The 51,045-nt window shown below is 39.6% G+C and overlaps 7 protein-coding genes and 2 non-coding genes across 25 annotated transcripts in view; 7 read left to right on the top strand and 2 right to left on the bottom strand.

Moving 5' to 3' along the window:
* Nucleotides 1-1,064: 1,064 nt before the first annotated feature.
* On the top strand, nucleotides 1,065-6,936 carry LOC104425997 (plant intracellular Ras-group-related LRR protein 7). The gene is made up of 10 exons (XM_010038912.3): nucleotides 1,065-1,409; nucleotides 2,162-2,231; nucleotides 2,336-2,382; nucleotides 2,717-2,825; nucleotides 2,992-3,077; nucleotides 3,759-3,849; nucleotides 4,644-4,729; nucleotides 5,762-5,848; nucleotides 5,938-6,073; nucleotides 6,673-6,936. The coding sequence occupies exons 1-9, from the start codon at nucleotides 1,311-1,313 to the stop codon at nucleotides 6,046-6,048; spliced, it is 786 nt and encodes a 261-aa protein (XP_010037214.2). The 5' UTR covers nucleotides 1,065-1,310; the 3' UTR covers nucleotides 6,049-6,073; nucleotides 6,673-6,936.
* A 1,858-nt stretch (nucleotides 6,937-8,794) lies between these two features.
* On the top strand, nucleotides 8,795-12,858 carry LOC104425996 (hypothetical protein). Of its 4 annotated transcripts, none has more exons than XM_010038910.3 (3): nucleotides 8,795-8,941; nucleotides 10,521-10,669; nucleotides 11,141-12,858. In XM_010038910.3, the coding sequence occupies exons 2-3, from the start codon at nucleotides 10,528-10,530 to the stop codon at nucleotides 12,457-12,459; spliced, it is 1,461 nt and encodes a 486-aa protein (XP_010037212.2). In that variant the 5' UTR covers nucleotides 8,795-8,941; nucleotides 10,521-10,527; the 3' UTR covers nucleotides 12,460-12,858. The 4 variants fall into 4 exon arrangements, with proteins under 4 accessions (XP_010037212.2, XP_010037209.2, XP_010037211.2 ...); XM_010038907.3 differs by having other exon boundaries at nucleotides 8,805-9,477; XM_010038909.3 differs by having other exon boundaries at nucleotides 8,805-9,477; nucleotides 10,516-10,669.
* A 5,129-nt stretch (nucleotides 12,859-17,987) lies between these two features.
* LOC104425995 (hypothetical protein) lies at nucleotides 17,988-20,578 on the top strand. The gene has a single exon (XM_010038906.3). It carries the CDS (start codon nucleotides 18,569-18,571, stop codon nucleotides 20,249-20,251), a length of 1,683 nt encoding a protein of 560 aa, XP_010037208.2. The 5' UTR covers nucleotides 17,988-18,568; the 3' UTR covers nucleotides 20,252-20,578.
* A 3,880-nt stretch (nucleotides 20,579-24,458) lies between these two features.
* LOC104425994 (SNAP25 homologous protein SNAP33) lies at nucleotides 24,459-27,726 on the top strand. The gene is made up of 6 exons (XM_010038904.3): nucleotides 24,459-24,734; nucleotides 25,303-25,852; nucleotides 26,358-26,451; nucleotides 26,622-26,749; nucleotides 27,019-27,116; nucleotides 27,436-27,726. The coding sequence occupies exons 2-6, from the start codon at nucleotides 25,358-25,360 to the stop codon at nucleotides 27,533-27,535; spliced, it is 915 nt and encodes a 304-aa protein (XP_010037206.1). The 5' UTR covers nucleotides 24,459-24,734; nucleotides 25,303-25,357; the 3' UTR covers nucleotides 27,536-27,726.
* Nucleotides 27,727-27,773: 47 nt separating this feature from the next.
* LOC104425993 (heparanase-like protein 2) lies at nucleotides 27,774-32,230 on the bottom strand. Of its 14 annotated transcripts, none has more exons than XM_010038893.3 (11): nucleotides 31,924-32,230; nucleotides 31,141-31,224; nucleotides 30,791-31,057; nucleotides 30,665-30,701; nucleotides 30,280-30,463; nucleotides 29,908-30,056; nucleotides 29,601-29,834; nucleotides 29,118-29,307; nucleotides 28,870-28,995; nucleotides 28,651-28,750; nucleotides 27,774-28,272 (listed from the first exon to the last, which is right to left on the bottom strand). In XM_010038893.3, exons 3-11 carry the CDS (start codon nucleotides 31,001-31,003, stop codon nucleotides 27,883-27,885), a joined length of 1,623 nt encoding a protein of 540 aa, XP_010037195.1. In that variant the 5' UTR covers nucleotides 31,004-31,057; nucleotides 31,141-31,224; nucleotides 31,924-32,230; the 3' UTR covers nucleotides 27,774-27,882. The 14 variants fall into 14 exon arrangements, with proteins under 14 accessions (XP_010037195.1, XP_010037200.1, XP_010037193.1 ...); XM_010038898.3 differs by having other exon boundaries at nucleotides 31,147-31,224; XM_010038891.2 differs by lacking the exon at nucleotides 31,924-32,230 and adding an exon at nucleotides 31,824-31,923.
* A 2,268-nt stretch (nucleotides 32,231-34,498) lies between these two features.
* Nucleotides 34,499-37,705, top strand: LOC104425992 (transcription factor PIF7). Its single transcript, XM_010038887.3, has 6 exons — nucleotides 34,499-34,687; nucleotides 35,026-35,527; nucleotides 35,821-35,919; nucleotides 36,656-36,721; nucleotides 36,826-37,176; nucleotides 37,325-37,705. Exons 1-6 carry the CDS (start codon nucleotides 34,527-34,529, stop codon nucleotides 37,433-37,435), a joined length of 1,290 nt encoding a protein of 429 aa, XP_010037189.2. The 5' UTR covers nucleotides 34,499-34,526; the 3' UTR covers nucleotides 37,436-37,705.
* A 3,176-nt stretch (nucleotides 37,706-40,881) lies between these two features.
* On the bottom strand, nucleotides 40,882-46,509 carry LOC120289409 (dCTP pyrophosphatase 1-like). The gene is made up of 3 exons (XM_039304254.1): nucleotides 46,498-46,509; nucleotides 41,814-41,993; nucleotides 40,882-41,557 (listed from the first exon to the last, which is right to left on the bottom strand). The coding sequence occupies exons 2-3, from the start codon at nucleotides 41,958-41,960 to the stop codon at nucleotides 41,333-41,335; spliced, it is 372 nt and encodes a 123-aa protein (XP_039160188.1). The 5' UTR covers nucleotides 41,961-41,993; nucleotides 46,498-46,509; the 3' UTR covers nucleotides 40,882-41,332.
* Nucleotides 46,510-47,880: 1,371 nt separating this feature from the next.
* LOC104425990 lies at nucleotides 47,881-49,553 on the top strand. The gene is made up of 3 exons (XR_005547499.1): nucleotides 47,881-48,064; nucleotides 48,698-48,752; nucleotides 49,010-49,553. It is a non-coding gene; the product is annotated as a hypothetical protein (transcript).
* A 607-nt stretch (nucleotides 49,554-50,160) lies between these two features.
* LOC104425989 overlaps nucleotides 50,161-51,045 on the top strand; it is a 2,105-nt gene continuing 1,220 nt past the window's right edge. Inside the window, exon 1 of the transcript XR_005547283.1 lies at nucleotides 50,161-50,398. This is a non-coding gene — a transcript (eukaryotic translation initiation factor 5A-2). The remainder of the gene's footprint in view (nucleotides 50,399-51,045) is intronic.

Raw genomic sequence — 51,045 nt, 5'->3', positions numbered from 1 at the left:
CCCAAGTTGAACCTAGAACCAAACTAGACCCATAGGGTCAATCTGGTCCTCGATTCTAAGCTCAAAAGGGTCGGTCCTCGGTCCCCAAAATCGAGGATCAACACTATACAGGCTGGTCTTAAGTTAGGTGTTTAATCGACCTAGCCCAAACCATGCTTACCCTTACTTTTGATTAATTTTTGCTAGAAATTGTTGACGTGGTGCTATGCCAAGTAGGATGCCCAGCGATGATTATACTACCATGTTAGTGATTTCTGATAAATAATAAAATTTTGTACAAAGATTTAAAACTAAATTGATAAAATTTATGAGTTTTGAACTAGATTAGTATCCGTTCAATAGGTTTAATTGGGTAGATTGGGCAATTTCCTTTCTTTCATTTTATGCAAATTCCCTTCTATATTTATGCAAATGTGGAAATTATTAGGGAACCGAATTTCAAAATGATTCTTTCCTTTTTCGCGATAGTGTAACGCCCCCTTCAACTATCAATCCGTGATAACTTATCTGTAACTTTTATGAATCGCGCAACTTCATTTTGGGCTTGATTTATTTCGATCATATCGTATTGTTGTTAAAAAGATAGTTTGATATCAAAATCAGTTGCGGAGAAAAAGAACTACACGTGGCAACACTCCTTAACATATAAAAATGAATAAATTCTAAGTCAAGATATATTATTAAAATAGGGTGGTGATTTTATGTGAATGAAAATCTCAATAGTCATTTGTGAATCAGAACATGACAAAATCGTCAATCTATTCACATAACTGATAGTTAATGATAGAGATGGTTGGTACCGACACGCATCGTGGCTCATTGGGGTCATCGCCAACATGATTGGAGGCCATTGGTATCAAAGCTCGAACAGTTTATTCGTTAAGGGGCAGTACCAAGGACAAGTCGCAAGATCATTTATGGCTTATGAGATTTGAGCCAACTTTCGGCAAGAAAACCGAAAGAACAAAGATTTCAGGTGGCAAATTGCAATTGACCCAGAGCTGAGGGGGTGATTGGCAATTTTTTCTTCCGCAAAAGCGGCACTGTCTGAAAGTCTCAAATGGCAGTTTTGAGCCGGCCAACTCCCAAAAAAAAAAAAAAAAGGAGCGCGACGCGCTTGTGCTCCAATCCAAATTCGCCAATCTTCCTCGTACCATTCGAACCCGAAAAGCGACACGGAGTATCCTCCTCCTCCTCTTCGTTGACTGTCTCTCCATTTCTCTGCATCGAGAGAGAGAGGATCGCGACGTCGGCACCGGCGACTGGCGGCGGCGGCGGGGCGGCGGCGGCGGCGGAGGAGGAGGAGGCGGATGGGGTGCTGCGTGAGCCAGAACGCCGACTCGAAGGCGAGCCGGATCGCTCGCTGGCGATCGACCGGAATTGTCGCTTTGCGCGACTCCAAATTGAGGGTCGTCTCCTTTGTTTCAATGCGCGCGCATGTTTTTATTTTTTATTTTTTTATTTTTCCTTCTCTTTATCTCCGTTCATCGATTGTTTGGCCTTTTCGGTGTTAGTTTATGGCGAGCTTCGATCGGCTGTCGGGACGGATTTGCCGCTGCTTCGTCGCGATCATAGGCTGCTGATTGTCTCGTAGGTCGACGACGGTATAGGAATCGCAAGCTGTGCGGCTTTCTCAACCATTGAGGAAGTCGTCGCTCGGCAGGGGTCCGTGTATAGGCGTTGTTGTTGAGAAAGAAGATGGTATTACGGGGTGAATAGATTGATAGATGTCCATGAACACGTGGGGAGTTCAGCCTAGAGTTCATGCATTACGGGAAAAGATTAGTGGAACGTCTAAATTGCATCTTGTTCTTCATGCAAAATAGTAGAAGAAGAAATGCGAAGATACCCTTTTTTAGTCGTGCATTTCAGGGAAGTAGCGAAGGACCGATACTATGATACCACCTTGTGGTTGCAAACCATCCTGGTCGAAAGAAATCTGGGTGTAGAGTTGACAATTAGGTGGAACAATACTTACCGAGTAAGGAAGAGATGCAATGTCAGCGAAAGAAAACAGAGTTGGGAATGAATATGCGTGTTTTGCCATATATAGCTTTTTAGCTTCTTGTTATGATAAAAGATGCGTTCATTCCCCTTTACCAAAAAAAAAAGATGCGTTCATTCCCTCACAAACGTCCTATTTATGCATTTCTTGGTGCAGTCATTCCCGGATGAAGTTCTTGATCTGGGTAGATCTGTACGAACTCTCGATTTAACTCATAACAGGTTAGGTAATGACATCCTGCCTCTGAAGCAAACTAATATTGATACTTAATTAGGTGAAAGCACCCTATTAATTAAATCTGATCTGCCCTTTCTATGTTTGTTCCTGCAGTTGTCGTTCCTCTGGAGATCGACAATCTAATCAACATGCAACGCCTGGTAAGATTCTTGTGGTTCTATATTATGTTTATGTGGCATCGCAATCCTCTATAAGCTGAAATGCTTTCAATTCTTTAACCTCGGAGTTGTTCACATTATGAGAAATGGTGGGGAATAATAAGAGATTTGGTTTAAGGATCATAGCTTGAGGTCCCTGCACATTTTTTCCTTTTTCTTGGTTGACTTTTTCTTTTTTTTCCTTTTTTTTGGGGGGCTTGGTTTACCAGTCAATAAAGCTACAAAATGGATTCCGTATTGCAGTAGATATTTGATGTATCAGGTTTTGTTGATGATGCTTCTTCCTTAGTTTAACAAACCAAGCAATCTTTTGCAGGTTCTAGCTGAAAACTTAATTGAGCGGCTGCCAGTAAGCTTGGGGAAACTTCAGTCATTGAAAGTTATGATACTTGATGGAAATCAAATGTCCACCTTACCTGATGAATGTAATTTTCTCATCTAATTACATAAGAGAAAGTTGTGTCTAATCTCGCATTTTGCTACCCTATTATTCTTCAAACCAAGGGCATGGCTAACTTCTGTAAATTCCTTTATTACCTGCACGAAGTTTTTTTGCATCTTTTGACTACATGTATGCAATTGTTTATGTAGTGGGACAGCTTGTGAGGCTTGAGCAGTTATCTATCTCAGGAAACGTGTTAACTTACTTGCCTGAGACAATTGGGAGCTTGCGCAATGTAAGTGATTTACATGTTACGTGAATCCAATTATTGGCTCACTTTTTTTTTTCTTTTGTAGCTTAGAGACAAAGGAAAGTTAGTTTGTGAAGACTGTTTTGTGGCATTGACTGGAGAATTTTCTCTGATTGGTATTATTGGTCCTCCTAGTTGCCATACTACAACGTCGTTCTCTTTTGTGGAAGTCTTCTTGGACAAACTATGTAATGAAACACTGTTATATAACTTAAAAGATTTAAAGTCCACATTAAGACTGGTGTTGTTTGCCTGCTTCATCAAGAACCTTTGCTTTTAGTTCCCTTGGTCCGTCTGTAACTGTTCTTGATATATTTTTGTTGTTTAGTATCTACTCAATGCATGGATTGGTTTTAGTTGATGACTGATGATTGTTAGTTACAGAAAAGCTTGGTTTTAGCTGACTTTGAGCCAGTGCCTGGATAAAATTTTCAACCCATTCGTGCTATATTAATGCCACAGTCCTCTTTTTCTTGTTAAGAAATTGATCTGTGATAAGTTGGAACTAAGTGTCTTCTGACATATTTCTGATATGTGTTGTTTACAATGTAGTTGTTGCTATTTTAGAGCTACATTGCTCTTTCCTTTTTCATTAAGAATCGATCTGTGAGATGGTGGAACTAAATTTATACACGATATGCCTTATATTTGTTGTTTATCCTGCAGTTATTGCTTTTGAATGTCTCAAATAATAAATTGAAGTCACTTCCAGAGTCAATAGGAAGTTGCTTCTCTTTGGAAGAGCTGCGAGCAGATGGTAATTTTTTCTTTTCTATGCTTCCCTACTAATCATGATCATCATTCAAATCTGTGGGGCACAGTTATATGAAATTATAGACGTTTGATGTTAATTTCCACCAGATGGGTTTGTTTCCCTGTTTAGCCATGATCTTCTTAGCAAATTATCTCTGTCAAGTCTCACTGCTTTAGAATTGAAGGATATGCATTTGATCATTTAAGCATCTTGACTTATCTTGTGGGTAAGGGTTAACATAATCATTGTTACTCTGGGATCAGAACATATGAGTATTTGCAATCTGTTACCAAGTGGCAATGAAAGTCGGCAAGTAGAATGCCCTCCAAGGTGAAATCATTTTTGCATGAATTCTGAGGTGGCAAGAGGTTTGTATTTGAAATGCATGATCCCTCGTAAAAGTCTCCTGCTTTTCTCACGTGTAGAGTATGTATGTGTAGCATTTGCTAGGTCTGTTAAGAGTTCTAATCTGCATATCCTATATGATTGTTCCAACTAAAGCTTATAATGTTTTATCTGCGGTCCTTGTGTGATGGAACTATACTTCATATGCAACTTAGATAAGTTTTCTTTGAGATCCTTGAGTCAGTTTAATTTATTGTGGTGCATAAAAGAGTTGAGTGTTCTATGCTTTTCATGGAGCATTCATTTTCTTATATTGGGGAGAATGTGATGACTGGACTGATCTTGTGTCCATTGAAAGTTGAAGTTATAAGCTTATCTAGTAATTTCAACTTCATAATTTCTGAACATCAGTACTTGGATTCATTGTTTCTTCATTGTGATTAATTTTGCAGATAATTCTATTGAAGACATTCCTTCATCATTTTGCAATCTCATTAATTTGAAGTCGCTCTCATTGAACAACAACAATGTAAACCAGGTATTACCAAGGACATTCATCTGATAGAGATCATCAAGCTATTCTAGTTGTCATGACATCATATTTTAAAACCAATTCTACATATGACTACATTTTAACTAGGCTAGCTTATGAAGGAAATACTAAGATGAGTGCACATTGTCACTTCATTTGCGGGATGATGAGGATTGTGTTCCTTTTAAACTAGGTCATCTGGAGGGAATCTTGAACACTTGCATGGATTTTTAATTCTACCACTCTTGGGATATGCAAATGATTTTAGTACTATTAGAAAGTCCAACCCAAAAGCTTAAGTTGATAGGTGGAGGGATACCACATGAATATAAAGTGCATTTGGGATCTGTTGTCAAGCTATGTAGGACAATATTTCAACATCCCATCTCATGTGCAAGTTGGATTATGAGCTGATGTGGAATTTTTTTACCACGCACCTTCGTGTAAGGGATAACTGATTTTGATACCATGTTGAAAAGTGCAGCCCAAAAGCTTAAGTTGATAGGTAGAGGAATACCACATGAATATAAAGAGCATTTAGAATCTGTTGTCAAACGATGTGGGACAATATTTCAACAAGTACTTACTTCTTCGTGCCAATTGTTGTCACTAATTTGATACTCATCTGCTGAAATGAATTATTTAGCTTTACCGCATCTTTGAAAGCCACGAATTTATTGTTTTCTGTCATGCACAAGCAGCTACAGCATTGGACGACTTTCCACTGGAAGAACTTTGAAAGAATAGTATTGTTGGCATATATATCATTTAAATATCACACTGAAAAGCCAGTCTTATTATCATCATAAGTGTTCTGCCCAGGATCAACCTGGCCCAAAATGCAGATGACAGCTGTGTCCTTGATGTGGAACTATTAAGTACTAAGTTTGCTAAGCTTCTCAATCAACATTGCAAACTGATTTCAATATATTACATTAGATTACTGTAGTTTTAAATTTTACGTGCCTCTTTAGGATATGTAGAATTTTCTTATAAGATAACCAGTTGTTCATTGATTTCGTTTCTCTTGCCTGACAGATTACTCCAAATCTGTTGAAAGACTGTAGATCTCTGCAAAATGTATCCTTGCACAACAACCCAATTTTAATGGACCAGTTTCAGCAGGCAAGTTCTTGCAGTTGTTCCTTAGTTCTTGTGAGAATGTGATCCCAAATCTTTATGCCCTTGACACAAGTTTTCAACCAAATATGTAGATGGAAGGATTCCATGAATTTGAAGCAAGGAGAAAGAAGAAGTTCGACAAGCAGATTGACTCAAATGTGATGATTAGTTCCAAAGGCCTAGATGAGGGTGTTGACTTATGATAATTCCGTACCAATAGAAGAAAAGGTAAGTTCCATGAAATTCAACTCAAGTGTGGCACATTGCACAACTTTGGAGATATAATATTTTAGGTCATAAACTAATGGAATTCCATGATAGGTGTGGAGGTTGTTCATTAGCTAATTGTTGTTACTCTTAAAATGTCCGTATTGAGTTATGCTATTTGATTGTTGGATTCTTTGGGTTCATCATTTTGGTAACTGTGCTGATGTTAGTTGTCCACTTTCTCTACTTTACCTGTCATTTGCAAAGTATTGAGCAAGTAAAATGTGTGACCTGAAAAACAAACTGAAGATGCATGCATATATGGCGGCCAATTATACTACAAGAGGTCTGAAGATACATTGCTCGACATGTGGCAGCCTTGTCTTACTTTTGATAAGCTGATTAGGAGTGCCTCCATCTGGAAGTATTTGCATTCAATAGGGTCAAATATCTTCTGATGGAACTTAAGAGGGATAGTTTCTATCTTAAACGTCGTTGTGTTAGTCTAAAGAAATCACTATAGTTTCTCCTCAATTCCACCAAGCCAATTCTTGTTTGAATTATATGTGCGGTTTTCTTGCTTATCTTGCCTTGTTCTGACTCCACAAATCGTCTTGCAGAGAATTTGTAGCCCTCTGCGACGTGATGTTTCTGGACAGCCGGTAGACTTTCATCAAGCGCTACTGCAGCTTGGACAGGACATTTGATATTTGTTCATGCAGTTTAAGTTGGTTTGTGTCCATATGATAGCTTCTCTTTCTTTGACGGCATAAGTGCATGAACGACAGGATTTGTATATGTAAATCAACTTCTGTAAATTGATATTATACCAGAATTTATACGTTACGAATACAATTTCTGAATATTTATAAACCTTCGTGCCATTTAAAGGGATCTGAACATGCGAATCCGGGGTTCTAGCTTGCTTTTAGTAGGATCCGTTCTTCGCTTTGTATTAAGAATTATTGTCTCTGATAACTATACACAAGACAAATACTGTAGGTGGAAAGATGTATATGTGTTAGGAGCTTTTAGCGAAGGTTTGACACCTTCATCTGGAAAGCCTAAGTCTAAACTTGAGTTATTGACCAATTAAGGGTATATCAGCTGCTCTAAACTATAACAACTATTCGATTTGAGATTTTAATAACACGACTCACGTGTGACTAAATAGTTTAAGTTAATAAGTTATGGATCAAATATGATATGTTAATTGCTCAACGTCACACTAATTATTCAATGTGGGTGTCACCACATGGTTCGATGAGGGTGGAGAGTAATTGTTGGGAAGAAAAGCCAAGCTTTTAGGATGACAAATGGGGCAAAAATGAATTGAGTTGTGCACTAAATAGGGAGAGAACGATTATGAATATATATATTGCAATCAACACACGTAGGCGCTTTTTGACATAACTACAATGCTTAATTTTGAAACTCCAAAGTTAAGCCTTATTAGGGGAGCACTCCTAAGGACGGATGATATCTTAAAAATGTGCCCACTTGTACCCCAAAAGTAAGACTTAGTATGGAATTAATTAAAGCAATTAATATGGAAATGTCATAATATGGTATAAGAGCTAGACCCCCTCCTAATAGGTGTGTGGTTTGTGGATGAACCATGCAGAAGCTGGTAATGACCTGGTCCGACTAGAGTGGAGAGTGGTTGGGTCATTGGGTCTAAAGAGATTTGGACAATGAGTGGTCCCGAATAGGTTTTTAGGATGGTGAAGGGGGCAATAATGAATCAAACTATGCGTTGAACTGGAAAAAATTGAATTTGAGATATTAATGATAATAATTCACGAAGCCGCCTTCGTTCTCAGGTGGGAATACTATCGGGATAGGTGGCCTTTTCTCAATGCTTGCTAGTTTTTTACATCTAGAGTAACTTTTCCTAAATTGAAAGTAACTTAAAACTTGTCTATAGTTACCAATTTTACTTAATTGCGTTCCAACGCAATATCTTGGACATTTATATAGGATAAAACTTTTAAGATTTCATTAAAGATGAATCAAAATATTGCACATGAAGTAAGTTTTTTTCATATTAATTTGTAAGCTTCTCTTATTAGTAACTAATGATTGTGTCATTACTTAGAAAAATAACTATATAACTATTAGAAAATAAATTCCAAATATAGTCATCAATTTTTTTTTCCATACACAAAAAGTAAGTTTTAATATATTATAGAAATTGAGCTTTTCATATCAATATGTAATTTCCATTATTCGAATAGTTACAAATTCAATAATTTAAGATTAAAGATAACTTTAAAATGGTTCGTCAATTGATATATATATTTTTATTGATTGCAGGTGGTACCAAATATTTCGAACCATATTTCTTATAGGACGTAAAATGTGATTTTATACTAAAATATACTTTTTTCACGGAATATGAATGATTTGAAAATTTTATTTCCTAAAAATAATGACTTGTATTACTTGTAAAAATGAATCAACAAATGATATTTTCGTCGTTTATTTAAAATTGCTGATGATGAAAGATATTTTTGTTAACTAATCTTTTAAATGGTATAAGAGATTATATTTAAAAATATATATTTTTTAAATTATTTATTTTTGGCAAAATAAATAGAGTATAAAAATAAGTGTTAATTTCATGATGAAGACTAGAGAACATGTCGGAATTTGGATGTAATTTAAGTTCACCGTACCAACCCCGGAGCACGCAGTCTCCTCTGTACGCCGTAATTAGTGTCAGATACGTGCCGTTTTGAACTTTCCTTCCTCGCGTCGTTTAATTACAGAAAACTCCAAACCGCTGTCCGTGCCCTTTTCTGTCATTAACAATTTTTTCCCCCTTTCGATCTCGACCTCGTCCCTCCCGATTTGATCCGGATCCCTTCCCCTTCTCCACAAATCAAGGTCCGATTCTTTCGATTCTCGCTCTCCTCTATCGATCCATACCTTTTTCAGGCTCGGCCGCGTCTTGATCGTGTTTCGAAGGTTTCGAGGTTTCGATCTGTGATGGCGAGCTCGGATCTGTGACGGTCTTGTCGGAAAGTTATGGTCTTGGCGTCGCGCTTGGTTTCTCTGGTTTTGCGCGCCTCGATTTTGTAAAGAATCGGCTTTGACTTTTCTAGGGTTTCGACGGTTTTGCTCGCGAGGTTTTTTGGGTCCGATTTGAGTTCTTTCCTCTGTAGATCGGTGAATTCACCGGGTGTTTACGAGGGTCATTGTTGATATCTTTCCTTTGTTCGTGTGAATTTGGCGATTTTCGGAGACATTAAAAAATCTAGGGTTAGGGTTTTGTCGAATTTGGGGATTTTGGGCCAAAGGTGGGATTTAGCACGATTACATCAACATATCGCGTTTCTGTCTATTGCTTCGTCGTAATTCGAGGGATTCTGGACCTAGTTAGGGACCTGCTGCATCAATTGAAGAGAACAATTTGTTGTGAGGTAAAACCTGCCTCTTATTTTAATTTTTCGTAAAATATGGCCTTGTTAATTGGAATTTTTAAATGTACTTATTACATTTATATTAAACAATGATGAAATATGTAATTCACCTGGTCACATTTAGATGAGACATGAGAACCCATTTATTTTTGGTAAAGCTTTAATTGTGTATATTAATGCCTGTAGATATTTCAGGCCCGGAAAATGAAATGACAATAGAGATATTGCACAGAAGTCTAGTTCGGTTATTAATTGTCCTCTAATTAGGTGCCTGACCCACCATTCCTTTTGTCCAATCTTGGAATAGAAATCGTTCTAGGTAAGGAAATGACAGATAAAAAGCTTTTTAGTCTTGAGTTGCCTGCTCTGCAAATTCTTACTCAAAGGGCTTTGACTCATCCTAGCGAGGAAAGTCTCTAGGCATGTATTTCTTGATATGGTATGGACAAGGGGCAAAAGAGAGCCACATTCTAGAGTCAGACAGTGTTCTGAGTAACCTTTATAGTATGCCACTATAAGCTAGATTTGGAAAGTTTACTAGGTATGCCAGTTTCCTTGACTCGCGGCCGATTGAAGGACTTTGACTTGTAACCGCAACCGTGAGTTTATACACATAGGAAAACTTAAATGAAATTATGCATTATTGCTGTCAAAATGTAATGACCTTGGAGATGTGCTGGTTTGGGGACATCTGACCACGGAGTTTATTTATATATGTGTACGAAGGTTCAGAAGGTTTGGTATCACGAGGCCTGATGAGAGCTAGTATTCTGTTGCTGCTACACTGAACCTACTAGTTATTTTTTACCATATGTACTTCCTCCTCCGTTCTGGGTACTCATTGCATAGTGAAAAATTTCGAACCTACTATATTAGTGTATAGTGATATCATGATTTCTCTTCATGGCGTTGCTACAAAAGCTCCTTCTGTAGGTTATGTATATTGAAACCACCTTCCAGCATGCATGGGTTTTGGTAGTTTACCAGCTTGTTTTGTTTGCATTTGTTCAGTGCATTTTTTAATTCTCCTCTATGCAGTGCAGTTAAAAGATGGTGTTGAAACGCCCTCTTGATGATGGTGAATCATGTGAAGATTCCTATAAGCTACCAAGACAAGAGGAGCATAGTCCACTACATGCTTTACCTGGAATTGATTCTTCTAAACATTCTTTTGTGCTGGCTGAGTCTCCAGGTTAGGAAGCCTTGATCTTTGCTGAGGTTGTCTGTGGCTTGATCAAATATGTATTTTCCTCTCGAGTTGAATAATTTTTCAAATGTTAACTCTTATGGAGTCATGCTAGATAGTTTGATGCTAATTACAGTTCTTTCAAATCTTTAATCTGTATTAGTAGATATTGTAAAAAAAAGGCACTTGCGATGCTTAAGGCAAATTTTGTTTCATCTGCTTGATCACAAGACTGTCGCACACAGTTTGTTGTCTGCTCTTTTTCACTGAAGAGTTTTGCAGATATATTTACATATCAGTTTTAGTGGGTCTGGATTCATTCCAAAAGTCAATATATGGGCATTGTTTCTATTTTTCTTTGGCAGTTAGTGAGGTCATATTGATAAGAGGAACACGTTGACTAGAGTTTTACAAATTCAATAGATGTTATCTATGATCTCTTTTATTCCTGATTCCCTGCATTTGTAATTGGTAAAGGTGAGGAGTGGTCAACAAAGAGAAACTTGGAAGTTGATCAAAAGCTCATTGATGATAGCATGACAAAACCTCCTATAAGCAATGTGGAGGATGCACGTTATAGTGAAGAATTCCAACTAGAAGGACGTTTTCAAGCATCTTACGCTCCTGAATATGTCTCTTCTAACCATCCGCCTCCAGCTTTTAGTCGTCGTGATGATATCTATTCTTTACTTTTACGGCATCCACCACAGAAACCAGTTCCCATTGGATCAGATTATCAAGCTGACCTGTCACCCTGGAGCCAACAGGATGACATGACCAATTCAGATATTATTGCTGGAGATGAAGATGACATAAAATTTGCTGGAACTTGTGTAATTCCATTGCCTGATTCTGACGTATATGATAACTATGACGACAAAGTTGGAGCTGGTCGTGCTGGTTGTAGCTGCCTGGATGAAGGTTCTGTGAGATGTGTTAGGCAACATATCATTGAAGCTAGAGACATGCTCAGAAGGGAACTTGGAGATGAAGGATTTGTGGAGTCTGGATGCCAGGACATGGGAGAACAAGTTGCTGAGAACTGGAGTGATGAGGAAGAACAATTGTTCCATGAAGTCGTCTTCTCCAACCCATCATCTAGGGGCAGAAACTTCTGGAATAGTTTATCTTTCAGATTTCCTTCACGAACTAGAAGGGAAATTATTAGTTACTATTTCAATGTTTACATGCTCCAGAACAGGGCTGGACAGAACAGATGTGATCCAGTGAACATTGACAGCGATAATGATGAATGGCAGGCAAGTGATGAGGAAGAGGAGGACTCCATTGTTGAATCTCTTGAACATGGGGTTGGCCATGGTTGTGACAGGAACATGGAAGAAATAAATGAAGTTGACGAGGAAATTGCTGAAGAAACTTGCGAAGGTGATGAGCATGTTACTCTGAAAGTGGGAGAGTTTGTCTCTGATACTGCAGAAGCATGCTCGAAGGAATGGATAGATAGTCCGACTTCTCACCTCAGGAATAAATCTTGGGATGACACGGGAGATCAAGATGATTCATGTACATCTTTCGATAGCTTGCCTGCCACAGCTCCGGATACCCAGTTGAAGCGTGAAAATGGGGACCGCTTGCCTAATAGCTTGCACAGTTTGAATGGGGGTGGTGGTCATCATGACTATGTCTTGGATACTTGTGATACTAAGTTCTGGGATGCTGGCTATATAACTTGCCCTAAAACGGAATTTGATCTCTTGCCCACTTGCAGTATGATTGAAGAGGTATTTGGAGATGGATCTTGGAACTGTGAGGCAGATGAGAAGGGCTTTAGCTAGTGCCTAGGTCATTGCTTGTGATGACTGAGCCATTTTAGACAAATGTTGCCACCATGAAAAATAGGTCGTTGAAAATAGGAACTGTCCAATTTTCCATGGTATAATTACCATAATGGAAGTCCTGCTTTCTTTGTAAGATAGAGATAGATGGTCAGCAGGTTTCACTTGTTAAGGTGATAAATTTTTTTATTTGCCTCTCTCAAGGGTGATCTTTTTAAGCTGCTTTCTTGCTGTATAATCCCTTTTCATCTTCCCTTCAGTCTATCGTCGACTATTTTGTAGGCATTTCGCCTTCAAAAAGAGATCATTGGCAGATCTCAGACAAACGTATAATGTTCCATGGTGTAATTGTATAGCTGCTTTTGTGAATGGAACATGATACGCTTCATTATTCCCTCTCGACAAAAGGTGCATTTCTGTGACAAAGTCTTTTCTGTGGGTAATTTGGTGTAGCACTCTGAGAATTCACTTTCCTCCACGGAGGTTCCAACATATTGTAAATGCTCTGTGCTTTGAGTGCGCATCTGTTCCGAGTGAAAACCATAGAAAACCTGGTTCTATTGGTAATGGATATGTTTGATGAATGCTCCGGTAGAAGACGGTGTACGGTTTTGTTGGAACTTATGACTTGCTAGGCCATTATAATCGAATTGTCAACTGTGATCCCGCATAGATATCCATGGACTGAGCCAACGGGCGCATGGGATCCTAATACCAGTCTACCATCTAAAACAAATGCAATACTCAGTTGCTTCATTGCTCTTTACTTCTCTGAGGTGTTGTCTTTTCAAGGCTTTCACTAGCTCATTACTGTGGAGTTTAAGATTGAGTCGGTTGCACTCAGGTAAAATATACGCATTTAGACTGCCACAGTGTGTCATATCCACATTTTCTCTCTATCTGAATTGTTCACCTCGTGGCATGATTTGTGTGATTTTATGTTTTATTGTGAGTCTTAGCTTTTAAGCCACCTAACCACCTCTTCATCCATTATAGACTAGATATGGCCACGTGACGAGTCTTGTTTCATTCATGCTTTATGGCCAGTTCGTTTTTCCTTTGAATATTCTCGGGCTCTTTTGAGTAAAGTGTAGAAGGTGAGAGAAGCTATCCTTGCCTGACAAAATCATTATGGCCAATAGAAAGATCACATGGATCCTTTAGGGTTTCATGTGTATATTAAAAGGTAATATTGGATTTAATCGCTCTTTTACAAGGCTGGCCACCGGTTTTGCTTGCATGAGCACAATTGGCTTTCGCACATTTTTGTTTTTCTTTTTCATATGTGTAATCTTTCTTGATACTGCAAAAATGTAAAGAAAGGTACGTACTTCTGAGATATGGCCAGGTCTTATGAGCATGACTCCATGAAACAAGGTACTCCTGGTCCACTGATCTCATGACCCACATTCATAATATAAAGCGTCACCATTGTCCTTAGAGCATTTATCAAGGTAAGATTTACCCCGTTTTGAAAATGTAAAACGGAGCTTTATGGATTTCCTGTTTCATCACATCAAGATAAAAGTAACGTACTATGCTCTATAGAAATTCCTTGAAAAGTTGATTCCAGTAAACTTGACGTGAGCGATTCGTTATCAAGATCTTTTCTTGTTTTAATTAGATCGCTTTATCTTTTTCAAGCAAACAAGATCATGGGAATCTTATTCTGAAGCAGCTGAGTGAGAATTCCCCAGCAGTCAGGCAGAACCAAAGCCAGAGGCTGTCGTCCGGTTAAAGCGTGAATTATGCTTCTGGTTTATGCTACTCTGTAATCATGCTTTATCTGGTTTAATGATCACCTGTACCCGGCGTCGGCTAGATCTTAACCGACCAATCAAAGCAAAGCAGCTCCTTATGCACCTTTGGAAGTAGCTGGTGATGCACGTTCCCGAGAATTTAGCGAGCGGGCTTTTTGCTTGTAGTTTTAGTAAAGAGACCCACATGACCATATGGCATTTATTTGACATATGACAGGCAATTGCCAGTTCTGGATTAGAAGATGGAGCTGCTTCTCTGAGCTTCGTAGCGGAGACTCAGGAGAACAATTTTAGAGATACTGACATTGATTCATAGAATTGATTTCAGAATTTTTTGGAATGTTGAAAACCCTTTTCCGTTCATCACATCAATATGTCCATCAGAGAGGTGTAGAAGTTTATAGAAAGATAGGCGAGGTGATCAAAGTCCACTACAAATTAATTAACCACTGTACCATTTTAGGGCTAGTAGTGCTCCAGAGATCATTGTTGTTGCTTTCTCTAATGTTTTTATTTACTCCAATTAGGTTCATTAATTGTTGTTGTCACAAATTTTGATATAATTCCGAAGTTTTCAATTTTCAAGTTACTAATTGTGATAATAAAAAAGCCAAGAAAGTCCAAGCATTCAACATCGATGCTCGAGTCCCAAGGCTATGGTACACACATCAATTCAGTTAAAAGTATGACATTATTGTGAGTGAAGCACGGTTTTTTTGTTTTTTAATCTTTTTGTGAGACCAAGGATTTATTATGGTTAAATGATATTTTCAAACCAATTTTCCTTTAAGTGTGTATACCTTCTGGGTTTTGACAGAATATTCCTTAAAGGGCTTTATATTGTTGCTCAAGTAATAGATTAGACCCCTAATAGTAAACAAATCATGAGGGCCCTACTACGAGTGCCTTTGAAGCAAGTTTGTATGCCATTCTTCGTATCGTCTTTGATTCAGTTCGGCTCTCACTGCAGACATTTATCATATCAAATAAGTGAAATTTCACCAAATTAAATATGGAAGAGACATCTCATCTCAGCCATTGCATAAGTTAAAGACCAGGCAATAGGCACAAGAAAGACGCTGGTGATGATCTATATTTCTCTTTCTTGGAATATTTATACCAAGTCAATTGGAATGAAGCCACTCCCAATGGGCCAAAAACTACTCTTAGCCTTCAAGTGAAGTTTCCATGAGCATCACAGGAAGATGGGGTAGCAGTATATGCCAAGCATAGCCCGCTGGTTACAAAGTAACATTTGTGGTGACAGCATCAATACAGTTGTCATGGATATAATCGTTCAATTAATCATATCCCTTCAATTTTTTTATAATTAAAAGAAAAACCATTGAAGGGTATGTAAGGACATACTTGGTAGATGCATTGGTTGATCTTTCAAACCCTTTGGGCACATAAATGTCAACATATTCATATCAATGTACTACTCCAAGATCCCATTTGGCAAACAAGATTTGATGTGAGACAAAGGCTAGTAGTTGGGCGACTCTTCTAATCCCCAACCCACCACATATGGGCACATAATTGTCATCACTTTCACCATGTCACTCCGTTGAAGTCTCAGAAACGCTGAACTAATGTCACTTGATGAATGTCAAAGCTCGATCTTGGCCGATCAATTAGCTAAAAGCCAGCGGCCAAGCAAGGACCCAATTGACCAAAAAAGGAAAAAGAAGAAATTGGCATGGCTGCCATGAACATTAAGACTAGCCAGCACGTACGTCCGAAAGCAATGATCATCCTTCACGTTCTTAATTTAATTTCCCCAAGAACCAAACACTAATTAGTCCCTCATGTACATTGCCGATAAAAAAAAATGAAAATGGAAAATCTAATCAATACATAGTTAACAGCTAACCAAAGCAGTTCACTGCCGGCGAAAGGCAGCGCAAAAGAGGGGATTTAGTACAACAACATTATGCAAACATGGGTTAGATTAGATTACATTAATCTAGCACTAGCTGCTAAATAACAATAATGGCTCACACGCAGTCAAGTTGCGGTCGGTTCTAGGAGAGAGCCGGCCCTATCCATGACCAAAAATGCCGGCTATACATACATAGTCCCTTTGATCAAGGAACTAATCACATCCAAAAGCTTCCTTTCCATCGAGACAAACCAACAAAGAACAACTCAAACCCTAGACAGCTTGGGCTCCTGCATCACTCATACAGGTTGTATAATTATAAAATCGGTAATGGGGACCTTTTTCTTTGTTTTAATTTACTTTGGGGACCACACTCTTGTATCTTCTCCTCGTGTAATCACACATCTCCAATAACTCCTAACTTTTAATCTAGAAATTCAATTTTTTTTCGAATTTTAATTGAGGTCCAGACAAGAAATAGGCGATTTCAAAGTTAGCAAAGAGAGGCTTTGATCTCGGACTAATTTTTTTATCTTTAATCCTACATAATTTTGCTTCATTTCTTCGTCGGTAATGTCTTGTTAATAGATAGAAAGCATGTCTAAGCTCAACGCATCCTAGAGTTCACCCATGAACAACAGCAATATGGTGATGGCAAGTTTCAACTTGAAACGGTAGATTTTGAAGAAGAAAAAGAGGAGGAGGAAGAGGAGAAGTGAATTATTATTTTCCCAAAATCAGTAGCGACTTTGGTTGATCGGCGAATGTTGCTGTTGCATGAAAAAGCTTCGAGCCGACAACCCCTTTTTCGAACGTGATGGGGGAGTGATACATTGCTTGGATCACACAAAAATCAATTCCACAGAAAGCATCATTAAGATGCGTGAAGTTAAGATTTCCCATTGAAACCATGTCCTTCAACTGACGAAAGAGCCCAAAATCATAGTTACTATAGCTGAATTATTGCTTGCTGATATGACTTTCTCTTTGACAGGGCATATTGGCTCTATTACCATCAGATTGCCAGGTTTCGAAAGCACTTGGATTTTGCTACTCCCAAAGATAAAAATGACATGCTAAGTAACCATGCTTATATAATTTGGAGTTATGGAAACAACTTGAATTTTGTGGATTAAGCTTTCAAGAGTACTTAGGTGTAATCGCTCAAGGTAATGAGTATATAAGAGCAGTTCTTACTTATGAATGGAGACCTCTTTTATTTGACATGAAATTGGAATGTCATATTATTAAATGAATTTAAAATTTGATTGCCAAATCCGAACCATTTGGCATGTTATGCAATTGGCGATGCCCATACAGAATGTTCTTTTTAATCAAGAGTTAATTCCACGACACGGGTGCATCGAAGTGGTTAATGTCTAATTAGAAATCTAATGTTAGTGTAAAAAGATGATGAATTCACGGTGAAAGTTCCACATAAAGGAACTTGAACTTTAGCTCGATTGATATACACGAATGCATCAAATCGAACCTTTCAGGTCAATCTAATTAGTACTCACAAATGTAATGTACCCTCAATTGCATCTTGAGAGAGAGAGAGAGAGAGAGAGAAGCTCAACAAAGAACAAACCGTCACAGAGTAGAACTTCTCACTGTAGAGAGAGAGAGAGAGAGAGAGAGGTGGCTTTGCTTAGTAGCAAGACAAAGGAAGGAATAGTTAGAAGGCAGTTAGTTGTTTGGGTAGGTTCTCTCTGACCCACGGGAACGCTTAGCTGGAAGGATCCGGGCCGTTGGATCAATGATGGCGTAGGATTCTCAGCTGAGAGTACACGTGCTGACATGTTTGCTTTGCCTCTTTTTATCTTTGCTTCCGTGCATGGATTTCTCCTCCCCAATTAAATAAAAGAGAGAAAAAGAAAAACACTGACTAGTGCAAGAGAGTTTGCATCGTAGACTCTTGATAGAGAGAGGAAGAAACACACTTCTCTCTCTAAAATTTCTTGTGACTTGTTATCCCACATCATTAGAAACAAAAGAAACACACACCCACCTCTCTTTCACTCTTCCCTTTCTATAATTTTCTTGAAATTTTCTCTCTTCCAACAACCCAGAAGCTACTGAGAGAGGAAGCTACTCCTCCTCCTCCTCCTCCTTAATCCCTAGTCAGATCTGTAGTAGCTCATAGTTCTGTTCTGCGCCATACCGTGGTCAGCTCAAGAACCGTGAACCACCTGTTCTCACGGAGCTTGGTCATCAAATTCTACTTCCTTTCTTGATTCTGTCTTCTGGGTTGTTCTCATTTTCTTTTCTTTTATTTGTTCTTTCCTCCGTCTGGTTGGTCCTGTTCTGTTCCATTAGCATTCGGCTTGAGTTCAAGTGAATGATGTCAAGGCTCGAGAATTGTTGCAGAGTCTTGAATTCGTCCATTGGCTTGTAATTCAGTTTCTCTTCTTCGCTCCTCTGATCTGGGGTACTTCCTTTTCATTTGCGATTTCTCGAGAACCAAATGGAAGGAGATCCGGAATTCAAGCATGTGTGCAAATTATGCAGCAAGAGCTTTCCTTGTGGTAGATCCTTGGGAGGTCACATGAGGTCTCATCCGACAAACAGTAGTCCAGCTGAAATGGATGAGAAGCAGCTCAGCCTCAACACAAAGAAGCTCTCATCATCCATAAGTAGCACTGGTGCTCTCACTCCCACGAACAGCAATAACGGTGGTTATGGCCTGAGGGAGAATCCCAAGAAAACATGGAGGCTTTCTGAACTGAGCGAAGACACTTCACTTCATGAGAAGCTCTGCAGAGAGTGTGGACAAAGGTTCAATTCTTGGGAAGCCCTTTTTGGCCACATGAAGCGACACTCGGAGAAGGAGAGAGTTCCCGCAGACAACAGCTTGGAGGATCGAGATTCGAGGACTAGCGATGATCGGAAGTTGGCTATGGACAGCGAATCGGATGGTGAAGTCATCATCACAAATCGAAGGAGGCGATCGGAGAGGAGAAAGAGGTACATCGTCACAACTGCTACGGCTTCTTCATCTTTATCTTTTGCCAATGCTCCTTCTTGTGTTTCCGAAATTGAGCAAGAACAAGAAGAGGTGGCCATGTGCTTGATGATGCTCTCTAGGGATGTGGTTGGTCATAATAGAGGTGCTTTAGATTTTGTTGCTGAGTCATCTGACAATAGAAGTAGGAGTGACGTTAAGAATCTGTCCTCCGATCCTAAGAAAGTTTTGAAGTTGGAGAAAGTGAAAGAGAACAATTGTGAGTCTGGTTCTTTAGGACGTGGTGAATTGCCTCTGCTGGATCAATCAAAAACAGAACTTTCTTCTTCGGGGAAAAGTTCAAGAAACAGGTCCGGGATGGACAATTCGAATGAAATTCACAAGTTTAAGGCCAAAAACAAATCGAAGCGTGAGGTTCCTGAGCTTAGCGTGGCGAAGGATTCGGCCGAGGCAGCCGGGTTTGATCGGATCCAGAAGAAGTCCTTCGAGTGCGACAAAAGTAAGAGGAAATTCTCTGACTGTGATGATCCCGAGTTGAGGGTCAAATCCTTGAAGAAATTAACTGATGGTTTTCCGGAATCTGGGAAGGTCCTAGATTGTCGTGAAAAGAGCAAATTCGAGTGTACTATCTGCAACAAGATTTTCCACTCTTACCAAGCTCTGGGAGGCCATAAAGCTAGCCACAACAAAACCAAGGAAAACTCTGCTGCCAGGAAAGAAAGACTCGCGAACAGGGTAGCAGCTGAAGTTTCGCCTGCCCCAATCGGTAACAGCCATGATAAGCTCGTGAAATCATGCAAAATTGAGAAGGGAAATGCCGATGGCATGACTCATTTGTCTGGTCAGAAAGTTGAGGATTTTAATGGGTTGAACAAGTGCAAGAAGCAGCACGAGTGTCCGGTTTGCCTCAAGATCTTCTCATCAGGCCAAGCTTTGGGTGGTCACAAAAGATCTCATTTACTGCCTACAAACGCTCGGTCCCTTGTCATTACAAAACCGATCCCGGAAATTCGGGACTTCCTGGATCTCAACCTGCCAGCTCCAGCAGAAGACCATAAAAACCATCAACAAGACGAAGAAGAAGAAGAAGAAGAAGAAGAAGGTAGCAGCCATGTCAGCTTCAGTTCATGGTGGGTGGGAAGCAACCCCAACAATCATGTGGCTCTCACTGGTCTCAACTGCTGATAGATCTTTCCTGGTGTTGACTTGACCCCTAAAAAGATTCAAAGAGTGTACAGGCAAGTTTCTTGACATTAACTTTTTCCTTCCTTTCCCTATTTACGATCCTCCAACCGTTCATATACTCAGTCGGAAGAAGTGGAATCCAGATCCTCACAGCCATCATTTGTGAACAAGTCTTTGTCTCTTCTTGCGGTACATTGAACCTGTAATCTTAATTCGGCATTGAACACCCTTTTTTTTCTTTTTTTTAATCTCTTCTCAACCTCTCATTCCCCACAGCACCAGCTGCAACTTTTCTTGAATCAGAAGCACAGTGTTCGGCGTCGGTAATGATCTTGACTTGGCCTCAAAAGAGGCATGAGGGAGGTGCTAAAAAAGTCATGAGCGCATAGTGCAAATATAATAAGCGTCAATGCAGATGCCATCTGAGCTCTGTTCGGTCGCCTCCACATGTCGCATTCCAAACACCGCCCCAGCAGCTCCTCTTTGACATCCAAACAGCTTTGGTCACCGCAAAACAAATCGATAAATATCCGAATCGCCGTTGCTCATTGGTAATATAAGTAAAAGCCTTGCGTACGAACTCCCATCTCCAATAATGAATTCATTGAAGCTGGGATTAAGGCGCAAGTGGGGTCTGATGTAGGGTTCGGCCCAACCCCTCCGTCTCTTAAAGTTCACCCGGCGCAAAATGCGTGAAAAAGCAGGGTCCAAAACCGAGCCTGATCTGAATTCGTGACGTTTTTCTTCTTCTTCTTCTTCTTTTATCTTAGGGTGGCCGAGCGACAATGTACTTTTTGTTTATCGCTATAAAGAGATGGACCCGGCGTTGCTATGGAGGTTCCACGCCGGCATCCGAATATTTACTTTCGAGTCACGGTCACTACTAGCGCGTCTCCGTCGGCCAACCTTGGTTAGAGTAGAGACGGGATTATCTTAGACCATGGCTTTGATCAAATCTACGATTGGAGGAGACGAAATAGGTTGTGGACCTCATATTTTTAGGTTATGTTTCATGAGTTTGGTCTTATATGGATTGCGTAAAATTTGAAAATTTGAAAATATAGGTTGAGATGAGTCGAATAAAGCAAAACCTGAATAACGCCAGGTTCCGAAGGGCTCGGAAAGAACTCATTTTCAATTGGCATCTTGTAAAAGCGCTCTCAAGAACAGCTCCAAAGCCTTCCACGACCCTCCTCGATGCATACAAAGCCTCCCTTTCTCAGTTCCCTTCAATCCCGGTCATGCCTTGTACGATAATTTTCATTTCCGGCCTATTTATCTCCTGTAAATGAGCGAGCATTAGTGTATGAAAACATTTATATGCTCATGATTTTATCAATTTTCGTTAAATATGCAACACAACTCACAAAAATATTACGAGGTATCATTTGAAGTGGTCATATCATGCTCAAAAACCATCAATTTATGTTCTATTTATTTTCACAAAAAAATAAATGATTTGCAAAATATTTTTTTTTTCAGAAAATGATTGCTTGTATTTTTAAAATAATTAGCCAATAAAAAATATTTTCGTTATTCATAGTAATTTATGCCCAAATTTTTTTGTAAATGATCAAAATATTTTTCAAATCATTCATTCTTTTCGAAACGGATCCTTAGAGTGAATTATAACTCTTCTTGAGTTGCTTTCGTGTATTTTATTGCAAACAGAATGCGAATTCATTTAAAGAAAATAAAAAGTCTTCTTTTTGGCACCAAAATAAAAAGTCTTTAAATGATATCAATATGCATTGAATTTTAAGCCGTCCTCTCATATTTATGTAGTTATTAAAATACTTCCACGTCTGTTTGGTATAAGAATTGCTTTTCATGTGAAAATAAAAATAAATCTTAAAGAGCGGATTCTGTTTATATGTTAAAAATATTTTCAAGTTAAACTCAGGAAAACCGATTTCACTTGCATAATTATAATACGCATACCTAGACAGTGAGAGACCAGTTGTAAAGACGGAGGTGTTGGCTTGGTGACGAGTCGGCCACGATGATGGCTTTGCGAAAGCTTCGCCATGGCAATGATCCGGCGGCGATGGCAGCTTGACGGTGGCCGCGAGAGGTGTTGCAGGTTGTCAATGACGGATCTGCAACAAGACAACGATTCCTTTTCTTGACCTTGTTCATCTTTATGCTGTTTTATAAATTTCAGGTATGCTAGCTTGAACATTCAAGCAAAATGGAGTCGCACATTCTTTAGAGGCAATAATTTCAGGACAAAATTATCGAGAATGGAACCTGAATTGGGACAGGTACGAGTCGGGTATGGATCGCTCAAATTGTTTTGTTTAAAAACGGGTTAATACGGATTAAATAAATTGATTTGTTAGACCATTTTTTACTTGATCCAAACCCGACCTGATCCGACCCACCCCGTTTAGCAAGCCTACCTACGACGTGAAGGTTTCTTGAGGCAGAGGAGTGAGTGGGAGTTTCGAATGCGTGCTATGACCGGGGCTTAAATCACTTAAGAGTAAGTCTTGCACTACTAGGCCAACCATCGCAGTGGTCAATCGAAAATGTACTCGTCATACTTTGGACATTGGCTTATTAAACTGCAATTAGACTTGGTCGTTAACTCTGTATTAGTGAGTGCGCAAGTCAGCAAGTCATTCTAATCCACTGGCCATTGTTAAAGGTGCAAAGCTTTTGTCAAATCTGAGCAACAAGACTTTGCCGTTCCATCGAAGAATGCATCATTACAAAGAATGCAACGAAAATAGGAGGAGACAGTTTCTTCTTCTGAGTGGAAAGAAATGTTGGTCGTGGAAGATTGCATGTGCATCCCACCTCTAAATCATGTTGGGGCCAATGTCTTGAGACATCAGAGACACCAACAATACAACAGTACTGAATTTTAGCTTAGTCCTTCGTTAGATGTCGCGAATGGACAGGCCAACCGAGATGACAGGACATCGGTGAAGGGTTTGACCTTACGATCGAGCCACGCCGAGCCTTGATCAAGCTTTGCCCGTGTCGTAGAATTATACGTTTGAGGTTGCCCGTGGAAATAATTCGTGGGCCACAAATAACTTATTGGAGCACAGCCCACATGAGCCTATTCCAAAAGCCCCGACTTATACATTGCTAGTGGACTTTTTTTTCCTTAGGAGGGTCGTAATCAAAGGACGTGCACGTCCACAATAGTTAATCCAATTAATTTTCTGATGATTTCAGAATTGGTTTTAAAAATGTCAGAGGATGATTTTATATGAAGAGGGTCAATTCAATATAAAGTAAGGTTTTTTCAGTCTATTTTCGACGTAAAATCCAAGGAAATTGCGATAATCGACTTATTTATCTTATCGTAAATAAATTAAAATATGTAAGTTTATAGTTCGAACCAACCTAACCTCACGGTCAGAATCTTAGATCAAAGATACACAATCAAATAACACCAAAATAATGGCTAGTTTAGTGAGTATAATTATTACTCAATAGACCTAGCCAAGAGTGAGGCCTAGCGTCATGCTTCAATTATGTTATTAGATTTAGAGCTTGTTTTATTTAGAATTGACCTGATTGGGCGAGTCGAGTCCTAAAAAGGGATTACTTCTCAAGTCTGCCTATTTTGTCTATGGCATCGACCGGATCTGAACGATGGCTTGCCCATTAAATTGAATCATTTGCTTGTTTCCTTGGAAGTATGAAGTTAGAAGCAATTTTTTTTTCATATCCATTCAGAAAAATATTATCCATTCAGAAACTTCGGTAAGTTTCAAGCATATATAATAGAGGATATTGATACGAATAATTCTTGAATTTTAATTCATTGTGCAATGTGATCTGTGAAGTTTAATTTATTCAATAATGTCCATGAAATTTCAATTTATTTAATTTGATTTCTAAACTTTTGATGCATATTTAATATTGTCATTTTTACGATAAAAAGAAAACGTTGTTATCCCATATGGATGAGGGATTATGTTATATATTTTCATATAATTTAAGGACTCAATTAAATGTTTATAAAAAAAAAATTCAAGAATCAAAATTACATATTGAGTTAAAATTGAGGAATTATATTGAACAAATTAAAAGCTTATGGATCACGATTTATCTTAAGTCAGTTTTTCTACATTAAATTAAAATTAAGAGGAATCATTTGTGTCATTTTCTTTTTATGATAAAATAGATTAAAATATGGACATCATAAAAATTTGAAATAAACTAAAGAGGGCAGAAAGCGAAGGACGACGACTCGTCCTCGGCCTGCAATTTCCTTGAGAGTTTCGGTTTTCAAACGAGGAGTGCTGTGGCGTTGGCGTGGCTTAAGCGCGTCTCTTTCCTCCTCCTTCCGTCCAACACTTCGCATTTTCCCTTCATCGACCGCCCCAAGTCTCCTTCCCTTCCCTTCTTCTTGACTCGTACTTCTCTCTCTCTCTCTCTATCTGGACTCTTGTAGATTCTTGGGATTGTCTCTGGGGTGGCTTTGTTCCGAGTTCTTGATTCCATCTCGCAGCATCTCCAGGTACTTGGTCGATAGGCTGATCGGTTTTTGAGTCGTACCCACTTTTTTTTGTCGGGCTTCGTGTGCTGCTAGTTCGGAATTCAAGATCTTCCAGTGTTTTAATCTGACGGGCGAAGAAGTCTGCGTGCTGATTTTCTGTAGTTCTTGATAAAGGCTTCGAGAGAACCAGAGTCGATCGGCTTTTTGGGTTTTGTTTCTTGATGGTTTTGACTTTTGGGTTGTTCCGAGAGTTTCTTGCTGAATGTTTTGCCCCATGTGGTGGTTAAGCCTTGTTTGTGAATCCTGCCTCCAACCCAATTGCTAGCAGCGTCGTTTCTGATTTGCCTTCGTACCCATTTTCTTTTCGAAATTGGTGCTTGGATTTTTGCCCTTCCTTATTGCAGTGTCTTTGGGTAATTAGTTGTTACTTTCCTTGTTCTTTGTCTTGAAGACTTTGTTGTGATTACGCGAAGCTCCTTAATATATATACCTCCTTCCGTGTGTAATATGCCGACTTTCCTTGCTAGCAATCTCATTTGATATTTGCTCTGTATCTGTAGAAATATAAGAGTTATTCCCAATTGTTCAGGTTTCTGCAGGTAACCGTTGCGTAGCTTTTTTACCGAATTTTGCAGCTGAAGCAAATGTTTAGTTCAAAGAGATCTCCTGTGAAGGTTGCTAAGCATAACTCTGCTGAATCTGGGTACGTGGATTCTTCTAGATCCAACCCATTTGATTCTGACGATGAGTTTGATAATAAGAAGGTGCCCAATTCCTCTAAAAGGATGGCTTCTGAGCCTGACCTGACTCAGAATTCCCGCAATAGTCTCTTTGATGGTTATGAGGAGAAAGGGGTCTCTTCTTCATCACATTCAAATTCCCTTAACTCTGCTGCCAGAAGTAAGTATAGAAATGATTTCCATGACTCGGGGGGATTGCAGAACCAATCTGTACAAGAATTGGAGAACTATGCAGTTTACAAGGCTGAGGAGACTACGGAGAGCGTCAATAATTGCTTGAAAATAGCAGAGGGCATAAGGGAGGATGCAACCAAGACTTTAGTCACCTTGCATCAGCAGGGTGAGCAACTCACCAGAACACACATGGCTGCCGCCGATATTGACCATGATCTTAGCCGGGTATGGCTCCTTCAAAATGAGTTATGGCTTGTATTGCCATATCCCTTTCACAATAAAGTAGCAAGCGAAGGCACATTTATTAACAAGAAAAAGTTTTCTGGATGCAATGTGTTGCTAATACATGATTTGTCAGATTGTAAAGCAGGAATGGGCATTTTACTTTGTGGTCCTTCCTAAACTGAATGTTGATGGTTACTTGTGATCCGAATAATCTATATGCCCTACATGAAAAGCGCACTTTTTCATTTGTGCTGTTTATTTGGTCCATCCTTCTGTTATTTTGTTATACTTGTGGACTTTCCCATGTAATGCATCCTTACAAGAATGTATGCTTTCCGTTTTGGATGGTTGACTTACATTGGGAGCATGCAAGGACCGTGCAGGACCGTGTTTGACTATATGGCTAATTGTGATTATGATGGTTAATGTGTTTTAATGTGTTCAACAATTGACAACACCATTTATAGGGAGTGCATTGAATTCGATCTTCTGATGTGTGTTTCAGGGAGAGAAGCTTCTGGGAAATCTTGGTGGCATGTTCTCAAAAACATGGAAGCCAAAGAAGAACCGTCCAATATCAGGCCCTGTAATCATGAGAGGTTATCTTTTACTTCACAGTTACTTTGCTCATCCAATAATTGATCTTTGATATTGTTGCTTTTGGAAGATGCAGATTATAACTTGAGGGACTGTCTGCCTAAAGCTTGTTCTTCTGTAGTTGTGTGTTAAGGAACCATTATATCTGAAGCATGATTGTTTTCTTGAACAGAGGATGTGCAGAGGAAGGGCAACCACCTGGAGCAGAGGGAGAAGCTGGGTTTGACTAGTGCAACTAAGCATCAATCTAACTCACGGACGCCGCCTCCCGAGCCAACAAATGCAATAGAGAAAGTTGAGGTATGTAATACACTCCAGGTCTAAAAACACCTTTTTTCAGTGAAACCGAGGATATCTTCATAACATCCAAGTAGGTGAAAGGGGTAGGCTTTCTGAGTAGAGAGAAGTTAGTACAATTCAATAAAATGAAGAGAGTACATGGAAATTTCACATTTAAGTTTCCCAACTTTTGTCTCTTTTTGTCTAGTCATGTTTTTGGGACATCCATTCGGACATGTAGTAGTTATGTCCCAATATTGAGTTTTTCTAACAAGTTTCTTGTAAACCAGGTTGAAAAAGTGAAACAGGATGATGCTCTGTCAGATTTAAGTGATCTTTTAGGTGAGCTAAAGGGAATGGCTGTTGACATGGGCTCCGAAATTGAGAGGTATGCTGCTTAGTTCTTTGCAAAAGATCCCGATTACCTGACCCTATATACCTTAAGTCAAAAGTAAACAAAAAGCTGTTCATTGTTCATTTTCATGATCGATGTCATAATAGTTCACTGCTGCGTTTGAAAAATGTGATGTGAGAATTATCTTGCTGGGATGATATGGAGGTTTGTTCATTCTTTCTGCTCTCTCATGTATTGAACCTTCGATCCATTTACTGTAGACTGCTCCAGCTCAATTTCACCGATTGAACAGAATCAGGGAGAGTGCTACACAAACAATTTCTGAACGAATCACTTTTTTTAATCATTGCAGGCAAAACAAAGCTCTGGATCATTTCGATGTCGATGCAGATGAGCTTGGTTACCGTGTTAAACAGGCTGGTCAGCGTGGTCGCCGTCTACTTGGGAAGTAGAATTGGAGCTTTCATTGTTTGCTTCTCGTATTAACCAACTTTCGACACATTTTCTTCAATTTTCGTTGCCAAACATTTATCTAGTCTGATGTACATGCAAATGCTCAGATCATTTCTATTACTTTTGTTCTCTATACACATTTAAATTGAACACGGATGGTCTGTTAAGTCTTCCAGAGCATTGTACCAAAGTTCATGTTCTCGTAATCTTCGATAGTTATCGGTTGGTCAGGTAACATACAAGAGAAGCCAGCACGAGTTAATATAATGGAAGCCACCAATCCATACTTTTTACAATTATAACATATAATACATCTATGCCATTTTCGGTATTCAGAAACAACAAATTAAGCACAAACTGGAGCGTCGAAATTGGGGAAAACTACAAACTTAATAGACAAAGGAGCAATGGTTAAAGGTGTATCTACGTCGACACGGGCAGGCTTCAAATCTGGGATTTCCCTATCTTTTGTTAGCTCCAATGGAGTTCCATTTAGCAACGTGATTTTGCTTTGAAGGACTCCGTCCTTAGGAGTCAAATGGTACTCTTCTCTGAACAACTGTCCATCTGATGATCCCAACCCAACAAATGATCCCGTTTCCTTCAACCGGCGAATGAAGATGCTCTCTTTGCTAATCGATCGTTCAATATGCAATCTGTAGTTTTTGCTATTCCGTACACTGATAGAAAAGGAAGTTATGTTGCTGAAATTGATCAGGAGTAAGGTAATGCCTTCCTGTGTACCAAAGTATCCAAAAAGGGTCAGGGACTGACAGATACGTAAATACAGCTGTTTACTCTATAATTGCCCCGACGGCATATATTCAGCTACATCGATCTTTACATTGCTCTAAAGTCTTTGATGAAAAATTAACTTTTCCATTTCAAAAACAAATGCTTCATGACAAAACTTCTACCGTCCTAGATAAAGCTTAACCTCACAGCATAAGCATACTATCCTGGGACATTTTTATTTTCAAACATTTCAGTACTGCACAGAGACGGGTAAAATCTAATTATATCTTGATAACCAGGAAGAGCTATCAAATTGATCGAAAATTGTCTTTACATTCTTACTTCGACTTGAACAAACTAAAGTGTGAAGAAGCCTTACCCTCCCTTTTGAACAGTGAGCATAGTAACGTAAAAATGAGGATGCATCACTGTCAATGGCAAGAACGCCCTTCCCCATGAGCTGATGCCACAAGAGTGCACTGTTCAGAATTGTCATACACTATTAGTGTTCCAAGGAACAAGCAAAACAAAGGTGGATAATCTTTTCCTCATTCATTGTTAGATAATGAAGGTTGAGACACTCTCAACATGTACTTGCCTGTAGTAATCAGGGTTGGGCTCAAATGTTGATGTGTCGAGGAGTCCATAGTTTCCTCCGATCAAAGTCTGCCGGCAGTATACTTTGGTACCATACTTGGATGCCATGCCAAGCTGATCTAAGTACCTATGTCACATAACAAAGGAATGGCACATGCTCTTTAATATCACATGTTATTCATGCTTGACTGAGAAGATCGAAGAAGTTGATCAAATGAGGACTTTACACTAAGGGTGTCACAAGATTACCAAAAACTATTTACGAATGTGTCCGACACATGCTGACCACCACTGTTGTAAGCTCCGCCAGATTCACCGACCCAAGGAGAGGCCCAAGGACCATTTTCTTGAATAGTTTGTCTAACATTGCTGAATGTTTTGGATATCTGACTCAAGTAATTAGGATTTAAAATCTTACTCACAAGATTGGGATCGGAACCTGAAAATGGGAGAAGACCAGCTATCAGATCATCTTAAGAGGATCAAGTCCAGCTCCAGTGACATGCACACCGAATTCAGGAGAATATTTGAGGAGAGAGAATTTTTAGAAGATTCTCCAAAATTTCTCTTCCATTTAACAGAAGAATTGAGTCGTTCAATAGATTGGCTATCAGAAGATATCAGAAAAATTCAGATAAGCACAACCTACTGAATCTTTACATGATCTGCAGGTTCAATCATATTAGAATAAAACGACAAATTCAGTCAAATAGCTCAGCATCAGTACAAAACCTGGTCCCAGATTGTAAATATGATGTGTCATGGCGTTGATCACGCCGGAACCCGAAACCTGCAGAAGCTTCCTGTACCAATCCTGATCAAAGAACCCCCCTGGTGCTACAAGGGAAGGTTTTGAACGAGCATTCTTGTACACTTCACTGACAATGGCTTTGAGGGATACCAAGTCTTTTCCATATTGTTCAACCCCAACACTTGCTCCAATTCCACTTCCACTAAGCTCATTTCCTTCGAGCAGATAGAATCATGGAGGTGAGGCATATTCATATGGAACAGGAAATTTTTTAAGCACAGTGCATACCGAATTCCCATGCATCTATTGGGTATTTCTTTGCAGATGTGTAATTTATGAGCTCGTATGCATTACTGAAGTCCCAATCTCCTCCCCAGACACCCTTCTTGATCTGGTGCCGTCCATATAGTGCATTCAGGCCAAAAGTCACTAGGGCCCTAAAACCAGAATATTCATAAGTATCATTGTGACACCCATGCTTCATTGACAAAGCAATAAAGAAACTTAAGGAATAACCAAATAAAAAAGCATAAGTTGAAGGTTTACTTCTCCCAAATTCAGATTAAGTTTTGCACAGCCCCAGGATCTTGCAGCAAGTATAAGCATAACAAGAAATTGTGCTAATTTAGCCCATTAAGGAGCAGTCCAATTGAAGCTTACCCTGTTCTGCTGAATAAATGGTTCAATTCGTCCCATCTGTTCATCCGTAAACATCCTGTAGAAAAGCCAAACAGGCCGCCTTTCTCTTTTCCAAATGGATGGCACGGATACTTCAACTTTCCGATATCATAAAGCACTTGATCTTGCAAAGAGCCGCCAATCCTTATCCTCAATCTCTTAAAAGCTATCACGCCACATGATGAATTAGCAATGGTAAGCATTAGACGACCTCCTCAACAAACATAATGTCCATCACACTCTGTGAGTGGAAATATTTGAACAGTGCAATTCTTAGAGGTGATTTAGGCGTTTCATCCTACCATGCCTAACTTTAGAGACAATCACATAGCTTAATAAATCCTATAAGCTTTGCAAACAGACTAACCTTGGATTGCATTCCCAAGAACAGGATGAGATAAGTTCTGAAAAACATCAAAAGCGACTCGAATGGATTAAAAACTTTAGTGTGACAATTGAAACCCCACGACAAAAGGAACTTCCAGATTCTCACCAGATTTATCACAGATGTGTATCCCCATGGACACATGTTGTAGTTACACTTGTCATGAGGCCACCAGTCAAGAGTTGCACAGATGAAATTGTCATCAGTTTGGGCTACGGTATTGCTACCATCCACAATTAGTTTAGAATATGCAACTTTTTGAGCAAAACCGGGGGACAGATAAGATAACAAGACAAACAAGGAGAGGCAGAACACTCCCATTAGCTGGGATGTGTAGGGGATATCTCACTTGCGGAACAAATTTACCCTGATAAACTGCAATAGAAGGAAACACAGCAGATTATAATATGTCAACATGCTGCAATTTGCCTAGTTTTTCAAAGTTTAAAGATACTAACACAGACAGATTAGTTGATGTTCTTTTGACCCCTGACCAGGCAAGACAGAATGGTCCACGAAGACGTGATTTTCTAATCTTCCAGCTGATAAAGAAATTCAAGAATGAGCAATTGCAGGACAAAGTTCAGAACTTTCTGCAGACTTTGAAAAACAAAAACTTCTTCAGTAACAGCACATAAATGCACAGACCAACAGGTGCATTCAGTTTTAGAATAGAAAGAATTCACATCAGAAAATTACATTACTCTAGACAATTGCAATAATGGTTTCCTAAAGAAGATCCAAGATGCAGATTGAACAACTAGCAGACAGCAACTATGGAAAAGAACATCTAGGATGTTATGAAGTGCAAATTTAGGAAATACCAACAGAAATGGGAGTCAATGATTGCATCTGGTAAGGAGACCAAAAGTAGAAGAAACGCCACTACAAGTTTGCTACCAGCAACAGGCAAATGAAAAGTCGACGAAGCTTCAAAATCAAGATTCATGATTCAGCCGTGCAAATGCTACAAGTACTTGAGCCACTTGAGCCAAAAGAGTCACACCTCATCAAGGTCATGACAGATACATAGCAACTAACATACGAAATCAAACACCCACCAAACCCCACTTCCCCATCAAACCACTTGCACACGCTGAACCGAAAACAGGACATAACGGAGTCAGAGCCAAACACATACAAGAGACGGTTTTTAAGAGAAACCCAGTGAAGAAATCGACTCAGACAGAGACCACTGGCCGTAAATCAAGTGAAGAAATTGCCATCAGACAGGAGCTTACTAGTTACTGGTTGCTGGAGTCTTCATATATAAAGTGATCAGAGGGGTGTGCCCGCTGTAAAGGAGCGTTTTTTCGGTGATCCCGATGCTTCTGTGGCCTTGAAATGACATGAGAACCTCGCCCTGTGAAGTGGGTCGGCATCGAATTGGCCGGATTTGTCCCACGAAGCATCCTCATGTTTGCTTCACCTCGAGTTCAAGCATAATTTGTCTTCTTTCGTCGCTTTTTTTTCTCTTTTGCAATAGTTGAAGGGAGAAACCAGGCTTTGTCCTTTCCTCTTGCCACGGGGCGGTTGCTCCTCTGGTTTTTGAGCTGATGATCTTTCAAAATCTTCACCAAATTATGAAGAATATCTTGATCGTTTGAAAATCCATGGCAAGTTTTGGGGCGGCTTTAAATGCTATCATTTATTAAATAGAATTTCTTTTACCTACTCCCTTATTTTTATTGCTTCAAAAAAAGATCCTAAAATTACTATATGATGCATCCAATTTTAACTTTTCTTTTAGTTTTTCATTTTTTTGGCACTTTATTTTGCTAATTCCCATTTTTGTTAGGTGAATTTTAAGTTTCAACGCATAAGTGAATTCTAACATAAACATGGTTGCACATAAACTCAATTAACTTGTCCTCAATATCTATAATTTAGATAATATTTCCCATTGCTTAGAGTTTAATTGTTTTGAAACTCATATGTGAACAGGAAATATGTATCACGAGTAATTGCTATGCTTATTGTGTAGGCGAGTTGAAGAAGATCATTCCAATCATGTGAAATTTATTGTTGGCATGCATTGTTTGTGTATTGCGGTTCTGTACTTTATTGTCGTTCTATAGGTTGGCCTCAAATATTTTATACGTTTCTATTATTGAGTATAATTTAATAGTGATTAGTTGAAAATGAATAATGATAATAATAATAAGTAGTAGTCCATTGTCATGCAAGGCGCAATTGAATGATCGTGTGGACCGATTATTGAGTGGGCCAACAAATTGCAATCAAATGATCCCAAGCCCAAGGAGGCCAAGTTCAAGCCCAAGCCCAAGCCCAAGCCCAAGCCCAAGCCCAAGACGGCCTAAGGCTTTTTGCCGACACCGTACCTCGAAGATAGGAGAAAAGAGGTCATTGGCGTATCCGTGCGTTCGCAGCGATCGAAGAGAAAAATTGACTGATGTTGACACGTGGTGGCCACATAGGACCAGCCCTAGATCCAATGGACAGTCTCCACGCGGCATGGAGGGGGCGGTCGCTACGTGTTCGTTGGACATGCAGACACTTTGTCTGGCTGAGAAGAAACTTGATAGATTGTCTCAATCACTTGACTACCAAAATGATTGAAAACGCTCTACATTACATTATATTTAACGCAGTAGAGCATACCATGTTAGTAAACTATTGTATTTAGAAAACACGACACATTATGATCTTCCATCTATCACGCGTTCCCAACCCTAGATAATGTCTATAACATTAGTTGTTAACAAATGTTGAAACTCCGGTGATTGGTACTTAAAACATGCAAGCAATAGATGAATCTCATCAATAACAAATTATTGAGACATCGAAAATCTGTATTTACAATATATGACAATATCAATTGTTTGATTCTTCAATTAAGGTGTAGATACAATCACAATAAAACAAAAACTATGATTTTTGGCATCTTGTTCGATGCGACGGTCTAAGCTTTTTTTTGTTAGTATTTTTCTGTATGTCATTTTCGATGCGGGTTTAAACTCTTTTCAGAATTTCTCAAGATCATAAATGACAAACCCAGTTAGGTGTGTACCAAAAAAAAAAAAATTGACTAGGAAATGTGGACCTGAACCAACTATGGTGGATCTGATCTTGAGGTTGTCATATGCTTTGGGGATGGGAATGTATTAATGTCAAGGAGGGCAGATCAGCTCAACATCGAGACCACCACTCATGCTCTCTGCTCAGAATGATACCAATCAATGCCATGTCAATGTCTTCCTCTCCTCATCTTGGGCATACTTTCCGCTCTCTCAATTCCATCAACAACCACACAGTTTCATGATTGCACATGACCACATCAATCACAACATTCCTAGAGAAGATACGGACACTAAAAAATCAATCCTACTTACAGACTGCTTCTATCTACAACGCAAATCATGAGTTCACATTCGAAATAACTGTAATTTATAGCAACTTTTAAGAAGCTGTCTCACCCAATTTTGAGGTGCTACAACTTTTAACATAAGATATCATTTCATAACACGATGCAATTGCAATTTAGTTGTGGCTATATCCAATGTTATTGTCGTCCATGGTACATCAACCAAAGCATATCTGTACCCTCATGGACCATTTCTCTAGCCACCAATTATAAATAAGTTTTCTTCTAATTATTCTTCTTCTTCTTTTTCATTTTCTTGCATGTCCTATAATTTGTGGCGAAAAATCACTTTCAAGCCCAAGTCACTACACCGAAAAAGGGACCCCATGGATAAGGAAACAGCACTTGGGAATCCCAACTTAAAAATCTTTTCCTAGACTTCCTGTTCTCACAGATCAGAAAGAGAGAGAGAGAGAGAGAGAGAGAGAGAGAGAGAGAGAGAGAGAGAGAGAGAGAGAGATGAGTCATTGCGCAGCAGCAGATTGGAATCTGAGGCAACAAAGACAAGAACAAGTCGAAGGAGGAGAGGGGAGTAATAGATCCACTCACGTGCAGATCCCCCAGATTCATCCCCATCATCATCCTCAACCTCACTATTCTTCTTCTTCTCTTCCTTCCATGTATGCAACATTCTCTTCATTCCCTTCTAATTTCTCTAACATCTACCATCTTGATGAGTCTCATCTCTTCCTGTCTTAATTCACGGCTTCGTCACGACATTCTTCCGCTACTTTTTCTTGATATGCTTATGTTCACACGTCAATTGATATGTGTACATATCTCTTTAACTTTTTCTCACGGAGAAATCCATCTCGTTTTTTTTTTTTTTTTTGTATGAAACCATCTTTATAATGTTGATCCATAAACATGCACATGCATCAATTCCATGGGATCCGTTGCTTTGTAGCTCCCAAAAGAGAGACTAATGAATAGGAAGAGCTTCAACATGCATTGCCAGGTCAAATCATGGAGTAGCAGAGCTGACATGGGAGAATGGGCAGCTAGCCATGCATGGCCACGGCCTACTGAAGCCCCCGTTGGGAGGCAGTGACACTCTAGAGTCCATCGTCCACCAGGCCACGTGTCACAAGAAGAACCCACCATCTCCCCGACACGACCAACGCTCACCATCGTCACTGCATCGCGTGAGACTATCGTCATCAGCGGGCGGCATATTGGACAAGAGCCATGCCGGGCAGCAATGTCCGGTGAACAATCACTTGATCAAGAAGAGGAAGCGGTCGGACTCTGAGCCCGTCCCTGTTGTGAAGAAGAACTTGGGCAATGGCGTCGGAAGGTGTACCACTAGAGGGGAACGCAGCAGCATATGTGGTAGCGCCAGCGCGACGATTTGCCGGGACGATGACGCGACGATGACGACGTGGGCTTCCTTTGAATCTCCCGTGAGCTTCAAGAACAAAACCACGGATGATGACGACTCGGCTTCCCACGGCGAATCGGTACATGAGTTCTCCTTAGTCACAGAACACGCATTGCAGACATTTACTTAATTCGATAAAAGAGCCACCCGAACGGACGGGGGTAATCATGTTTGTCGAATCTTCGTCATGTTGTTGGATAGGTTAATAGATGTTATGCGAGACCCACTTGATTTAAAAGTCGATATGAACCCTAAACATAAGAATTCCTAGAAATATATGAAGTTGAATTCAAGAAATTCGATTTGCTTAAGGAAACATTAGCCTTGTTTGATAAAGTGATTAATCGCATGTTATGGTTGATGCTTTCACAGGAAAATCTAGATGAAGATGATGAGGACAAAGGTGAAATTGGCCCTCCACAATCAACCAGGAGAAGTAGAGCTTCTACGATTCATAATCTCTCAGAGCGGGTACAAGATATAAGCCCAGATCTCTCTTCTCATATCAACCCTTCTATTTTTCCACGCTTGCGTAGTCATGTGTGTATAATACATCTGAACAAGTAGATCAAGTCGATTCCATACGTTGAATCTAATTCAAGGAGTCATAAAATCTATATTTTTTAATAGAATTTGCCGTGAATCTCATGAATTCTTAAAATATGATCGACTTGATCTAATGGAACAAGTCTTTCCTAAAAAATTATTGCACGGTTTACAGACCACATAAGTCAAGCTCATCTTCATTGCTAATGATGCGAGTCTCACGATGGGACCCGCTCAATTTATGGTCCATATGGTTTATAAACAATACACTGACTTCTCTTCACTTGTAAAGGAGTCCTATGTGATTAAAGTAAGATATTCCGTTCGTAGGTTTATGAGTCGTGATTTCAAAGGAATAAGAAAGTATTTGCGAACATCTAATGCATACTAAAATTATGGTATCAACAGATTGGATGGGTCTCATGGGAATCCCGTCAGGCGATTTAGATTTATGATGCATGTTGCAACATACTCGCTAAATAATTTCTCGCCCCGAGGGTACATAAGGAAGCTTCTCCTCATGCTTTATCCTAGTGAGCAAACCAAGTATGCGTTCGAGTAAGCTAGATTAAAAACAATCAGCTAAGGGGAAAAATGAAGAAGATGTTCTCTCATTTTCCTTTTCTTTTCCTGATGCAACTTATAAATATGGTCATTGCAGCGACGTAGAGATAGGATAAACCAGAAGATGAAGGCCCTGCAGAGGTTGGTGCCCAAAGCAAGCAAGGTGAGAAAAATCTCTGCAAAGTGCTCCGCAAAGAAATTTTCATGCAGAAAACATATTGTTTACCTCTGACGCATGACATAAACGTGTTGAAATGAAACATGCAGACCGATAAGGCTTCGATGCTGGACGAGGTGATAGAGTACTTGAAGCAACTCCAGGCGCAAGTCCAGATGATGAGCCTCCGCAACAACATGCCCCAGATGATCCTGCCCAACTTGGCGATGCAGCACCAGCAACTCCAGATGTCCCTCCTCGCGGCGCGCACAGCTGGGGTCGGGCTCGGAATGCTCGACGTCAATCCCATGGCGCACGCGGCAGCCGCGTTCATGCCACAGGCCTACATGGTGCCCCCACTTGTGGCTGCGCAGCACTTCCAAGCTCAAGTGAATCCGGAGGGCAGGAGCAACGCTCCGGTGCTGCCCATGCCGGACCCTTATTGTGCCTATCTCGCACAAGTAAGTGATGCATAGTGTTGAATTCGATTCATGTAATCTTTAATGTCAAATTGAGTTTATCAAGTAATGAAGAGATGGGACTAGTCCATATGCTAGCACTAACATTGTATCGATTACGCTTGGGATGTAACTTTCATACTTGCTGTAGGATATGAACATGGAACACTTCAACAAGATGGCCACGCTCCATCGGCAACAGGTCCATCAAACAGCTCAGGCGTGCCGCCCTTCGCGGTCGAACCGTGCGGAAGGAGAATGAACTTTTTCTTTTCAAATAATAAGGTGAGAATAAAGGGAAAAATTAGAAGAATCCTTCTAAAGAACTCGTCGAGAGCCGAGCATACTTAATCACTGGAGATTTCAGTCTGTACGTTGCATTTCATATGATGTTTGTGGTTCAGATTCTAGTTAAGAAAAGTATATATAGGTTTTAAGCTAATACCTATCTGTACTTCTAATGAACTTTTTCTTTTCAAGTAGAAACCTGTGTACGCTATTTAAGCTAATACAATTTCCTCGATTCTGCATCTCCCCTTCGTAAATTTGACTGATTGAATTTGCAATTTCTTCTAATATATACCTGTATCTATCCGTTAGGTGTGTTTGCATGATTTAGGTTTTCTTTAGTTATAGCGAAAGCATGCATGTGAGAGAGAATGTCAGGATGTTGATTCTGTTGTATTGTCAAAAGAGAGAATTGATTTTTTCGTGTAGGTAAATTTACAAAAGAGTTGATCAATGTTAAAAACCTATATTTGTAAAAAGGTTACTAGTCACTAGATTTTCAGGTAAAATGCAAATCAATTATTGATAATCTTATTTAATTATCTATTATTTTTATAGTTTAAATATTACATCAAAATTTTATTTATTCTTTTACCAATCTTTGCTAACCAAGGTTTTCTTAGTTATTTCTATTAGTTCGTTAAATTTGGGCTATCACTTTATGTAATTTCTTTTTACCTATTTATTAATATGATTTACTTGTGAAATATGACAAAAAATCTTATCAAACTGGATATTGGGCGCATTTCATTGTGAAATTGATCACTTATGATATACTTAGTTATACCTTATTTTGAAAATATATACAGTCATGTGATGAACCCTCTAAAAATGTGCTCTCTTTTTTTAACCTTTTAATAACATTTCTATAATGGGTAACCCCATATTGTTAAACTCTTTTAAAAACATATCATATTCATTCGAAATATTAACAGAGATATGCAAAATTGATCTTAAAAATCAACGTGCTCAAGTGCAAATTTAGAATTAAATACTACCGTAAACAACATATGCTTTAGAATTAGAGAGCTACTGAAGTGTAAAATAAAATCTACGTATGCATAAATAATATGTGCAAAACAATAAGATATCTGTCAGAAATGCAAAATAGAATCGACCATGTATATACCACAACGGATTTTAATAATTAAAGATTTGTACCATTGAAAGCAACTTGTTAAATAAAGCTCGAGCGAAAATGTGACACGTGATTTGAATGTCGCGCAAGTTTTATCCACTTGTACATTCTATTAAAGTGGACAAGATTAGAGTGGAAATGGAACGACTTTCTTTTTGAAGTATAAGGCTCAACAGGTGGCGATGTTGCGGGGGCGGTGTAGGGGACATTGGATGGAACGATAGAATCCAACAGTTTTGGTCGGACGACACCAAGTTCCACCGAGGTCATCATTAGCAGCGTTGCCCCCTTCCGGCCCTCACGAAATTTGCAATTAGTCCGCTCGCCACTCAAAGCCACCTGAAGGGATCGTCCACAAGCATCGATCCCCACCGATTGGGAGTTCTGACAATGCGTGCCAATCATCAACTCCACTGACCACATGGCTTCCGCAATTACCCGGTATTGGATCTTGATTAAAATTATCGAGACTCTCTCCATTTAGTTGTAACATCGGATCTTGTCAGCTACCCAAATTCTGATGCACAGTGTTCGTACGGAAAAAAAGCTTTGACCCGTTGATTTGTTGTATGTTGCTTGCCATTGATAAGCGTGAACATAATTTCCGGAATAAAATTTGGAACCTGAGGATTGGATCGGTAAGAATTTATTGGTTTTAGGTTTTAAGGTATATGGAATAAGTTTCAAGTTCAAAAAAAATGAAGAACCTATTTCAACGGGTAGGTTCTAGGCTTTTAGTTGTAAGAATTTGGAGTTGAAAATCTGAACAAATTTTAATATTTTTCTTGGTTCATATCTCTATATAATCCTCCGATATTCCGTACCATTTGATGATGAATGTATAATCTAGAAGTACTAGCTCAAGTTTTCATTTTATGACTAAAATTTTTACTTTATTAACATTTATATTAATCATGTGTTTAAATATAAGTTATGATTAGTGAATTGTAATCATTTAAATAATAATATAGGTGGAACCTGGTTAGACCTTGGAATCGACCTTAAAACATGTGACATGGTAGGTTCTAAGGTCAAAAATGAGGAACCTATTTTAACGGATAGGTTTCGGGTTCTAGATAAAACTTGTACGAAATCTAGAACCATTCACCCGTAGTTGTTAAATGACTTATGATTTGTTCAACAAGTAAGATTTTTCTTTTTCTTTTTTAAAAAATAAAATTATTTTGAGATTAGGGGTAGATCTCGTTCGTGAGGGAGAAGCACACTATTAGTGCCATAAGTTGTGTATGACGCTCATTTTGGTGTCAAAAGTTTCAGTCGGATCATTTAAGTGCCAAATCGGAGAAAAAACGATCACTTTGGTGCCATCGGCGAAAAATTCCAACCAAAATAATTACGTGACTTTTCTATTTAAAAAAAAAAATCGATGAGCCTTTTAAACGACGTCATTTTTCGGTCCTCCTTAAGAAAACGATGTCATTTTGCCATCGATGTTGATGGCCTCACAAAAACGACGTCGCACAGCTCATTTGGGATTGAAATTAGGGTTTTTTTTGTTCAATCCTCGCCGACCTAATTTACTCGGCCACCGTCGCTCGGCCTATGTCGTAGTTGCTCAACTAGGTGAGCAAGGAGAGACTGAGGTTGTTTCTTGGGCAAGAAGCGATGGAAAATAGGAGGCGAGGGCGGAGGAGGAGAAGGAAGAAGGGGGGGTCGAAGGTGCAGAGAGAGAGAGAAGACAAAGAGTGAGGGAAACAAGGAGAGCACAGATGGAAATGGTGAATCGGGTTCTACTCATAGAGTGGCTGGTGCTGGTGTTGTTCTTCGGGGAAGAAGATTATTCTGCCATGCCTTCTCTCTCTCTCTTTTGATTTGGGGATTTAGGATTTCGACTTTGGGGAAAACACCAAGCGACGTCGTTTTGTGGTTTACATGCTGATTGTACTCTCCGGCAAGCCACATCAGCGTAAAAAATTAATAAAATACTGCTATGTCGAATTTCCAGCCAACCCAATCGGCGTTAGCACTGAAATGATCGTTTTTCAAAATTTTTGGCACTTAAGTGATCCGACGGAAACTTTTGGTACCAAAGTGAGCGTCGTACATAACTTATGTCACTAATAGTGTACTTCTCCCCGTTTGTGAATGTTATTGTTAGACAGTCCTATAAATGTTAATTCAGTACGCATTCATGTCACAAGAGTTTTTGATTTATTTAGATAAACACGTGGTGGTACGAATGATAAGATCATTGCTACATTTGAAGTTGTTTGCATATTTCCATTTGTAATGAGCTACATCTTTGCAAGGACATAAGAAACTTCCTCAAATGCTGTCTTTTCCCTACCGCGTGCGATAGGATTCATCAATTCCACGACACCACGAACTCCACAAATGAAACTCAAAAAGTACAATTCAAGAACTCGACAGAAGGAGTTGGACCTCACGATAGCATGAACTCGCGTTGCATTCATCAGATTGTGGACCCTCTCAAGTCCACGGACTCCACATGAGAATCACTTCATCCAGCGATAAATACAAAATAAAAAGCTACCTGGCCCCAACCCAACAGCGACCTCATTGCCTGCTCTTGCGAACGCACTCCTATTCATCAATATGATTTTTGTCGAATTCGGCTGTATAGACCATTCGACGGTTCAGATAGACTCGACAAGATTTCACGCTCCGGGTTAACATAAAGGGGTGGGAAAAAAAAGAAAGATGCCATCGTTCTCTCTCCCTGTCTTATTGTCTATGGAAAAGGCTCATTGACTAGGGTTTGACGACAGGGTACTTGCGAGCATTCTTGATGAGTTTGGAGAGAGCAGCTTGGCCGAGGTCGAGCCCACAAACATCGGCCAACCGGACCAGATAGAGCAGCACATCCGACAGCTCTTCCTCCAAGTGTTCCTTGTCGTTGGAGCTCCAGTTGGGGAGCCCTCTCTCCACTTCCCCTTTCCACTGGAATATCTCCGATAGCTCTCCCACCTCCCCCACCTGCATCATCCATTGCCAATCAGTTAGTCACCTGTTTTATCATTAACTCTTGTAGTCTTGATATGGGTTTTGATCTTGTAAGTTTTCTTCTACAGTTACAACCATTGCGTTCTTCCATAAACTAGCGCAGGTAGCGAAAAATTAACAAGTATCTCAAACTCGCCTTATGTAAAAGAAGGAGATAAGCTGGAAACTCGAATCGACAAAGAAAACGCCATCAATTTAAGAGATGTGTTGATGTATGGTGTGTGTGTACCAATGCCAAGAGAAGATTTCTGGGGCTGTGGAATTTATCCCATCCTCTAACTGCAGCAAACTCTGCCAACCTATCTCTCAGCTCTAGGAGGGAGACATCCTTGTTGCTTCTTCTTGAGATCAACTCCTGACCATTTGGACTCTCCATTGCGTTCTCTCTCTCTCTCTCTCTCTCTCTCTTCTCTCTTTACAGGAGACACTACAAATTCACTTGGCCCATGCACATCCCAATTTAAAGACAACAAGGGAGAGAGAGAGTTCTTTTTTTCTTTTTCTTTTTTTGAAATTATGAACCAAACAAAATGCTTTTCTTTGTTTGTTTATGATGACATGAAAGTAATTACAATGAAATTTGTTTAGACATTATAATACTCATGATACTATGCATACACCCCATATAGCTATACATGACAATTTCCTAACGATCAAACCAGATTTATTTTCATACTATCATTAAATTACGTCTTAGATTCAGATTTAAGTCGGGACATTTAGATCAGATAAAATCAATTGTTTGGTCCAAATCCACTGATCAATCAAGTCTGGCTGTGTAATGGATCATGACGAAAACAAGTTCATTCACGGAAGATCACGACCCCAACACGATAACACGGGCACCGTAGGTGAACCCTTTTGGTGAGTGGAGAAGCACTTCTGAGTGTCCTCGTCGAACGACAAAAAAACGAGGAGCACGTGCAAGGGGGCCGCCGGGAAAGAACAGGTTTTTGTCTATCTCTTCTTTTCTTTCCCATGACTTGATGTCACTTACTCCCACCTGCATCCTCCTTGTCCTAAAATGTAGGCAGCAAATTAGCGTTTGGCTAGATATTACCTATGAGATCTCCTTCCTTGTCCGAGTCCTTTTCATGTACAAGACAGCGCACTTGGATCGTGCAAATTCTTACGGCAACAAGCAACAAGCAACAAATGAGAAGAATTGATTAATGATTGCCTCCTCCTTAATCCATGATTACATTAAAAAGATTATCGCTTCGAATTACCGTCAATCATGTCGGAAGGGCACGGCACGGCACGCTTGAGATGAATGTTTTCAAATCCATCATTAATTGGCTTTGCACTTACACTTTTTGATGAGCTTTCGTAACGGTGTTTTTCCTTCTTTCGTGTAATTAGAAGAGAAACTTCATGCGAGTGTCAAACCTCTTGGATTGCAGGAATTCTAAGCTCGTTAGGTGCGGGGTGAGTCCCAAGGATGATTTTAGCGTCAAATCATTAACTAGTTTTGTCTATCGCAGCGTCGGCGGTAGATTAAGTTTTTTCCATGAATTTACATGAAAAATAATCGAAGAGAAAAGGAGAGAAAAGAAAATCAATAGACAAATTATATTGCTTTCTTGTGGAGAAGTGGCGTGGAGGAAAAGAGAGGGACATCATTGGCCATAGCATGCACGGCGGTGTCTGCGCGCCGGAAATTGCGATTCCAATCTGGACGATTCAGCGAAATCTCAATATTCAATTGTTCATCAGTACCCAGAGGGCTCCAAGAATTACTTTGTGTTTTGTCAACGATGGGTTCATGACCCTATCCTTCCAGGTAGGCGCACTTTTATTTATTTTTTAATATTTTTTTAGTAGGTATTTAATTATCTTCTGATGAAATTTGGAATTGATGCTTTGTAAATAGTGTCGGGATGCATAACAAAAGCTCAATTACATTGGTCTAGGAAGATTGTCAAGAGAGAACAAAACTCAAGTATGAGTTCATCATCATATTTAGTTGGATCCTTCACTAATGATTTCTTCAAGAGCTCAATCACGATGGCACTCAACAATCGTGATGATGACTGCAACTTCTTGCTCGAGATATTGCATCAAACGCGGAATTATATTCGGGGCCCACCAACCAACCATTGGTTCTAAGGAAAAGTATCAAAAAGTCATAAACATATTGCATTATGATCAATTTAGTTATGAACCATTCAATTTGACTAATTTAATCTTAAACATTTTTATATTAGTACCAATTCAAATTTAGACTGGAAATCACTAACGTGTATGCCGTCATTCCACGTAGGGACGCGTTGATGTAGATATTTTTAAATATATATTTTAATTTTTTGCTATTTTAAAAAAATTCCCTTTTTCAATTTTCAATGGTCATCGAGTTGGGGCAACCCTCCCTGCAACCATGCCAATACCAACCATAGGACAAAGGAAAAAAAAAACAGAAAAATTATTTAAAAATGTTTACATTAGCGTCAGTCGTCCTACATGACGCAATGACATCCACATCAATAACTTCCAAAGATAAATTGGCCTAATGGACTAAATTGTATTAACGTGAAAAATGTTTATAACTAAATTTGTCTAATTAAAATGTTTAGCATTGAAGTGTTATTAATGCAATAGGTTTAGTAATATTCCCTTGATTCTAATGCCACTCGTATGATGCAAATGAAAACCTCATATCTACCATATGAGGGATCACCAAAACGGTAGCTCTAATCTCACCCATCAACGTACCTTGTTAAATCTCTCTTCAATAAAAGTTTAAGTTAATAAGTTATTCGGGCCAACTGTGCTATATTAATTACTCCAAATTGCACCGAATTTCTGACGTGGGTTTTTTGTTAAAGCAACCAACATGTGCATTTCGACTAATGAAAACTTTTTCTGTGAAATATGTTCAATAAGTTTCGGGATATTCCTTAATAAAATTCTCCTTTCTTCTCTTCTTTTCGTTTTTTTTTTGGGGGGCTGAACCACATGCTTTCGGCAAACAACGTGCTTGGTATGAGGTTTCGGAGTTTCGACAAGCAATATTCGATTCGTCATCAATCGGCTGGCTACAAAAGAGGAAAAGCAGTAGTCAGCAGGAGGGATACATAGTCCAAAATTCGGCTGACTCGTCCCCGCTGCGATGAAAGCAACCGAACATTGCTGCATCATGTTGCCATGAGGAAAAAACACGCATTCTTCGGGTGTGCACGTGAATTATCGAATGCTTTAGTTTGATGGTCGGAGGAAAACGTCGCACGAATTCCGAATTGTGCGTACAAAATCTCACGTAGGGAAGCTAACCCTCACACAGAACACGACACATGCTGCGAAGATTTGAATTAACATAAAATCTGAATAGTATCTTGCTGTACAGATTTCTGAGAAGTTAGGATCAACATGGGAAAGATAAGATTCCATCTACGGAAGATATAACATTGGGATGAGATTTGTCAAAATTGGGTTGAGAATGAGATGGATACATTTGATTAGCAAATTTCGCAATTTTACATGCTCATTATGTATAGACTTCACAAGACACCATGATTTTTTTTTTTTTTGTATGTCCTATTTTAACTTTCATCCCACTCTTGGAGACTTTTATTGTGCCTCTTTGCAAACCTTGGGATCGAAAGCGTCTACGGTTATAGCCATTTTGAGAAAATGAAGAATTGAACTCATCACCTCCTTTCCTATGTGGGAATGATGGCCACTAAAGTAACCCCAATGATTAGACACGACGACTTAGCAGGTAATAACATTGAATTTAACACGACAACCACATCATTTGAGGCATGAGAAATAGAACGTGCTATGTTATATTCCATCAAATAATTTTTCTTCAAGAGAAGAATGTTAACTCAAGTAGTATCATCAACAAACGGAGTTCTAAAACAAAACCTCGTGCTATCAACAAGCATTAATAACATAATCGAGATTTTAGGGAGAACGTGAGAAATTTATGTGATTCAGCCGAGGGCTTTATTTTCATGAGCAAATGACGAGCAAAGATTTACGTCTTATAACTCGGGACAAACTTGTCTTCAAGTGTGAGCTTTCCAGCAAATTATTTTCCTTGTTTTCCTCTTCTTTCTTTTTTTCTGAAAGTGAAGAGCAGATAGTTTTCGAATAAGCATTAAAAAAAAAAAAATATCATGCGAACCGAGTTAATGCAAGTGAAGTATAATGTCATGAAGTCTAAGCACATATTACACGGTTTAAGTTCATCAAATATGAATCAAGCTCTGAACACGTGCCTATACAAACAAAAATTGGTTACACAGTTTGAGTTCATCAAATATGAATCAAGCTCTGAATACATACCTATACAAACAAAAATTGGTTAATATGTAAACATTGCTTTAAAGTAAGTTATTTTAAGTATGTGCCCAGATCTAGTCGAGCACCACCATTAGTGGGGTTTAGCTACCAGTAGCGGACCTCCCCCTATCCGAGGGAGGGCCTTGCAACCCCTCCAGCCATCCCCCACCCTTGCTAGCTGTTGCTGGTGTGGCAATGGTGGGGCAGTAGCAACAAGGACAAATGTGGCCATCTGGTTCTCAAACCTTTTCTTATTTTCAAATTTAATTTAAATAAAATTTGTATTAAAAATGAGATTTGGATCAAGACAACATCATTTTAGCCACGTTATTGCCACATAGGAGAGATAAAATATTTTTAAAAAATCATGTCAACATTTTCCATCAGCTAGATTGGACGGAGTTAACAAAAACTTGATTGCACCAATTTGACAAGTTTTATGATTTGTTGATTGTACTTTTTATGAGTTTTAGAAGTTAATTACACTTTTAGGACAACTTACAAAACGATGTGTGATAATGGTGTAATAAAATATTTTATCACATTTTATTCACTATCATTTTGCTTCCTCAATCTTTACAATTCTCACGTGCATCTCATAGTTATTTTGAATAACTTAAAAGGACTCTCTCTCTCTCTCTCTTGATAATGAGCCGATACTCATATGGAGAGACAGATTACGACTTTTCGTGACAAGGGTTTCTTTTTTCTTTTTTTCTCTAAGAGAAGATAAAACATTAATCTTAACTGATAGCATGGCTAATTTGGAGTTTAATTCGAAAACTCAACGAGGAATTTCAAGCCGACCGAGGAGATGGGCTTTAATATTGAGGCCCAATAAAACACTCAGTTGATCGAGTCTGGCTCTGGTCCAAAAGAGAAATGCAAAGGAAGGAAGCAAATATGTGCTTCCACCATATTTGCTTTTGCTAACATTAGGTGTCTTCTATCTTTCAAACTATATGACTACTTATATCGGGTTATGCCCATACCGTCTTAGCAGAGTCGTACACTTGCCGCAAGCTAAGAAAATAATATATGCTGGGATTTAAACCTTTGATGACGCCTTTTAAGGTTTAGAATGATATTGAGTTTTAACTCTTCACACCTTTTAGAGAAAACCTTTCTTGGTCTTATTCTTTGAGGATGATAAAATGATCCTGTGTTGCAATGACTTTTTCATCATTGAAGAAAGAAATGTGGGCCTTCGATTCAATTTTGGGTTTTATTTTTGGTCCTTTTTTACACCAGTGCTATTAAAACTATCATAAAAGTCTCACACCTACTATAGAATAATTGGTTAATCGAATGAAATTTTATATCCAATTCACCAACCTAAAATTATTTAAACGTAAAATTTTAGAGTCACCCAAAAGATTTTCTTTTCTAATTTTTGTGTAAAAGATGAAAAGTGTTGGAAGTTTTAGGTGTGTTGTAGCTGTCTTTACTGTCTTAAATTGTACGTAAAGCCTAAAACCTCTCACAACACTTGGACCCAATTTTGCAATTAATGGGCATAACGGACCCTTTACCTACTCGGGAGACAAAGTCCAAGCTTTGTGACACGCTGGGGCAAAGAAAAAGAACAAGTATGTCCATTAAATATCAAGCGTGCCTCTCAAGATTACTTAAGCTAATGATTATGTGAGCAAAGTGAGGTAACATTTGAATGATGCATATGTGCTCTATTTTTTACCATGGAGTCTCGATTCGTTTCGAATGCATTATATGTTGACATGTGCTGTTGGCCTTATTGAAATATGCAGTTATATTTACGAGTAGTAAAGAAATATGTGTCGAGATCTTATACAAGCGACATGAATTGAAATATATTTGAATTGGCAATGCTTTCTCGACCCATCAGGAATTTTTTATCCAAATAATAATTTGAACTCTTGCATGCATTTTGGGTCATCATATGAGCATTAATCAAATGGAAATTAGTGGGGCTCTCATTTTTATTTGATAATGGCAAGTGGTTGAAATGTCATTTGGTGGCGCATTAAAGGGAGACAGAGATTTTTCAAAGGTGGGGTTTTGGCCTGAGAGCTTCTTTCTTCTTCTTTTTCTTCTTAGGTCCTGTCACAGGGAGTGAAGACAGAGGAAATGGAGAAAGCCATGACAAAGGTTGGGACCTTTTGGATAGCCAAGAAAGCCAAGCGAGAGTTCTCCAACATCGCCGACGACCTTTCAGTACGGTCACATACGCAATTATTCGAAAAATTTCCCCTTTCAATGGCATCTGCATCGGTCTGATTTCATGAATTTTGTTGTCCTATGAACCGGTAATGTCAATGTCTGCAATGGTTTCTAAGCAGATGGAAGTTGTGTGCGTCTTGGTAATGACTTAGCAACAAGCTTCCTTGTTCATTAAGGTTGTTCGATGGTCCTTTTTGTTATTTGTGGTATCATTGCATAATAGGGTCGTCGATGCGCATGAATTGCAAACTAATGCAGCTCCCTTAAGTCATTATAGATCCGACGTTTTATGTTACCTCCTGCGTACTGCTGGTCTCATGTTGAGGTGCCTTTAGGATCTCTCCCGGTCCGCATATGCTTTGTCTTGTGTCTTGCCTCTCCCTGCAGATGGCTAGCTTTGGCTGTCGAGCACTCGTCTGATTTCTCAGTGTCTACTCGAGAATACTCTTCTTGTATCAGTCGCAAAGAGGGCGGTCCAAAGAGTAACTGGACAATCATAAGCGAAAAATGTTGATACATTTCTAGGCATAGACAGATGGTTATTCGATCCCGAGAAACACGCTTCTTGCATTGCCCGGCATATTCATCTCCTGACACTCTTTCTCATGAATGCGCGCGTGTTTGCAGTCTATATCGGGCACGGTCGAGGAGAAGGCGAAGTGGGTCATCAACAAGCTGAAAGGTACTGAACTGTTTTCGCTTTGGCTATTACAATAGAACAGTGACGACAACTGGGTCAGGTCGAGTGCATCATGCTGCTGTAATTTTATTGCATCTGCGGCATTGATGAGTCTTGAATTCCACCCAGATCAATTTTGGTTGCAACTCTTAGTCCTTGACAGATATCATACGACCGTTTCTTGAATCCAACAAGAGAGTTTCAAGAAGCCCTGCATCTGCCGTTCCCTTTGCTGATGCCTTTGCTTGTTCCTCGATCAGGCAAGCCGCCGAAACTGCTGCCCGATCTCCTCCGGGAGCACAACCTCCCGCAGGCCTCTTCCCTCGGAACGTCACGTGCTACGAGCTCGATGCGTCCAGTTCGAAGCTCGTCGTCTACTTGCCCTCCGCCTGCGAAGCCAGCTTCAAGGACGGGTCCGTGGTGAGGTACGCGAACCGTGTCAAAGGGACGCTCTCCAGGGGGAAGCTCGCCGGGATTGAAGGCATGAAGACCAAGGTCCTGGTGTGGGTGAAGGTCACCAGCGTGGCCGTCGAGAGCCACAAGTCCGACAAGATCTGGCTCACGGCCGGCGTCAAGAAGCCGAGGCCTAGGGGGACGCGTACGAAATGGCCCGCGACGCCATTCGTGTCGATGAGTTTTGAAATTTTCCTAGTCGAATTGCACCATAAAATGGCGAGCATAATAGATCTATTATCAATTTTGGTGAATTCATCTTTGTTGTACAAATTACAGAATTTGTCATTTAAGACGTACGAATTGAAAATTGAGAAAATGATACAAATGAATTTTAAACTTTAATTCAAAGTGCAATGTGATTTTTGATTTTTAATTTGTTTAATACAATTTTTAAAATTTTAATTTATTCATTGTAGTTCCTGAATTTTAACCTAATATTCAATATGATCCTTGCATTTTTAATATGTCCAATTTAGTCTGGTTTGATACATCTTCAATTTAGTTTATGAACTTTTTACATATTTAATTTAATCACTAGTTATGACTAGAGATATAAATATGTTACTAAAAGTCCATGGATCATATTAAATAAATTAAAAATTCAGTAATTATATTACATATTAAATCAAAATTAAAGAACGACTTTAAAATTAGTGGATATTTGGCCCGTGTGGACCTTGGAGTCATACCATTCTCTAGGTGAGATATGCTTATCAAGTTCTGTAGTCGAATTCGATTCTCGATAAGCACGAGACCAAATCGTAGCGTCCCGAAGACGCCAAGCGCCCGCTTATATCCATCCTCATCCGATCACGACTTTCGGGACCCGATCCGACGGCCAAGGACCGATGGGGCCCCACTAATTCCGCCCGGGACGAAACCCTAGCGCCCCGATCAGCCTCGAGAGCCGTACGATTTCGACGCATACATATAAATGCCCCTCTCCCGTCGACTCCCCTCTCTCTCTCTCTCTCTCTCTCTCGCCATCCTCTCGGGGCTCCGCGAACCACGCGCCGGCACCGCCCTAGACGCGCCCGAGAGCGACCCGACCCGCCGCCGCCGCCGCCGCCATGTCGGACGAGGAGCACCACTTCGAGGCCAAGGGCGACGCCGGAGCCTCCAAGACGTTTCCCCAGCAGGCCGGCACGATCCGCAAGAGCGGGTACATCGTCATCAAGGGGCGCCCCTGCAAGGTAATCATCGCGCCGCGATGCGGATCTGTGGTCCCGCGAGATCGGGAGATTTTTCCGCTTCGTGCGAGTTGTGACTTCCGATAGGTTGTTCAAATGCGTGGCTGGTGATTCCGATCGAGATCTGTTGGGTTTCTTTATCCTCGCTAGTTGACTGTCGTTTGATTTCTGCGCTGGTTCTTGAGATGCGACGGTGCTTTCTCTTGAAGCGGTGGGCCAGTTTTTTAAAAATAAATTATGGTGGCCTGAAATTGACGCCGGGTCAATGAATATGCGTATGCGTTGTGCCTGAAATTCGAGGAAAATGGATCTGTCCGTACTGGTTGGGTGCTGTTGGTCGATCTTAGCCGTGAGTCGCTTACTGGTGCGAGCTTCTGTTCGGGATTCGTGCTAATCGGCGTCTCAATTTGTTTGATATTCGCGCGATCGCACTGACGGTGTTGTGTCCTCTGTGTTCGGGACTCTTGTTGTTGGTAACTCTGCTGTCCCTCTTGTGTTCCTTTTCTCTTTGATCTACTGTATGATTTCGGAAGAAATTCTTTCATCTCCAGTCTGATTGTTGCTCATCTGATGGTGCTCATTTCAGTGAATGGGTAATATTCAATTAGAACCATGTTGCTGGGGTGTTAAATTATGGAGAATGTTCGTTG

The sequence above is a fragment of the Eucalyptus grandis genome, chromosome 11 (genome assembly GCF_016545825.1).
Source record: "Eucalyptus grandis isolate ANBG69807.140 chromosome 11, ASM1654582v1, whole genome shotgun sequence".
In the NCBI taxonomy this organism is placed as follows: Eukaryota; Viridiplantae; Streptophyta; class Magnoliopsida; order Myrtales; family Myrtaceae; genus Eucalyptus; species Eucalyptus grandis.
This window is presented reverse-complemented; position numbering and strand designations above follow the sequence as displayed.

What these genes read in the sequence shown, in the direction of transcription:
- LOC104425993 (XM_010038893.3), bottom strand. Translation starts at nt 31,003, where the DNA reads ATGGGAGTGTTCTGCCTCTCCTTGTTTGTCTTGTTATCTTATCTGTCC. An exon ending in AATAGATGCATGGGAATTCG is followed by an intron (nt 29,835 to 29,907) that starts GTATGCACTGTG and finishes ATCTGCTCGAAG; the next exon opens with GAAATGAGCTTAGTGGAAGT. An exon ending in CCCAACCCTGATTACTACAG is followed by an intron (nt 28,751 to 28,869) that starts GCAAGTACATGT and finishes AATTCTGAACAG; the next exon opens with TGCACTCTTGTGGCATCAGC.
- LOC104425997 (XM_010038912.3), top strand. Translation starts at nt 1,311, where the DNA reads ATGGGGTGCTGCGTGAGCCAGAACGCCGACTCGAAGGCGAGCCGGATC. An exon ending in TTTAACTCATAACAGGTTAG is followed by an intron (nt 2,232 to 2,335) that starts GTAATGACATCC and finishes TTGTTCCTGCAG; the next exon opens with TTGTCGTTCCTCTGGAGATC. An exon ending in TAATGGACCAGTTTCAGCAG is followed by an intron (nt 5,849 to 5,937) that starts GCAAGTTCTTGC and finishes CCAAATATGTAG; the next exon opens with ATGGAAGGATTCCATGAATT.
- LOC104425996 (XM_010038910.3), top strand. Translation starts at nt 10,528, where the DNA reads ATGGTGTTGAAACGCCCTCTTGATGATGGTGAATCATGTGAAGATTCC. An exon ending in TGTGCTGGCTGAGTCTCCAG is followed by an intron (nt 10,670 to 11,140) that starts GTTAGGAAGCCT and finishes TAATTGGTAAAG; the next exon opens with GTGAGGAGTGGTCAACAAAG.
- LOC104425994 (XM_010038904.3), top strand. Translation starts at nt 25,358, where the DNA reads ATGTTTAGTTCAAAGAGATCTCCTGTGAAGGTTGCTAAGCATAACTCT. An exon ending in TTGACCATGATCTTAGCCGG is followed by an intron (nt 25,853 to 26,357) that starts GTATGGCTCCTT and finishes TGTGTGTTTCAG; the next exon opens with GGAGAGAAGCTTCTGGGAAA. An exon ending in ATGGGCTCCGAAATTGAGAG is followed by an intron (nt 27,117 to 27,435) that starts GTATGCTGCTTA and finishes TAATCATTGCAG; the next exon opens with GCAAAACAAAGCTCTGGATC.
- LOC104425992 (XM_010038887.3), top strand. Translation starts at nt 34,527, where the DNA reads ATGAGTCATTGCGCAGCAGCAGATTGGAATCTGAGGCAACAAAGACAA. An exon ending in TCTTCTTCTCTTCCTTCCAT is followed by an intron (nt 34,688 to 35,025) that starts GTATGCAACATT and finishes ATGCATTGCCAG; the next exon opens with GTCAAATCATGGAGTAGCAG. An exon ending in CGGCTTCCCACGGCGAATCG is followed by an intron (nt 35,528 to 35,820) that starts GTACATGAGTTC and finishes ATGCTTTCACAG; the next exon opens with GAAAATCTAGATGAAGATGA.
- LOC120289409 (XM_039304254.1), bottom strand. Translation starts at nt 41,960, where the DNA reads ATGGAGAGTCCAAATGGTCAGGAGTTGATCTCAAGAAGAAGCAACAAG. An exon ending in GAAATCTTCTCTTGGCATTG is followed by an intron (nt 41,558 to 41,813) that starts GTACACACACAC and finishes TGGATGATGCAG; the next exon opens with GTGGGGGAGGTGGGAGAGCT.
- LOC104425995 (XM_010038906.3), top strand. Translation starts at nt 18,569, where the DNA reads ATGGAAGGAGATCCGGAATTCAAGCATGTGTGCAAATTATGCAGCAAG.